This window comes from Lepus europaeus, chromosome 10, assembly GCF_033115175.1.
Source record: "Lepus europaeus isolate LE1 chromosome 10, mLepTim1.pri, whole genome shotgun sequence".
NCBI lineage: Eukaryota > Metazoa > Chordata > Mammalia > Lagomorpha > Leporidae > Lepus > Lepus europaeus.
In genome coordinates this window covers 124,775,981-124,843,749 of record NC_084836.1, presented here as the reverse complement: position 1 = coordinate 124,843,749, position 67,769 = coordinate 124,775,981, and the positions used below count along the sequence as shown (strand labels likewise).

Below are 67,769 nucleotides of genomic sequence, written 5' to 3'. Positions count from 1 at the left end.
GGACTGACCATGAACAAGACCACCCGGGGACCCGGTCAGCCCGTGCTGGTGGAGGGCTCCTCCACAACTGGACACGCCCCTGCACGCACGCCGGCCTCTCCTCCCGCAGGGTGGCCCGTGGCCAGGTGCCCTGGAGGGCGAGGGCTCTCTCCCTGGAGTGCCTCCTGCAGAGAGGGGCCTGGACAGGGGCAGCCCCAAACCCACGTGTGCTGAGGGACCATCCTGGACCCAGCTGGGGCCAGCGGGGCCGCAGGACCGCTGAGCCCGAACTGCCGGCCCCGGAGCAAACCGGCAGCTCCTGTGAGGCCGGCGCGCCCCGGCAGGCCCTGCAGCTTGCTGACAGGTGCCCGGGAGTCTCCGAGTCCCACAGACAGGCCAGCCATGTCTTGGTGACAGGCACACAGGTCCTGCAGCCCAGTGCCGCCGGCTCTGAGGACAGCCACTCACGCCGCCCCGTCCTCGCCAGCATTGCCGTTTGCTCTTCGGCGAGTGGGGCTGGCGGGATGCCGGGGCGTCTGGGGGACAAGCGGGGACAGGCTCACCTTCCGGGCAGCACCTCGCGTGCCTGACGCTGCCTCCATGCAGGGGCCGGGGAGGCCAGGCCAGGTGGGCCCTGCACTGCCCCAAGCCCTGCCCAGGCCTGGGCAGAGCAGGCAGGAGGCAGCAGGCTCCTCTCTGGCTGCCCAGCCCAGGGACGAGTCTGCTCACTCCGTCAGAGCTCCCGGGAAGCCCCCACAAGCCACACACAGGTGCTTCCCTGGGTGGTGGGGCGTGCACGTGGCTAATCCCACAGAAATGGACGCAGGGTTTAGAACCCTGTGGGTTTAGAACGCGACAGCTGAGACAGCTGGCGCCGAGTTGAAATGTTTCCACTGTGCGGCCAGCGCTGTGGTGCAGTGGGTGAGGCAGCCCTAAAGGTGCGGGTTCAAGTCCCAGCCATTCCACTTCTGATCCAGCTCCCTGCTAATGCTCCTGGGAAAACAGCAGAGGATGGCCAAGTGCTTGGGACTGAGCACAGGGGAGTGAGCACTCAGGGACTGAGCACTGGAGGACTCAGCACTGGCAGACTGAGCACTGGGGGACTGAGCACTGGGGACTGAACACCTGGGCAGTGAGCACTAGCCCTGCCACTCAGCCCCTACAGGGCTCAGGAAAAGGCGTCCCAGCCAAGCCCAGGGCCACCCCGGCCAGACCCGGTCCCCCAATGCCCACTCCCCAGGGAAGCCCCGGGCCCCAAGGTCCACTCCCCAGGGACACCCTGGCCAGACATGGTCCCCAGTGTCTACTCCCCAGGGACGCCCTGGCCAGACATGGTCCCCAGTGTCCACTCCCCAGGGACACCCTGGCCCCTAAGGTCCACTCCCCAGCCTCCAGAGCCAGGAGCTAAAGACACCGCCGCTCATGCAGATGACCCTGTCTGCTGTAGCAGTGGACGTGGGTGAAGGCAACAGGGGAAGAACCACGCCCACGCCCGCCAGGGCTGACAGCCGCGGTGACCCAGCACACCCCGTCCTGACCCAGCACACCCTGTCCTGACCCAGCACACCCCCGTCCTGACCCGGCACACCCCGTCCTGACCCAGCACACCCCGTCCTGACCCAGCACACCCCGTCCTGACCCGGCACACCCCATCCTGACCCGGCACACCCCTGCTGTGACCCGGCACACCCCGTCCTGACCCGGCACACCCCGTCCTGACCCGGCACACCCCTGCCGTGACCCGGCACACCCCTGCTGTGACCCGGCACACCCCGTCCTGACCCGGCACACCCCCGCCGTGACCCGGCACACCCCGTCCTGACCCGGCACACCCCCGTCCTGACCCGGCACACCCCCGCCGTGACCCGGCACACCCCCGTCCTGACCCGGCACACCCCTGCCGTGACCCGGCACACCCCTGCTGTGACCCGGCACACCCCGTCCTGACCCGGCACACCCCGTCCTGACCCAGGACACCCCCGTCCTGACCCAGCACACCCCGTCCTGACCCGGCACACCCCCGTCCTGACCCGGCACACCCCTGCTGTGACCCGGCACACCCCTGCTGTGACCCGGCACACCCCGTCCTGACCCGGCACACCCCCGTCCTGACCCGGCACACCCCGTCCTGACCCAGCACACCCCTGCTGTGACCCGGCACACCCCGTCCTGACCCGGCACACCCCCGCCGTGACCCGGCACACCCCTGCCGTGACCTGGCACACCCCGTCCTGACCCGGCACACCCTTGGGCCAAGGACAAGAAAACACATGGCTACACCAACAGGGCTGGAGAGAAGTGACCAACCCAGCAGCGTCCTGACGATCTCTCAGCCTGGGAGAACACCAGTAACCCGCGGTGCTCCCAACAGCCAGACTCGGATCGTTCCGGTGTAAGTAGGCCACAAGGCCGGGCGCACCCAGCACCACGGCTCCACGCGCTCACAGGGCCAGTCCCGGCCGTTAAGACGAGACCGGGTAAAAGGCGAGCTTTCTGGACGGAAAAAGGGAACCTTGCAGATGACCCAACGGTAGAAAACAGCAAACCTTGCTGAGCTTCTGGAACCAGCAAGTGACCATGGCAAGGCCGCGACATACAGCTGAGCGGCTGGTGCTGGGCGTGGCGGGCACAGCCACCACCTGCAACCCCGGCATCCCACCTGGGTGCAGGTTCGAGTCCTGGCTGCCCCGCCTCCAATGCAGCTCTCTGCTGATGGCCTGGGAAAGCAGCAGAGGATGGCCCAAGTCCTTGGGCCCCTGTGCCCATGTGGGAGACCCCAAGGAGGCTCCTGGCTCCCGGCTTCAGCTTGGCCCAGCCCTGGCCGTTGCAGCCATTTGGGGAGTGAACCAGCAGATGGAAGACCTCTTTCTCTCTGTCTCTCCCTCTCTCAAAGTCGTTCAAGTAAATAAAATTAATCTGTAAACAACCAACTGGAAGCTGGCTCCCGATCTGCCTGCTGGGCAGGCCCTGTGTCGGGGAGCAAGCCCGCAGCAGAGACCGCCCGCCTGTTCAGTCCCTGCTGCTCCTGCTGAACTCTGGCTCTGCTCCGGCCACCCCAGGCTGGGGCTGCCCGATGGACGCGGGTGCAAGGACTCCAGCCTCTGGAGGTGGACACAGATGCTGCCCTCAGGCCTGGCGAGCTGCAGAGTGAGCGCGAATGGCAGGTGAAGCCACAGTGGTGACAGGCAGGTGGGGGAGGGGCATGTGGGGCAGGGGGACCCCCTGGGGTCCCAGAACCCAGCACGAGTGAGGCTGGGGCCCGTCCAGGCAGGGCCAGTGTTGTCCATGAACACCTCTCAGGTCAGGACCCGGGGACAACAGCTCGGGAGGCCGGGGGCAGCACAGTCCTCAGAGCACCGGGACCCCACGCAGTGTCACAGTGTCGCGGCGGAGCCAGGCTGTGCCCCGGCACAGCGGCCCCCGGATCAGCAGGATGACAAAGCCCCCGTGCTCAGGAAGCACCCTGGGAGGCGCAGGCCCCAGCTCACTGCGTTCACTCACGGCGAGGCCACCTCTGACCAGCGCTGGGGTTTTCACTTTGTCCCTGCGAGATGACCCCAGCTGACGGTTTCAGGGCGAACGTCAGGAGGGGTGACCACAGGGACACCCTCTGTGCAACAGAGGTCAGGGGCGGAATCCTGACGTCATCCCCAAGGCTGGGACTGGTTCCCAGGTCCTGAGTACATGGCTGGGGATGCCAGGGGCCTGTGCCCAGACGGACAGGGACAATGCAGGTCCCGGGCCCGAGGGCAGGCTGGCCCCACCTTTTATTCCACTTCTACTCCAGTCAACCCCAGGGCAGGGCCTGGCATGGATCCTTGGTCTTGGGGAACCCGGAGCAGAGGCCGGGGCTGTGAGATGGAGCCCCTGAGAGCCCCCACCTCTGCCACATCCTTCCGGGGTGGGCACGCCCGAGCCTGGGCCACGCCCGAGCCCAGAGCGGGCGCTGACTCCTGTTGTGACGAGGCTGCTCGGCCCTCCCAGCACCCCACAGACCCAGGCTCAGGGCAGGCATGGACCTGAGCACCAGCCCCCACCGCACCCTCCTGCTGGGGCTGCCCCTCCACTGGCCGCCCCCCGCCCCGCCCACCCCATGTTGTCCCCATGTCCATCTGCACTCGACTTTGGGCTTGTCACACTGCTGGACGGGCCCCGGCGCGAGCCGGCTGGCACACGTTCATAGCCAGGGGAAGGGCATTTTTGACAGGGGCTCCTGACCAGGTGTGGACAGGTGGGACAGGGAGGGGGCAGGCACTGCGGTGTAGCGGGTAAAGCCGCCGCCTACAGTGCCAGCATCCCACATGGGCGCCGGTTCAAGTCCCGGCTGCTCCACTTCCGATCCAGCTCTCAGCTGTGGCCTGGGAAAGCAGTGGAGGATGGCCCGGGCTCTGGACCCCTGCACCTGGAAGAAGCTCCTGGCTCCAGGTCGGCTCAGCTCCAGCCATTGCAGCATCTGGGGAGTCAGCCAGTGGAGGGATGCTCTCTCCCTCTCTCTCCTCTCTGTAACTCTGCCTTTCAAATAAAAAAATAGAATCAGAGGCAGCTGTGGGGAGGGAGCGGTGACGACTGCCGCAAGCCGCCCTCCCAGTCCCTCCCCCGCCCTCTCTGCCACGCCAGGGGCCATGGGGGCCCAGGGGGGCTCAGTCTGCCGATGGGACAGAGAAGGAGGCGAGGACAGAGGGAAGCAGCCAGTGTCCCTGCTCCACGGTCACCAAGGGGACATTAGGTGTGGAGAGGGATCTGCAGCCACCCAGAGCCCTGCCCGCCCCCACCACTGCGAGGTCTCGGGCCCACCCCGCCCCTCCCCCACTCTCTTCTCTCAAGGATGCCTGCTCAGTGGGGTGCCAGGCAGCCCCCAGGGCCTGGCTTGGGAACAGCATCTCTGCTGGTGTAATGATTTCCGGGGAGACCGTCCTGGCGGGGTGGCCCCCGGCGGGTGACTGGCAAGTGTCAGGGGGCAGCCGTGCAGAGGGAGCTGGACGGGGAAGGAGGCCACACGGCCCTGCGCCTTGGGAAAACCAACTGGTGACACCTTCAGCTGCCCAGCCCGAGCCCCGCGCAGCCCGTGCTCCTCACGGCCCTGGGCCCCCCCCCCCCCCCGCCGGCCCTCCCCAGCAGGCGGCACGGCCCCGCCCTGGCGGCCCCCGCGGCAGCCTCCTGCGTGGCTGGCGGCGGATCCGACACACGCGCCGGTGTTTTTAGTACGGGCGACGGCTCCTTTTCAAACAGGCTGTCAGAGAAACATCCCAGGAAGCCGGTGTCAGCGCGGCCCCGGCCCTGCAGTTACCGCCTCCAGTGCCGCAGTCTGGCGCCACCGCTCCCAGCGCCGCCCCTCCAGCCTGGGGTCCCCGTCCTGACCCCAGGTCCCCGCTCCCGCGTCGGAGCAGCTGCCCAGTGCAAGGTCACAGGGCTGCCCTCCCAGCCTGGCCCGGGCTCCCAGGCGGTCCCACCCGCCCCTCCTGCTCACGGCCCTGAGCGGTGGCTCGGGTCCCCTGAGCGGCCCGCCTCGGCAAGGGGCAGCGTCTGAGACCCCCACCCTTGTGCCAGGCCCGTGGGGGCGGCCCCTGCCTTCCCCGCTCCCACAAACACAGCCGTGCCATGTGCTCACGGCGCTGCCAGGCCCCTTCCCGGGCTCTCGGTCCGTCCCTCCCTCCTTGCCTCGCTCTGTGCCAACCTGCTTTCCCCAGGAGACCCCCAGGGAGTGAAGCCAGTTTTAAGGAAACCCCCATATTTCTGGAGCTCCCCACTGGAGGGAGAGCCACAGGGGCCTCGCTCTGGAGCTCCCTGTACCAAGGGCAGTGGACAAGGGGCGCTTCTGGCTGCTGTGTCTGAGAGGGGCCCCTGGGCTCGGGCTCCTGCCTTCCCTGTGGCCGAGTCTGGGGGTCCTGGGGCAGGTGGCGGAGGCCCCGGCAGTCATGGCCAGGTGGGATGGCTTCTCCCTCCGCCCCAGGCAATAAATACGTCCCTGCTGGCCACTTAGTACTGTGCACATCCTGTCGGGCGCCCGGCCAGAGCAGATTCACAGACGTCCTGGACCTGGCTGGGGGCCAGTGCTCCCGGATAACCTGACCCAGACAGGCTGGGCTCCCCCCAGGACCCCCGCCCGACCCACTGGGTCCCACACAGGAACCGCTCTGAGTTCCAGGGACACAAAACGCTGTAGAATATGCTTAACCTTTAAATACGTCCAGGGAGAGTTACTGAAATTTACAATCCATTCACCTTTAGCAGACCTCGGGCTAAAAATGCTAAGTCCAAACACAGGCAGGTTTCCATAAGCTTGGGCGAGACTGACACAGCCGCCAGCGGTCCTGGATAAGCCACTCCTTTGTTTTGTATTCTTTGCAACATTGTTTCAATAATTCCTGGGAGACAGCGGCTTTCATCTTAAGCCGCCTTGGATATTTTGAAAGCCGACCGTGTCTAACATCCACAATGGCTTTCACGGGTGCTGCTCCAGCTCTCCTGGCACAAACAGCCGCGGAAGTGCGCGTGGGGCACCAGGCGCACACACATCCGAGCCCGGGGAGGACCAAGGCGGGGCTCCTGGGGGGGCTCTGGCCTCATCCCTGCCTGGGGCCAGCTCCAACCTGGAGACGGCAGGAGCAGGGACCTGGGCAGGGCCTGGTGCTGAGCCCAGCAGGGATGAGGTCTGCACAGTGGCGGGGGGTGGGGTGGGGGTGGGGGTGGGCTTCCTCAGGAGCTGTCCAGGGTTCTCCTGGGTTGGCCAAGCTGTCAGTCCAGACCCAGATGGTGTAAAGGGCTTAGGGGAAGGCACCTGCGCTGGACCGAGTCAGGAGTGACTCACATCTGGGCGGCGTCATGGTGCGTGGGTGAAGCCGCTGCTCAGGCCTGGGTTTGAGCCCCGGCTCCGGTTCCCCTCGAGCCTCCTGCTCACGTACACCCTGGGAGGCGGCCGTGGTGGCTCAAGTACTTGGGCCCTTGCCACTCATGTGGGAGCCTTGGACAGAGTCCCCAGCTCCTGGCTTCTGCCTGGCCCGGCGCCGGCTGTTGCAGGCACCTGAGCCAGCGGAAGGGAGACCCCCGTCTCTGTCTCCGGCTTTCAGATAAAGATGCAGAAATGAAACTCAAACAGACGCACGTGCTGTGGCGCAGCGGGCAAAGCCGCCGCCTGCAGTGCTGGCGTCCCACATGGACATTGGTTTGAGTCCACTTCCAGTCCAGCTCTCTGCTATGGCCTGGGAAGGTAGAAGAAGATGGCCCACGTCCTTGGGCCCTTGAACCTGCGTGGGAGACCTGGAGGAGGCTCCTGGCTCCTGGCTTTGGATCAGAACAGCTCCGACCATTGCAGCCATTTGGGGAGTGAACCAGCAGAAGGAAGACCTCCCTCTCTCTGCCTCTGCCTCTCTGTAACTCTTTCGAATAAATCTTAAAAAAAAAAAAAAGACACACCCACCAGGTGCCCCCTAAGGCAGAGACCAGGGCCATGTCCTGCTCTGCCGCAGGGCCCTCGAGACCCCCAGCTAAGCCTGAAGCCAGACCCCGGGCCTGCCGAGTGAGGCAGCAGCAGACGCCAGCCTTCGTCCTCCGAGGAAGACAGTGGGACCCGGCTTCTCGGGTGCCGCTCACAATGTGCAGTGAAATGGGGAATGGGACAGGAGGTGAGCCTGCGGGGAGTGGCACGCGTCGGGCAGTGGGGCTCCGATCCCGTGGGCACGCACACCATGGACACAGGGACGCCCGTCTACAAAGGGAACTGTGGACGTGAGACAGGGACTAAGACCCCCGAGACCGTGACTCAGGGACCTCAGAGGGAAAGACGGTCCTCGCTCCTGTCCTGGGGCCACAGAGACCCCGCACCTGTCCTGGGGTCACACAGAGACCCCGCACCTGTCCTGGGGTCACACAGAGACTCCGCACCTGCCCTGGGGCCACAGAGACCCCCGCATCTGTCCTGGGGTCACACAGAGACCCCACACCTGTCCTGGGGTCACACAGAGACTCCCGCACCTGTCTTGGGGCCACAGAGACCCCCACATCTGTCCTGGGGTCACACAGAGACCCCCACACCTGTCCTGGGGTCATAGAGACCTCCGCACCTGTCCTGGGGTCACACAGAGGCCCCCGCACCTGTCCTGGGGTCACAGAGACCCCCACATCTGTCCTGGGGTCACACAGAGACCCCCACACCTGTCCTGGGGCCACAGAGACCCCCACATCTGTCCTGGGGTCACACAGAGACCCCTGCACCTGTCCTGGGGCCACAGAGGCCTCTGCACCTGTCCTGGGGCCACAGAGGCCTCTGCACCTGTCCTGGGGTCACACAGAGGCCCCCGCACCTGCCCTGGGGCCACAGAGACCCCCGCATCTGTCCTGGGGTCACACAGAGACCCCACACCTGTCCTGGGGTTACACAGAGACCCCTACACCTGTCCTGGGGTCACACAGAGACTCCCGCACCTGTCCTGTGGCCACAGAGACCCCCACATCTGTCCTGGGGTCACACAGAGACCCCCACACCTGTCCTGGGGTCATAGAGACCTCCGCACCTGTCCTGGGGTCACGCAGAGACCCCCGCACCTATCCTGGGGCCACACAGAGATCCCTGGACCTGTCCTGTGGCCACAGAGACCCCCACATCTGTCCTGGGGTCACACAGAGACCCCACACCTGTCCTGGGGTTACACAGAGACCCCTGCACCTGTCCTGGGGTCACAGAGACCCCCACACCTGTCCTGGGGCCACAGAGACCCCACACCTGTCCTGGGGTTACACAGAGACCCCCGCACCTGTCCTGGGGTCACAGAGACCCCTGCACCTGTCCTGGGGTCACTGGATCTCACACGGGGACCTTCAGGACCACAGTACGGGGTCTGCAGCCTGAGCGATGATGGAGACCACTGCCAAGAGCCAAGAGTGGCCCTCAGCAGCGTGGGCCCGTGGTCTGTGGACAGGACAGGCTGGGACAGAGGGAGGGCAGAGGGGCCACCAGAGGCGTCATTTCATAGTTAAAACTTTAAAATGTTATTCTCATTTATTTGAAAGGGGATGAGCAGAGAGACACACACACAGAGATACAGAGAGTGAGCCCATCTACTGGTTCACCCAGGAGCTCCATCCGGGTCACCACTGGGGAGGCAGGGACTCAGGTACCTGCACCATCACTGCCGCCTGCAGGTGTGCATTAGCGGAAGCTGGGGCCAAGGAGGGCCAGGGAGGGTCAGGAAGGGTCAGTGAGGGCCAGAGAGGGACAGGGAGGGTCAGTGAGGGTCAGTGAGGACCAGGGAGGTTCAGGGAAGTTCAGGGAGGAACAGGGAGGGTCAGTGAGGGCCAGGGAGGGTCAGGGAGGATCAGAGAGGGTCAGGGAGGGTCAGGGAGGGCCAGGAAGGGCCAGGGAGGGTCAGGGAGGGCCAGGGAGGGTCAGTGAGGGCCAGGAAGGGTCAGGGAGGGTCAGGGAGGGCCAGGGAAGGTCAGGAAGGGTCAGGGAGGGTCAGAGAGGGCCAGGAAGGGTCAGGGAGGGCCAGGGAGGGCCAGGGAGGGTCAGGGAGGGCTAGGGAGGGCCAGGGAGGGTCAGTGAGGGCCAGGGAGGGCCAGGGAGGGTCAGGGAGGAACAGGGAGGGTCAGAGGCGGTCAGTGAGGTAAACCTGGGCACCACAGCTGTGGGGGACCGTGGGGGGCCCAGACAGTGCGGTAACGGCCACGCCCAACACCCAGCCCAGAAGGGATGTTAACACTCCTGGAGGAAGAAGTAACTGCTGGGACGAGAGGACACACGCCGAGTCCACCTAGTGGACACACACCAAGTCCACCCCAAGTGGCCACACACATGGAGTCCACCCTAGTGGACACACACCAAGTCCACCCCAAGTGGCCACACACATGGAGTCCACCCTAGTGGACACACATGAGTCCACCTCTAGTGGGCACACATGGAGTCCACCCCTAGTGGCCACACACGCCGAGTCCACCCCTAGTGGACACACACGCCGAGTCCACCCCTAGTGGGCACACATGGAGTCCACCCTAGTGGACACGCCGAGTCCACCCCTAGTGGGCACACACGCTGAGTCCACCCCTAGTGGGCACACATGGAGTCCACCCCTAGTGGCCACACACGCCGAGTCCACCCCTGGTCTTAGTGTGTGCTGCGGCTCCCCTACAACCACGATCCAGGCATTTTTGTCACCCGGCTGTCACCAGGGCCCCTCGGCGGCCAGCCCCGCAGCCATCCACGTCCCGTCTCTGGCTCCACCTTTTCCAGAGCGTCCCGTGACTGGAGCCGGCAGCGTCCAAGGCCTCCTTCCCTCAGCGTGGAGTGGGCCCCTGGACCCCGCACGTTCACGACCCCGGGTTAGAAGCTCCGATTCCAGGTCGGGGGAGGATGGGGGAGTGAGGGTGGGGGCAGGGTCACCCCCTGGACCCGGAGCTCCTGCCCGTGGAGACCAGAGGCTCTCGGGACGGGGAGGGGCGGTGGGAGCTTGATGCCGCCAGCCACACCCCCAGGACCGGCTCCGCTGGGGCTGCTGCGTGTGTGGACAGCGGGACGCACCCTCTCATGCGGTCTCCACAGCCTCTGCCTCCGCTGCCCGCCCGGCTGTCCGGCGAGGGCCCAGGGGCCGGCCATGCCGGTCTCTGCTCTCCTGCCCGTCGGGAGGCTGGCTGAGGTGTGGCGCCAGGCTCCAAGCTCCAACATCAGCAGGGGCTCCTGGTTGCGCCCCAAGCCCAGGAGGCCACACCTCGGGGAGGGCGCCTGCCCGGGGAGCGCAGTGGCTGTACTCCCACTGCCACGGTGTGGCCTCGAGACTTCCTTGGCCGCTCCAGACAATCCACGCTCAGGACGCCACAGCCTGCGGCCAGCACAGCCCTGACGCCTGCCCGTCTGCAGCGTGGGCACAGGCGGCCGGCCTGCCCCTCTGCTCCGTGCCCCGTGTCCGGGCAGGGATACTGCCCCGTCTGTCGCACACCCCCCCCGGCTGTGTCCACCTCGCCCCAGCAGGCTGAGTCCACTCTTCCGCGTGGGGACGAGGGCCCACCCCTGCCGGAAGCCAGGCGGGGTCCCCTCCCTCCTTCACACCGCCCATGTTTAACCGCCGTCCACAGTCTGAACGCCAGATCCCACAGCCGAATCTCATGCTTCGACACAGAGCTTGATAAAAGCCTTAATTATGAAGTGCGAACATCCCCCCCCCCCCCGAGCCGTCCCTGCTGACTCTCACGACCACTGACCCTCGGCCAACCCTGGGTCACCTGACCACAGACACCACCGCGTGCGCCCCGGGGAGACCCGAACCCCGGGGAGACCCCACCCACAGCAGCGGGCAGAGGCCGAGAGCAAGCCCACAGCTAACCAACCCCCCGGCCGGCGCGCTCTCCTGTGGACTCGGCACTTTTTCCCTGTTTCTTGGTACAAGGAGGGGTGGGAGCCAGGGGTCCCCCTCCTCCTGCTCCCTGGAAATGGGGAGTCTCTAGGGCGCTCCTCACCGCCTGGATTTGCTGCTGCACCCTCACAGGGAGTCCCTGCTCCTGTCTCGGTGGGCAGTGAGTGGGCGCCGCACCCTCATGGGGATCCCTGCCCCTGTGTCTGGGTGGTGAGTGGGCGCCGCACCCTCATGGGGACCCCCTGCCCCTGTGTCTGGGTGATGAGTGGGGGCTGCACCCTCATGGGGATCCCTGCCCCTGTGTCTGGGTGGTGAGTGGGCGCCGCACCCTCACGGGGACCCCTGCCCCTGTGTCTGGGTGATGAGTGGGGGCCGCACCCTCACGGGGACCCCTGCCCCTGTGTCTGGGTGATGAGTGGGGGCCGCACCCTCACGGGGACCCCTGCCCCTGTGTCTGGGTGATGAGTGGGGGCCGCACCCTCACGGGGACCCCTGCCCCTCTGTCTGGGTGATGAGTGGGGGCCACACCCTCACGGGGACCCCCTGCCCCTGTGTCTGGGTGGTGAGTGGGGGCTGCACCCTCATGGGGACCCCTGCCCCTGTGTCTGGGTGATGAGTGGGGGCCGCACCCTCACGGGGACCCCTGCCCCAATGTCTGGGTGGTGAGTGGGGGCTATACCCTCATGGGGACCCCCTGCCCCTGTGTCTGGGTAATGAGTGGGGGCTGCACCCTCACGGGGACCCCTGCCCCAATGTCTGGGTGGTGAGTGGGCGCCGCACCCTCATGGGGACCCCCTGCCCCTGTGTCTGGGTGATGAGTGGGGGCTGCACCCTCACGGGGACCCCTGCCCCTGTGTCTGGGTGGTGAGTGGGGGCTGCACCCTCACGGGGACCCCCTGCCCCTGTGTCTGGGTGGTGAGTGGGCGCCGCACCCTCATGGGGACCCCCTGCCCCTGTGTCTGGGTGATGAGTGGGGGCTACACCCTCATGGGGACCCCCTGCCCCTCTGTCTGGGTGATGAGTGGGGGCTATACCCTCATAGCGACCCCTGCCCCTGTGTCTGAGTGGTGAGTGGGGGCCGCACCCTCATGGGGACCCCCTGCCCCTCTGTCTGGTGGTAAGTGGGCGCCGCACCCTCACGGGGACCCCTGCCCCTGTGTCTGGGTGGTGAGTGGGGGCCTCACCCTCATGGGGACCCCCTGTCCCTCTGTCTGGGTGGTAAGTGGGCGCCACATCCTCATAGGGACCCCTGCCCCAGTGTCTGGGTGGCTGTGAGTGGGTGGTGGTGGTGAGTGGGGGGTGGTGAGTGGGGGCTGCACGCAGGGCCCCGTCAGGTCCCAGCTCCATTCCTTAGCTCTGAGGCTGCCCTGGGGCTGTGAGGGGGCGGCAGCGGGAACCGCGCCCCCACCAGCCTCAGCGCTGCACGGGGTGTGCCCTGGGCTCCCCTGCGAGCAGGCGCGGGGCAGGGGTGGGGTGGGTTTCTGCACGGAGCCCCCACCTCGCTTGGCCGTTGTTTTCTAGAAAGCACCGTCTGCACGGAGACCCGCCCCTGCTCTCCCACGGCGCCTGCTTCCCACAGAGGAAGGCGTGCGACAGCCCTCACCCTCGCCCACCGCACTCAGCCCTGGCGAGGACCCCGCTGGGCAGGGCACCACTGGGGGGGGAGCGGTCCGTCCCGCCCCCAGGGAGATGCTGGGCCCTCCAGCTGCTTGCCGGCTCCACCTGCACGGATCGGATCGGATCGGGGCTCACCCTGCCTGCAGCGAGGGTCCACACCCAGCAGGGGCGCCTCTCGGAACAAAAGGGAGAGGCACAGAGCCCGGCCCTGGAACAGCAAAGACCGCTGGCGGCCGGTGGCAGACTCGAGGTGGGGGGAAGGGGGACACCTAGCCCAGCGCCCCTGCTCTCCGGGAACCTCCCCGTGTGGTGGGCGCCAAGGAGTCCCTCCTCGCCCTGCAAACAGGCTCGGCTGAAAACGCCGGCCACCGGCTCGAGCATCAGGGGAGCAGAGGGTTTAGGGTGCGAATGGCCCCGCCGGCCTCGGGGCAGTGAGCTGGAAGCCCCAGGCTGCCTGGGGGGCTGACAACGGCACCCAGGGCAGGGGTACGGGTAGTGGGTTGTCGAGGTCCAGCTGTGGCCCTGGGGCACAGACCTCGGCGTGCTTGAGGGAAAGGGTGAGGCGTGGACAGAAGACCCCCGTCACTCACGTGTACACGTGGGCACATGCGTGGACAGTCCTCCAGGCGTCCGAGCCTGGCTCCTGCTCAGGCACTCAGTGACCAGGTAAACGGGGCTCATACAGGGACAGCGAGCGTCCAGGGGCTGGGCTGGCGCCTGGGCGGCACCCGCCGAGCCCTGGAGGGCAGAGCTGGTGGCTGCCGGTGACAGGAGGTGGAGAAGCACACGGGCCTCAGCTGGACGTGAGCCAGACACTCCCCCCCCGGGCCTCTGCCACGGCGGGCCCTGGTCTTGTCGTCTTACCTGCCACCTGCTGCATGCCTCCAGGCCACTGACCACCCGGGCCCTGAGCCACACAGCGCCTGGGGCACCTGCGCTCTGCAGGGGCTCATGCAGGCAGCGCCCCCTGTGGGCCGGTCGGAGGAGAGATGGGACATCCCACCGGGAAGCCATGGGCACCCCGCGTGTCCGCCGCCGCCCAGTCCCTGGTGGCACTGGGGCCAGAGCTGGGCCTCTGAGAGGCTGTGCTCTGCACTGCCCAGCCCCACACGGGGCCACACACCGAGGCTGCCACGCTGTACTGAGGCCAGTGAGCCCCCTCCTCCAGGCTGCAGGACCCCACACACCCCCACACACATCCAGGTACCTCAGCATCGTCCCAGCGGGGACATCACCACGGCCGTCGGCAGTGACGGCAGCACCAGCAGGTGCTTCTGTGTGTCAGGCACCTGCAGACACGTCCCACGAGTTCTCGTGAACACTGTCTCCTGGGGTCAACGCTGCAATTATCCCATTTTACAGACAGGAAAACTGAGGCTGGAGTAAGCCCCAACCCAAGAAGGTGTCAGGTTCAGCTCTGACTCTGAAGTCTGGGCTGGGGCAGGGCAGCCGGGGGACACGGAGGAAGCCGGTCTGGGGGATGTTGCTGCTGAGGAGGGGGCTGCAGAGCCCCCGCCAGGGCACAAGGCCTTTGGGAAGCTGCTGGAAGAGAGCTGCTGGCATTATATGACCCCAGGGACTGCTTCAGGGCCACCAGAGGCCCCCCCATGAGCCCCAGGGAGGACACTGGCCAAGCTCCAGCCACCCTCAGTAGAGCTGATGGGGTGGGGATGGGGAGCGGGCGCTGAGGCCCGGCTGCTCCGCGGGGCGAGGTGGGGAGAGGGCTCGGGCTGCTCCCCAGGCGGCCCGTCCTCGCCAGCCCCCAGGGAGTGGACTTCCGCAGCCCCCTCACGGCTGGAAGACCCCTGGGGGCAGCGTCCAGGCTTCCCCCCAGAGAGACCCCAGCCTGGAGCCCCCGCAAGGCTGCTCACCTGGATGACGACCTTGACGGTGGCGGTGTCCACGATGGGGGTGCACACCAGGCTGCCGGGGTGCTGGCGGTCAGCACCCCGGCGCTGCTGGCCCATGGTGAACAGCATGGGCACGGCCAGCAGCGCCGAGGCCAGCCAGATGGCGCTGATGAACTTCTTGGTGCGGCTGCGGGACATGAGCGTCTTGGCCTTGAAGGGGTGGCACATGGCCAGGTAGCGCTCGACGCTGAGGCTGGCCACGTTGAGGGCCGTGGCGTAGGTGCAGGCATCGCGCAGGAAGTAGTAGCCGCGGCAGCCGGCGTCGCCGAAGGCCCAGGGGTGGTGCACCCAGATGAAGTTGTACAGCTCCACGGGCATGGCCAGCAGCAGGATGAGCAGGTCGGACAGCGCCAGGCTGCCCAGGTGGTAGTGCACGGTGCTCTGCAGGCTCTGCAGCGGCTTCCGGCGCGCCAGCGTGAACGCCGTCACGGCGTTGCCCACCGTGCCCACCGCGAACAGCGCCAGGTACACGACCGTCACCAGCACCTTGGAGTAGACGTCGGTGTTCACGTCCAGCGGGCTGCCCGGCGCCGCGAGCGCGAGCTCCGACGCGTTGGCCGAGCGGTTGCCCGAGGCCGGGGCCAGGAGCGCGGCGTCCGGCCCCAGCTGCGGACGCGGGAAGAGGTCGGCGCCCGCGGCGCTCGGCGCGGAGCCGTTGAGGCGCATGGTGCGCGCCGGGTCCGCGGCTCTGTCCCGCGCCCCTGGGCTGGAAGTCCAGGCGGGGAGGGAGGAGAAGGAGCCCTGGCGGGGGGCGCGGGAGGCCGGCTAGCGGGGCGCCGTCTGGCCAAGAAGCGCCGCCCCGGGGGGACTCGGCTCACGCCCACCCGGGCTCCGGGCTGCGCCCCCGGCTCCAGACCCCACGATTCTCCACGCTCCCTCTGGGCTCTGCGCCGGTCCCGGGCTCGGGCTTCGCGGACAAGCAGGTGGCTCCGAGCAGAGCGCACGCACGGCCGCCCGGCGCGCTCGCCGCTCCCGCTCCCGCTCCCGCTCTCCTCCCTCGCGCCCCGCCGCGCCCGCGCCCTGTCGGCTCTGCGCGCTTCCACTGAGCCGGCGCCGCGCGGCCGCGCCTAGCAGCGTGGGCGGGGGCGAGAGGCGGCCCCAGCCGCGGTGCCCGCCCCGCCCCAGCGCAGGCTGGTGGTCGCCGCCTCCCCAGCCCGCCCCCCGCCGCGCACTCTCAGAGGCCCGCAGGGCCCGCGTGAGAGACCCCGGGAGCCCGGGTCAGGCGTGGGGGCTGCAGCTGGGCTTTGGGGCGCTGGGTCTGCCCAGCGCCCTCCCCCAAGGTGCGCCTCCCCTTCCCGGGTCTCTCCAACTTCTAGCACCCGGCAAGGGAGCTGTGCCCTCCTGCCTCCGGCGAGGGCGGAGGAAGGAGACGGCTTCCCGCTGGGCACGCAGCTGGCGGGCCGCCCCTCTCCTGGTGCCCACGGTGGAGGGGGGCAGAAGCTGAGCGCCCAGGGGGCTCCAGTGCCACTGACCCGGGGTGGGGTGGGGGAGGGGAAGCAGGAGCAAGCAGGCGTGGGGCTGGGGCACCCTCAGGGCCGGGTCCCGCGGGGTTGGCAGGGGCAGGCCTGACTTGGAGGTGGTGCTGGCTCTGCAGGGCTCTGCCGCGGCCCTCGGGCTCCGTGTCCTGCCAGCCGCTGGCCCGAGGGGGCCGGGTGTGCACCTGCTCGCCGGCTGTGAGCTGCGCAGGGGCACCCCTGTCTCAGCCGCCCTCCCACAGTGGACCCTGGGAGACGCCCGCTGGAGGGGTGAGGGGTGAGTGCCCAGGGGTCACCTCCTGCAGGGGAGCAGGGCAGGGGCTGCCAGCCATTTTGTTGTCTTCCGCCTGCCTTGGGCTTGCCTGTCACCTGGCCCCCAGCGGCCTCATCAGGGAGCCTTAGCACACAGCAATGAGTGCTTGAAAACGTAGCCTTCAGAGGAAGCACGAATGGCCCTTTTGCTGGACGCCGGCGGCAGACAAGAGGCTGGCAGAGGCCGTTTGCATCCTGGCCCTGCGGCCTGGGCCTTGGGGGAGTGAGCTTCTCTGTGCCCTGGCGTCAGCTGTGGGGTGGGAGAAGCTGAGAGGGGTGCTCCCTGGGCAGGGCTGCTCCCCGGGGGCCTCGGGGAGTGGATGGCACTGACAGGGCCGGGCTCAGCCTTGGGAGGGAGGGTGCGCCTCGAGTCCCACAAAGCTGCCCCCAGGGCCCCGCCAGGGTACCCTGGATTTGCTGTCCGGGAGACACAGGAAGTGAGCAGGCCTGGCACTGGGCCCCGAGTGTCCTTGACCCGGGACGTGGTGGTGCTGAACGGAGCCCACTCCCACTGCTCACTGCCCTCATGGCTCCCGTGGCCACCTGGGCCCTGACCGTGGGCCGGGCCGTCTGGGCACCTGTGTCCAGAGCCCAAGAGGAGGGCAGGGAGAGGCCCCGGCTCGCGGCTGTCTCCACGGCCGCCCTGGCACACCACCGTCTCCACGGCTGCCCCGGCACGCTGTTTGGTTTGCACACCCTGACCTTTCGGCTAAGCTGGGCTTCTGGAAGATTTCTCTGAGCCGGCCTCAGAGCCTAAGAACATGAAAGGCAACTTAGCACAAATATTGTGACAAGGCATTTGCTTAAACCCACCTAGGAAGGCCTTGCTCTGTGCAGGGTGGGTGGAGGGTCCCTGTGCGGGCTCCCCCAGAGCCCATGGCTCGGCTGCTCTGTGCCAGGGAGCCGGAGCCTTCCGCTGTGTGGCTGCCGCGGCAGCAGAGGCCCTGAAAGACGAAGTTGGCAGGGAGCGTGCAGAACGGCTCCGTGGGCCCCACAGCAGCCCGGACACACCGGTGGCCAGGCCGCATCCGGCCCTGCGCCCTGACGCCTGGCCCAGCCCTGGGGGCAGCGGGCTCTGGGGAGTGGGCATCGCGCCACGAGCTGCTCCAGGCCTGGCAGCGAGCCCTGGGGACTGACACCCGCCTGCCGGGGGGGGAGACGGCCGTGTCCGTGTGCGTCTGCTGGCTGGGGCCCTCTGTTTCTGGGGCCTGGCAGGGTGTGGGCTGAGGGCAGCCAGCCTGCGGGGGGGTGGCTCCCCTCTCGGCCATGTGCTCTTACCCCGAGAGCAGGTATCTGTCCAGAGCCGAAATCGCATCGGAAGACCCACCAAGAAGGGTTCCTGAGTGGACACCCCCTGTTTGCTGCGGCCTGGGACACAGGCGGCACCTGGTGGGTTGGGGCCGGCACGTGGACAAGACGACAGGGCCCCGGCTGGGGGGGGCCCAGCAGGAACCTGCGTCCTGTGTCCGCTGAGCCCAGGGCTTCCCGGGGAGGAGTGCGGAGAGCTGCTCACTGGCATTCTTCCAAAGACCTGAGAGCGAGAGCGAGAGCGAGAGAGAGAGAGAGAGAGAGCGAGAGAGAGAGCGAGAGCGAGAGAGAGCGAGAGAGAGAGCAAGAGCGAGAGCGAGAGCGAGAGAGAGCGAGAGAGAGCGAGAGCGAGAGCGAGAGAGCGAGCGAGAGAGAGAGAGCGAGAGAGAGAGAGAGAGCGCTTCCATCCGCGGGTCCGCTCCCCAGGTGGCTGCAGCCAGGAGCCTGGGACTCCATCCGGGTCTCCCACCTGGGGCCGAAGCACCCGGCCCTCACTGCTGCCCCGCCCGGGCTGTCCGCCGGGAGCGGGAGCGGGGGAGCCAGGACACAGACCGGCAGTGCTGCTTCCGAGGTGTGAACACTTAAGCAAGCTGGGAACAAGGCCACTTCAGCGCCCGGTGGCGGCGCTGCCTGCCCGCGCTCACTGCGCTCGTGATTGGCAGGCGCTGGCTCGCTGTGAGGCTGCAGGTGGGTGAGGGGCGACGCTGGGCTGTGTGACACACACCGCGTGCGCAGCTTAGCTGCGTGGAATGGCGCCCGTTCCGGGACGTATGGCGCTCAGAGGGGATTGTTAAAAATAGAACTCCACATGCGCACGTGCGGGCGGAGCCGCCTGCCAGCCCGGACACCTGGCGTCGCCGGGGCCGTTGGTGGAGCCCTGGGCGGCGTTCCAGACCTGTCAGGCCTCAGCATCCGCGTGCAGGCCCCTCCTTGGCCCTCGGCCAGCTCCCGAGACGTGAGCTGCGTCCACCCGGAAGTCTGGGAAGAGGCTGAGGCCGTGGCTTCCACCGGGGCACACCGTGGCGGGGCTTGCAGAGGGGTGGCTTCGAGCCCTGGCTCCTCCGTGCCCCGACTCTGGGCTCCGGGAAGGCAGAGCGAGCGGCCGGGCCTCGATCCTCGGCTGTGAGAGCCAGAGCACACGGCTCGTGCCAGGTCCCCGGGCGTGAGTGACCACAGATGTATCCACGCCTCGCCGAGGTCAGTGCCTCCGGCTGGGCGGCCAGGGGATGGCACAGAGCAGGGGGTGTGCACTCCGCCTGTGTGCGGCGTGGGCTCCTGGGACGTCGCTGTGACCTTGTACGCTCGGCTGAGGCTGGAGAATGAGCGGCCCCCAGCGTCTGTGGGGTCCGGCCGATGCTCAGACACCCGGAGGTCCTTTGCCGGCCTGGCGAGGTGGGACCATCGTGGGTGGCAGGTGGAAGGCACAGGTTTTGAAACTGGAAAGTCCAGAGACCTGGGAACTGGGGGTCTCTCGGTTCTAAGCGCCCCAGGGTGGCGGCTCGCTGGGGGCGTGTGCTTGGCTCCTTACACACCCGAATCCGCCCAGAGATTCCGGGGTTTGCTCTCCCGACTCCCCTCACCCTCACCAAGTCTCCCCTAAGACGTTCTCGTCTCTCCTTCCAAAGCCCCAATGGGGCCACAGTGCCCAGAACCCGGACTGTTCAGACCGCACCTCGCCTCCAGGCTGCCTCTGCCCGTGGTCTGAGTCACACAGGCCTGGGCTTGACCACCGAACGGTCTCTGGCATCTGTCCTGCCCCCCTGCCCGAGGGCACACGCCCTGAGCTGAGACCCCTGGTCCGCCCGTCCGCGCCCGTGCTGTCTCCTGCCCAGCCTCGTGCCCCCCTGGTGTTGGTGCCCCCCAAGTCCTGTGCACGGCCGTCTGCTGGTCACACACTGTGTGTGTGTGTGTGCAAGCCCTCCCACACTCGCCGGGCTCCCAGGAGGGGTGGGGTCCTCCCAAGCCCATGGGCCCTGCTGGGACCTCGTGGGCTGAGGGGAGGGAGGAGCGACCTTGTGGCCCCGCCCACTGCTGCAGCTTTTTGCTGACTCAGGCCCCCTGCAGGAGCCCCCGGCCCACTCAGCTGGGTTTTCCCGAGTGGCTGGGTCTGCTCCACCTGGCCAGAGAGGGGCTCGGATCTGGGGTCCTGCCCAGCGGCTTCCATTCTTGGCTTTGCCGCCCGCAAAGTGCGTGGCCTTTGGTGAGCCCAAGCTGGCGGCCAGGGCCGTACAACCAGGTGGGATGTCCCCTTCCTGCTCCTCAGACCCGGGTCCTGGAGTGACCCTCGCCTACCCAGCAGGGCACCCTGCCCAGCCCTGCCTGGCTCTGCCCGATGCTGCCTGACCCAGCCTGACCCTGCCTGGCCCTGCCCGATGCTGCCTGACCCAGCCTGACCCAGCCTGACCCTGCCTGGCTCTACCTGACACCGCTGACCCTGCCCAGCCCTGCCCAGCCCCGCCCAACCCTGCCCAACCTTGCCCAGCCATGCCCAGCCCTGCCTGACCCTGCCCAGCCCTGCCTGACCCAGCCCGGCCTGGTCCTGCCTGACCCTGCCTGACACTGCCCGACTCTGCCAGACCCTGCCCGGCCCTGCCTGATCTGCCCGGCCCTGCCCAGCCCTGCCTGACCCTGCCCAGCCCTGCCTGACCCAGCCTGGCCTGGTCCCGCCTGACCCTGGAGGCTCAGCCACGAGGCTTCAGGGCCCAGCCCCGTGTCGGGGCCTCATAGGCAAAGGTGGCCGGGCTGGGCGTGGGCAGAGCTGCTGCTCTGGACTCGCTGATGGGGTCAGTGGCGGGGTCTCTGAGGAGCAGGCCGTGGTCAGCTTCTCAGGCCGATCTGTGTGGGTGAGGACAGAGCTGCTTCCGGGGGACGGGGTCAGCCCGGGACAGGACAGAGGCAGCTGAGGCCCAGGTGGCTGCAGCTGTTGGACACCTGGGGGGGGGTGCGGCTTGGCGGGAAGCTGGCTGGAGGCCTCAGGTCCCTCTCCAGGGCGGGGCCGTGGCCGCCTGGCCGGGCCTCCTCGGTCTCCCACTGCCCGGCCACCGCCCCTCCTCCAGCATTGCCGGTGCAGCCTGAGCCAGGTGACAGGTGGGGCCTGGGCCTTCCGGGCACTCAGGAGGGAGCATTAGGTGGGCAGGAGCCAGGGGAGAGGGGCGTGCAGGAGGGGACGGACAGGGAAGACCTGAGGGGTTTGTGTCCACAGGGGAGAGGGTGCAGCCGGAGGAGGGACAGAGCTGGGCGACGGTCGAGGCCAGGGCAAGGGCAGGGGGCGGGCAGAGGGGCTCAGCTCTGGGGACCCACGCAGGTGTGAGGCCAGGCATAGCTAGGGTCCCGGGAAAACAGCAAGAAGGAAAATTCTGAAAAAACTAAAATGCTTTTCCTTCTTAAAAACGCCTGCTTAGAAAGCAGCTAGGTCAGCGGCGCCCTCGCTGGGGCTTGAAGTAAAGACCAGCCCAGCCCAGCGCAGCGCAGCGCAGCAAGAGGCCGTGGTCGCTGGTCTGGGCAAGTACAAGGCGCTCACCACTCGGGGAGCCCCCACCGCAGTCCCCAGGACGGCTCGGGCTCCCTCCCTCTCTAAGGTAGTGATACATTTTAAAAAGAGCTATTTGTTTATTTATTTAAAAGGTAAAGTTACAGAGAGAGATCTTCCATCCGCCTCTTCACTCCCCTACGTGGCTGTGATGGCCCCGGGCTGGGCCAGGCTGAAGCCAGGCGCTTCCTCCAGGTCTCCCACGTGGGTGCAGGGGCCCAAGCACTTGAGCCTTCCTCGCTGGCTTTCCCAGGCGCATCAGCAGGGAGCTGGATCGGAAGTGGAGCAGCCGGGACTCTGGGATGCTGGCATCGCAGGCAGCCGCTGAACCTGCTGAGCCACAGGGCTATAAATTTACAGTGCACATTAAACTTGGGGTGTGGGCTGGCACCGTGGCTTAACAGGCTAATCCTCTGCCTTGCGGCGCCGGCACACCGGGTTCTAGTCCCGGTTGGGGCGCAGGATTCTATCCCGGTTGCCCCTCTTCCAGTCCAGCTCTCTGCTATGGCCCGGGAAGGCAGTGGAGGATGGCCCAAGTGCTTGGGCCCTGCACCCGCATGGGAGACCAGGAGAAGCACCTGGCTCCTGGCTTCGGATTAGCGTGGTGTGCCGGCCGCAGCGGCCATTGGAGGGTGAACCAACGGCAAAAAGGAAGACCTTTCTCTCTGTCTCTCTCTCTCTCACTATCCACTCTGCCTGTCAAAGAAAAAAAAAAAACTCGGAGTGCTGGGCTGTCTCGGAGGCCTCACAGAGTGGCCCTGGGGGAAGCTCTGAGCCGAGTCGGCCTTAGCATTTGCTCTGCTTGGGAGGCTCCCTTGCTGGCTGTAATAAAACCTCTGTTCCCTGCACCTGCGGGCTCTGGGCACCCTTCAGCCATTGCCTGGGCGGGAAGAACCCGACCACCTGGGGAGAGGGACGGGGTGGGGGGGCAGCTGTCAGGGCGGCCACCTCCGTCCTCCCTTGGCCCCGTGCACAGTCCCAGGTTTGGTGGGCGGGGCCACCTGGGGAATGACACTCCTTGCTGCGAGGCCCCTCCCCCGCCCATGCAGGAAAGAGGGTCCCTCACTCTGGGTCCCCAGGGAAAAGGCTTTCTCTCCTTGGGATTTGCTCCCGGAAAAGACAGCACACACAGCACACGTAGCCCAGGGGGACAAACCGTTCCGTCTGTGCAGTTTGAGAAAAACAAGAGGCCGTGTTCTGCCTGCTCGCGCCCCGGGAGCCGGGAGCTTGTGCCTTAGTAAAGGCAGCAATTTGTGGACGTGTCTGTGGACACAGGCGGCTTGGAGCCCGGGGCGCGCATCCGGCCGCTGTCACTTCCCGTGAGATGGACGGCCCGCGGCTCTCGGGGCCTCGGAGACGCACACCCGCTGCGGGCTGGCAACGTCCCAGACGCTGGCCACCTCGCCGGGGGACAGCGCCTGTGGGCAGGGGAACAGGGGCTGTGGGGGCTCCCCAGCCTTCCCGCCCCCACCCCATCTGCAGTGGGGCCGCTCCAGCCTGTCCGCCTCCCCCTGGACACCCCCGGGTCCAGCCCTGTCAGTGCAGCTGGGCTCAGAGGCCAAGGCTGGGGCACCTAAAGCGCCAGTTGCTGGCAGGCGCTGGGCCCGGGCGGCCGCCCCCAGGCCCCGTGCAGGCCACCCCCAAGCCCCGAGCAGGCCGCCCCCAGGCCCCGTGCAGGCCGAGAATGCCCGGGTGGCCGCCCCCAGGCCCCGTGCAGGCCGAGGACGCCCTGGCGGCTCCTGACTGGGTCCATGTTTCTGTTCCCTGCCGCACTCGCGCCCTGGGCTGGAGGTGCCAGGCAGGGCCCCACAGGCCACGACGCTGGTCTCGTCCTCTTGGATCCGGCTGTTCCGGCCAGGGCCAGCCCAGGTCCTCCGTGGTGCTGATGGCCGGCCAGGCATTAGTCCTCTGCCCCCTGCCAACTGGCCCTGCCCGAGGTCCCGAGCACCGTGGGTGGCCCCTGCCCGCCCAGCAGCCCCAGGCCCTCGGACAGCAAGGCGGACAGGGCCTCCTCGCCACGGCCCCCACACATGGTCCAGAGGCCCAGGCCACCCTTCTGCTCGGGACTCGGGAAGTGTCACTGTGCCCTCAGCAGCCGCGTCCGGGGGGGACAAGCAGGGTACGGGCGGGGGCACAGCAGACTGGGAGTGAGACACCCCCACCCCCGGCCTCCAGGGTTTTCCCCAGCAGCCTGCGGACGGCCCTGATTCCCCAGACAGCCCAGCCTGGGGCCCTGGGCTTGCTGGGGTCTGTCCCAGAGGCCCAGCTGACACCACGTGGCCAGGGCTCCCGCCACAGGGGCTGCGGTCAGCATAGACCCCGGGTGGCTCAGGGTCAACACAGGGGCTCATGTCAGCAGGACACGCGAGGGCCTGGCCACCTGGACGCCCTCCTGGGGGGCTGTGGTAGGGGACAAGATGGATGCATGGCTCTGGGGGAGGGTGGGTGCCGCGTGGCACAGTTCGACCAAGCTCAGAGGACTCAGCTGTGTCTCCTGGGCCGTCCTTGCCCTCGGCTGCTGTCACTGTGCACAGTGGACGTCCAGTGTGGGCGGCCCTCAGCCCCAGGCTCCACCCACCCCACTCCAGCCTCCACCAGTGGCGCTGCCCCACACGTGGTCCCCTTGTGTTTCTTTCACTCCCCTTTGCAGGCTGACCCCTCCCCAGGCCTCTACCCAGGGTCCCACCACCCGGGTCCCACGTGGGCACCTGGCATCAGTCCCCTCCATGGCCTGGGCAGCGCCGTGGGGCGGAGCCAGGGCCGGCCCAGGGTAGAAGGTGGTGATGAGCTGTCCCTGGCCCAGCTGCTGCCCTGGGCGCACCCGTCTCCCTGCTGCCCTGGGCGCACCTGTCTCCCTGCTGCCCTGGGCGCACCTGTCTCCCTCCCGGCTGTGGGAAATGGAGGTGAATGATGGCCGCAGCCCCGGGCCCTTCTCTCGGTGCTTTGTGATAATCTGCCTTGGAGTGCCGGCGGGCAGGGAGGGGCGCTGGGCGGAGGCTGGGGCCAGAAACCGCCCCCCACCCCCGCCGCAGGCCGTCAGCCCCCCCCCCCCCCCCCCCCCCGCTCCAGGACAGAAGCTCAGTGGCCAGTGGGGCTTGGGAGGGGATCCAGCGCTGTGCTGAGCGCGGCACTTGTCCCTCGGTCTCTTGTCCCACGCTCAGTGGCTGGGGGGGCAGAGAGGGCTCCTCTGAAGCCGAGCCCTCCTAGGGGGCTGCTGGGACGCCCTGCCCAGTTCCCCAGGGGCAGCTCAGGCAGCCCCACCACCCTGCAGGGCTCCCTCCCCGGCTGCTGGGACTTTCTGGGTCCCACCCTGGGAGAGGCCCTGCAGGTGCGCTGGGAGGAGGCGGGGCCTGCAGAAGCCCTGCCTCACTTCCTGCTTGGTTGTCACACAGCCTGGGTTTTGGAGCGAGCACCTGCCACCTTCCCTGGGTGCGGAACCTGGGGCCTGGGCCCGCCTGCTTCCTGTCTCGCTCTTCCCGCCCCGGGAGCCGGGAGCCGGGAGCCGGGAGGAGCTGGGCGGCTCCCCGTCCGCGAGCGGAGATCGGCGTCCATCACGGCCTCGGAGAAATCCAATTAGGGGAGAACGATTTGTGAGGCACAGGCTGTTTCTCAGAGAACAAAACAAGGAACCGAGCCAGCAGGGGCCCGGCCCCGCCCACAGGGTGGGGGCAGGGCGGCGGCCCCTCCACCGCACCCCCCCCCATGGGCCCAGGCGCGCGGGGCCGGGGAGGGGCAGAGCCCCACGGGGCTGTGGCAGGAGTGGAGGCCCCGCTGCGGAGCCTCCTCATCAGGCACCTCCACGTGCCGTGGCTGTGAGCTGCTTGCCTTAGTCACGTGGACTCGGACCTGTGGGGCGTGGGCCTCCCGCCGGCCTGGGGGGGGCAAGTGTGCAGGTGCCCGAGACCCTCCCTGGAGACGCCCAAACCCCAGAAACGCTGGCCCGGGGCAGAGACTCTGGGCTGACCTGACGCTCTGGGGAGAGGTGGGGTGGCCCGGTGGGTGCTGGCGGACGCTGGCTGAGGATGGTGTTGGGCTTTGCACACTGCCTTACGATAACCCAACCACCCCGAGAGACCGGGACGGTGAGAGCAGCCCCCGTTAGAGGGTGGGAAACTGAGGCACGAAAGGTTGGACCCCCAGGACCCCCAGGTCTGCTGTCTGGGACCCCTCCCCCGGACGAGCAGCTCCGGTGCTGGCCCCCGTTGGCACGCCGCTCCAGCAGCTGCCGTACTGGACGTGGAATCAGTGGTCAGGCTGTGAATTAAACACACACGATGTGGTGACCGTGGAGCCGGCGGTCGCCAATCAGCTGTCACTTGATACTTCTAACACGCTGCTGGCTGAAACAGAACCCAGGGCAGATTCTCACGCCCGGCACCGCCCCCCACAGCCCACCCTGTGTGCCCCCAGCAGAGGACGCTGCTGGGACCCCGGCCTCGACTCAGACCAGGATGGGCTGCCGCCAGGTCCTGGATGACCAGCTGGCTGCCACCGAGCCCCTGGGCGGCCAGGTTCCGTCCTCAGAGCCCTGGACAGACAGCGGAACTGGAGCCCTGAGCTGTCGCGGTTTGGAGGACACGGTGCGGGGAGGTGTGGACGGAGAGCTCCCCAGGGCGGGGTGGCCTCTGCCGTCAGTGCTGTCCTGGGGCTTGGCCCTGCCGGCCCTACACCTCTGCACCCCCCCACCCAGCTCCTGCCTGCTGTCTTCCTGCCCACGGTTCAGCTCAGCCCGTGGCCTGCCCTCCCCAGTACCTGCTGGGGGCCCCCACCCCAGTGCAGCAGGGGCAGGGTCCTCCCGGTGCTCTGGCCAGGAGTCAGCCCAGCAAAGCCCCTGTGGGGTCAGTGGGTCTGCGAGGTCCACGCCTCAGGTGGACTTGCCCGCCCCCTGGTGGCCGCAGAGGGAACCTCGTCCCTGGGCTGGGTGTCTGGCAGAGGCTGTCCAGGCCTCGCCCGCAGTGGCCCCATCTCCATCCTGTCCATGCGATCTTCGCCCCTCCGAGAAGCAGGGAGACACGCTGGGCGCACACGCTGGCGTCGTGTGCATCTGTGTCCTGTGGAGTCTCTTTCTGTGTGTGTTTCCTTAGGCTCCTACAGACCAGTGTCCAGGCGGCTGGGTATGGGGGCAGAAGTCTGGCGTTGGTCACCAGCTTCCAGGAGGACCCTGGCCCTGGACGGCTGAGTCCCAAGGCCGGCTCTCCCCGAGAGGGTCTCTGGCGTCGCCGTGTCGGGTGCTCCCATGGCTAGGCATTTTTTTTTAAAGACTTATTTTATTTATTTGAAAGAATTACAGAGAGAGGTAGATACACACACACACACACACCCCTGCTGGTTCACTCCCCAAATGGCTGCAATGGCTGGAGCTGTCAATCCGAAGCCAGGAGCCAGGAGCTTCCTCTGGGTCTTCCCCCATGGGTGCAGGGGCCCAAGGGCTTGGGCCATCTTCTACTGCTTTCCCAGGCCACAGCAGAGAGCTGGATAGGAAGTGGAGCAGCCGGGACTAGAACCGGTGCCCGTTTCGGATGCCAGCACTGCAGGTGGAGGCTTTACCCGCCGCGCCACAGCGCCGGCCCCCCGGCGTTCTTTATGAGCTCCAATCCCCCACTGGAGCCATCTGGTGGTGGCTGGGCTGTGTGGAGGCTGAGCCATTGCCAGGCACAGCCAAGCTAAGCAGGACCTGCCCTGTCCACCTCGCCCCTCCCCTGCTCCTCTTGGACCTCAGGGGGGTTCACACAGCCCCCACCCCCAGATACAGCAACTCCCCCCCTCCCCAGCTACAGCAACTCCCCCCCTCCCCAGCTAGAAGCCAGGAGCCAGGAGCTTCTGCTAGGTCTCCGACGTGGGCAGCAGTGGCACAAGCACTTGGGCCATCCTCCACTGCTTTCCCAGGCCACAGCAGGGAGCTGGATCGGAAGTGGAGCAGCCCAGTCTCGAACTGGCGCCCATGTGGGACGCTGGCACTGCAGGCCGGGGCTTTAACCTGCTAACATGTGTGGCTGTACCAGCTGCCGTCTCCCGTGCCCACGGCTGTGTCCAGCCACATCGTCCCATACCGCAGCCTGCAGAGATGGAGCCCAGGTTGCCCGTGGGCTGCGACAGGCAAAGGGGAGGGGGTGGCCCTGGAGGACCCTGGACCACACCAGTGGCTGCTGCCTGTGGGGCACATGTGAGGAACCGCACCCAGGATGGGGAAGCCAGCAACTCTGCAGGTCTACAGCAATAACCACGCGGTCCAGGCCGTAAGCTTTAAATACAAAATTCTATTTACAATCAGGTACACAGGGCCTCGCCGGCCACATGGCCCACGACCACTGCTCGCGTGCCCTTACATGGCCGGCATGACAGGTCCTGGGAGCACGCCTCCGGCACGACACGGCCCCTCCGGAGCGGCCAGCCCTGAGGGCGGGGGGTGACCGCAGGCGCCAGCGGGCCGAGCGTCCTGCTGTCCCGGGGGGCCTTGGGCTCCTTCAGCACTGGCCGAGCCGGGCACGTGCCCAGGCCTCCCCTCACTGTGTCTCCGTCGCAACTGTGGGCCCCAGAATCCAACGTGGGGCCTCCCGTGGGGCCTCGGTGCTGTGGCCGGCGTCCGGAAGCTCCTGGGGCACCGTGGAGGTGGGGGCGGGCTCGGCGGGGCTGTCGGAGGCCGAGGACTGGCTGGGCAGAGAGGCCTCTGGGCCATCCGGAGACCCTGGGGGGGGCTTGTACAGGTAGCAAGCACTGGCGAAGAAGATGAAGCCCAGCACCTGCGGAGGGAGGGGGAGCGCTGGGAGGGGAGCCTGGCCCACCCTCCCCCAGGCCTGTACACCTTTCCCAGGGGGCCAGTTCCCACAGGGGCACAGGTGCTGCTCCCGGCGGAAGAGCCCCAGCCCTCGCCCCACCCCCCGATGTGGCCAGGTCTCTGTGGATGCAGTTGGGCCCCCTGGACTCGGGGGGGGGGCCCTTAGGTGCTGGGCATCTTTCCAGGGTGGGGGCCTGGACAAGAGGCATGGGGCAGGCGGGGCGTGGCAGAGGTGTCCTGGGCCCACCGCTGCCCAGAGCCAGACCTGGCCCTGGAAGGCGCGGAGCCCACGGCACCTGGAGAGGGCGCAGACCCCGGAGTCGGCCTCTGCTGCGTGGGAGGCAGAGAAATGCGACACGGAGCGGCCGCCCCGGCGTCTCGGCCAGCAGCCTGGGCTGCAGCCATAGCAGGCCTCGCGGACACCACCAGGCCGGCCACGGTGTGCAGGGAGTGAGGACACCGCGCGCACGTCTGTGGCTATGCTGGCCCGGGCAGAACCCAGCGTGCTTCCTGGAGCGTCTCCCTGGGCCCCAGGGTGGGCGTGGGGGAGGGGCTGGCCCCGCTCAGCTGCGTGGGGACCCAGGGAGCAGCAAAGGCCTGCGGGCTATCTGGAGGGACGCTGCCGGCTCCTGCTGGCACCCGGCCTGTGTCCCTGCAGCCAAGTCGCCCCTGGGACAGCCACACCCCATCTGAGTGCCGGCGGTGGCCCATATGGGAGACCCGGTGGAGCCCCAGGCTCCTGGCTTTAGACTGGCCCAGCCCTGGCTGTTGCGGCCATCTGGGGAGGGACCCAGTGGGCATTCGGAGATTGGACCGGCAGATGGGGCACAGGACAATCAGCACCTGCAGGGCTTTGGGACCAGCCCCACGCGGGCGCGGGCTCCCCAGCAAGGACACGGATGTGGGGGCAGAATCCGGTCTGGGCTCTGCGTGGCTATTTTTATGCTAATCCCAGGAGAGGCTCTGGGTGACCTCTGGCTCGAAGCTCCTCCTGGCCCCTGCAGGCTGACACCCCCCAACCCCGAGCCGGCCTGGAATCCCGGAACCCTGGGACTTCATTGTATGCTGAAGGTTTTGTGCTCTCTCCTCTATGGGACGAGAAAGCCAAAGAAGACATGGGGCCTCCGCCAGGGCAGCCCGGGCACCGGTTACCACCGGAGGTCCCTGGCGGCTGGAGGGCAGGGGCTCGGGCTGGGAAACCCCAGGGGCTTCGGGGTGCACGGCTGACAGAGGATGCTGCCCGCGGACCGCAGCCCCGGAAGCAAAAGGAAGGGGCTGTTTTCTCTCCAAGCTGTGCACAGCAGCCCCAGGAGCAGGAGCTGCGTGGGCCTGGCCAGGGCCCCCCGCCGTCTGCCTGGGCCCCCCGCCGTCTGCCTGGGCCCCCCGCCGTCTGCCTGGGCCCCCCGCCCCTCCCCCCAGAGACCGGCTTCGAGAAGTGGCAGGTGGGAGCTGCCCCAGGGACGCCGCCGCAGGCCAGGCCCACCTTGTACGTGAGCCCCACGCCGAGCATGGAGCGGCTCATGGCCGCGTTCTGGTACACAAAGCAGGAGCCCTGCTGGCCACACTGGTCCTGCCAGAGCAGGCACGCCTTGTCCATCACCCAGCCGAACGCGATGGGCCCTGGGATGCCCCCTGTGGAGAGAGGGGTGTGCTCAGTGCCCACTGCTGTGGGGCCAGGGACCCGGCGCCCCAACGTCCCTTTCTCTGGGGTCTCGGCCCTGGGCGGGGGCAGGGGACTCTGGCACAAAGCTTCTGGGCAAGTGAATGGCAATGGCGCCCTCTAGTGGACAGTGAGGGGGTGATGGGTGGGATGCGGGCTGCGGACCCCGGCGCAGGGCACAGTACCTAGTGTTCTCACGAGGATCCACTGGATTCCAAGCGCAAAGGATCTCTGCTGCTCATGGACACACCTGCACCGGGAAACAGCGTCAGCCCCCACGAGGCGCGGCCGCATCACCGTGCCCCCTGGTGGCGGCTCGGGGCCAGAGGTCAGCGGTCACGAGCCCGGCCGGGCTTACCGTAGCGTGGCGGTCAGCGCGGGGATGCTGCCGAGGAAGGTGAAGACAATGACAAGGAACACGAACACCAGCAGCAGGGGCTTGGCCCGGCATGGCACAGCGCACTTCCCCGCGGTCGCGTGGCCCAGGCCCGAGGACAGGTTCTGGGCGACACAAATACAGCCTCGGTGCACCTGAGGGCCCAACCACAGCGCCGGTTACAGGCAGAAGGGGCGGGCCCCCCGGGGGCAGCGGGCAGGGCCATGCTCACCTGCTGGCCGTCAGGGCCTGGCTCGGCGGCCGCGGGGCAGCCCGCGTGGCAGGGGGAGTAGTAGGTGAGGCCGTCAGAGCCGCACACGGGGCTGTAGTGCTGGGGCCCGCAGCCGCAGGAGGCATTGCAGGCCGCGGCGGGCGTCGGGCGGCTTCCGGGCAGCGGGCTGGGGGGAGGCGGCAGGGGTCAGGGGTCAGGAATGGAGACCGGAGCCTGGCGGGCAGGGAGCCGGCCCCGGCCCGGACCCCACCCGCCCGACGTGCAGTGCACACAGGCGCCTCACCTGCCGTCGTAGGCGGCCGTCAGCCCGGCCACGGGCGCGTGGGGGCAGTGCGTGAGGAAGACCAGGGTGGCCAGCAGGCTGGTGAGGGTGCAGAGCAGGCAGAGCCTGACCATGCCCGAGCCCCGTAGCTTGAACCTGTTCACGAAGAAGCCGCCCAGGAACGTGCCGCCGCCGCCCGCCGGCACCACCAGGAACCCTGCGGGGAGGCGGGAAACTGAGGAGAGGCCTGCGGGGGCGGGGGAGGGGGCCGGGCACCCAGGGTCCGGCCTCCAGGGCAGCTTCGTGCCCCCGCCCACCAAGGCCTAGCGTGGGGGGGGGTCGTCCACAGAAGCCTGTGCCACGTGGAGTCGGCAGCAGGGATGGGACCCCACGCTAACAGGTGCGCAGGGTGGGGCACCGGGGAAGGAGGGCCCCCAAGGGGGGGTCCCACAGGTCCTGGGACTGAGACCTGCCCTACAGGGCAAGAGTGGGGTGGGGTCTGCCAGCGAGAGGGGCTGAGGAAGGGGGGCCCTGGGACGGCGGGGGAAGGCCAAGAGGGGTGTCTGGGGTGACACGGCTCCACGCGCTCCTGGGCCAACCTTGCCCACCTGGCACCTCCCACCAAGCGAGTGATTGGCACACAGCAGGTGCCCCTGGACGCTGGTGGAGCGAGGGGGTCTGAGAGGGGCCCCCAACCTCCCACCTGGGGGACCACTGGCCTTCCCCGGCACTGCCCACGCCGCCGCCGCCTCTCGGCCCGGCAGGCCCTCCCTGCCGGCCCGGCCCACGCCTGCCCCCGCCCCGCGCCCCATCTCGGTTCCCACGGCCCCTGGCACCGCAGAGAACGCACGACTCCGCTTCCTCACCGAACAAGGTGGCGGCCTCCGAGGCACTCAGGCTGAACTGGGACTCGAAGAACTTGGGCCCGAACGTGGACATGCCGGTGATGAGCGTGGCCTCCGTGGCCCCCGCCAGGCACAGCAGGACGAACGTGGGGTTCCTCAGGAGCAGCCAGATGGAACTGGACAGCGGGGGGGCCGCAGAGACGGAGGGTCAGCGCGGGCCGGGTCGCGAGGAAGCCGCAGCTCCTGAGGCCCAGCGGGGAGGGGCGTGGGACGGGGCAGCGAGGGGCGCCCTGCAGGCTCCAGAGAAAACAGAAGGGGTGCAAGGGGCGGCTCTGGCGGCGAGGGAACCGAGGGCCGCGGAGGGGCAGACCCCGGTGACCGAGACGGGCGGCCGGGAGAGAGCTGCCTGGGGAAGGGGTGGTCGCCACGTCCAGGGGACTGGGCCACAGCTTGGCTCGAGGGCCCTCCCGGGAGCCCCCAGGTGGGCGAGGCTGGCTCCCTCCTCCTCGTGGTTTGCACGTGGCTACCGGAGGGCTGCAGGGCCCCCTAGTCAGCCTGCTGATTCCCCCGCAAGTCTGGCCTGGGACCCTCTGAGCGCCGGGGAACCTGTGCACCAATGGCCCTGGGGGAGGACAACCTCAGGCCCCCCCCACCCCGGGGTGGCCCTGACCAGACTCCCTGGGGTTCGGCACAGAGACCGGAGCCTGACAGAACCCAGCTCCACATCGGTGCCCACGTGAGCTGAGGACCGGGGGGGAGGGTCGCTGTCACTGCTCGCACGTCAGAGACCACGCTATGGCCGAAACGTGGAGGCCACAGAACCAGCAGTGGCCACAGAACCACAGCAGCCAGCGAAGGGAAACCCCCAGGCTGGGCTGCCCCCTGCTCCCCTCCCCACTGGAGACCACGGATCCTGCAGGGGCCGCACCCCTCCCTGCCGCCTGTCGCCCGGCAGGCACCCCCCCACCCAGGGAGGGAACCCTTTAAGTCCACCCCGTCCCCGGCGGGAGAGCCACGCTCCCGCCCCTGCCAGCTCTACAGATGGCTGTGACAACTCCCGGCGCTTGTCACTCAAATGCTCCTCACGCAGAGGACCTGGGCCAACAGCCCCCGTTCTGACGGGCGAGTGTGTGTGGTGCGGCCGTCTGGGGGCCAGCAGTGGCCGGAGGGGCGGCTGCTTAGAGAAGGAGCCGCTCTGGCTTCGTGGACACCTGAGGGGTCCCGGCTGAGCCCCGCCTTTGTCCCTCGGGCCAACCGCTGACCGCCGCAGCATGGCCAAGGACAGGGCGCTGGCGCCTCCCGGCACGTCCTGGGGTGTGGGGCCCGGTGCTGGGTGGGGGGGCTTGGCCAGGCTCCAGCGAGGGTGTGGTGGCCTCCGTGGGATGCAGGCTCCGTCAGCCCCAGCCGGGGCTCAGGGTGGGCACCGTGCCAGGACTCGCTTACCCTCATCAACTAGGTCAGGGAACTCAGCCGGGGCAGGGGCTCCTTGCTGCCTGATGGACAGTGACAGCCCTGGGGTCCCGGCCCCCCGGGCGGGGCTCCCACCGTGCACACCTCGCCCTGAGCCCAGTGGCCTCACTCAGCCCTGAGCAGCTCTGCGTGTGAGCCCCCCAGCCCCGGGCCGCAGGGGTCAGGGGCCACACCCCCTCCGCAGTGGGCGGGGCCGACATGGGCCTTCGCCCCCCTCCCTGGCCAGGACGTCCTGCTGGGTGCCCTGGGGGTGAGGAGGGGGCCGGGTTCCAGGAGCCCGCAGGCCCACGTGGCCCCTGTGAGGCCCAGGGGCTCAGGACTTCCGGCCCCTGCTCTGAGTGAAGCCTGGCAGTGCCGTGGGCTTGGGAAAGCCGGGCCAGATGGGCGGTGGGGGAGGCGGGGCATGGAGGCGGCAGCACTTGGGGCTCCCGGGCGGAGGCCCAGGCCACGCTCAGCGGGACGGCAGCAGGCTGCTCGAGGGGGCTCCCGGGAAGGGTGTCAGGGTCCCTGAGACCCTGCTGGGGACCCCTCAGCACCCAGGCCCGCAGGAAACCTCGGGCCGGCAGGTGCCAGGACAGCCGGGGCCCTGCACAGCGACTGCTGTCCCTGCCCGGCCCCTGGATGGCCCTGGATGGCCCCTGCCCGGTTCCTGCCTGACCCCTGCCTGGCCCCTGGATGGTCCTGGATGGCCCCTGCCCGGTTCCTGCCTGGCCCCTGCCCAGCCCCTGGATGGTCCTGGATGGCCCCTGCCCGGTCCTTGGATGGCCCTGGATGGCCCCTGCCCGGTTCCTGCCTGACCCCTGCCTGGCCCCTGGATGGTCCTGGATGGCCCCTGCCCGGTTCCTGCCTGGCCCCTGCCCAGCCCCTGGATGGCCCTGGATGGCCCCTGCCCGGTCCTTGGATGGCCCTGGATGGCCCCTGCCCGGTTCCTGCCTGACCCCTGCCTGGCCCCTGGATGGTCCTGGATGGCCCCTGCCCGGTTCCTGCCTGGCCCCTGCCCAGCCCCTGGATGGTCCTGGATGGCCCCTGCCCGGTCCTTGGATGGCCCTGGATGGCCCCTGCCCGGTTCCTGCCTGACCCCTGCCTGGCCCCTGGATGGTCCTGGATGGCCCCTGCCCGGTTCCTGCCTGACCCCTGCCTGGCCCCTGGATGGTCCTGGATGGCCCCTGCCCGGTTCCTGCCTGACCCCTGCCTGGCCCCTCCTGGCCCCTGGTTTGTCCCTGGGCACTGGGCAGCTTGGCCCGAGCCCCTTGGGGCTGCTACGCCGAGGTTCCTGGGTTCGTGGCGGGGCACACTGACTCCATCTGGGGCCCTCAGCGGGTCTTGGGCACATGCGCAGGTGACCCCGCCCGGCCTCCCTGGGCCCCCAGGTCCTTACAGGGGCAGGTCCCTGACGGTCTTCCCGAAGTCGGGGCTGCTGGTGGCCTTGCGGCTGCCGTCTCCCAGCCGGTGCGTTTCTGCTGCCCGCATTACCACGTAGCGCTGGGAGCCTAAGAGACGAGGAGTCAGTGCAGCCACGGTTCTGGGGGCCTGGCCCCGCCACCCTCTACCTGCCACGCTGCACCTGCCACCTGTCACCCTCCACCCTGCACCCGCCGCCCTGCACCCGCCGCCCTCCAGCGTCTGGGAACAAAGGGCAGTGACAGAAGCCTGGGGGGAGCAGCAGGAGGGGGATGGGGGGGCAGCTGGGAGAAGCCTGCTGTTGGCCCGGGGTGAAGGACAGCGCCCACAGCTGGCCAGGCCTGCCCGCCCCAGCCCGACAGCAAAGCAAAGAGCAGATTCTGCCCCGTGGGTGGAAGTGATGGGAGAACAGGGGACCGCGGCTGTGGCTCCCTCGCTCTGAGGGGTGGGGGTGAGGGAGTGGGGGTCCTGTCTGCTTAGGCTGGGGGCGGGGTCTGTCTGCTCAGGCTGGGGGCAGGGTCTGTCTGCTCAGGCTGGGGGCGGGGTTTGTCTGCTCAGGCTGGGGGGGGGGGCGGGGTCCTGTCTGCTCAGGCTGGGGCGGGGTCTGTCTGCTCAGGCTGGGGGGGCGGGGTCTGTCCGCTCAGGCTGGGGGTGGGGTCTGTCCGCTCAGGCTGGGGCGGGGTCTGTCTGCTCAGGCTGGGGGCGGGGTCCTGTCTGCTCAGGCTGGGGGCGGGGTCTGTCTGCTCAGGCTGGGGCGGGGTCTGTCTGCTCAGGCTGGGGTCAGGGTCTGTCTGCTCAGGCTGGGGGCGGGGTGCTGTCTGCTCAGGCTGGGGGAGGGGTCTGTCTGCTCAGGCTGGGGGCGGGGTCTGTCTGCTCAGGCTGGGGTGGGGTCTGTCTGCTCAGGGTGGGGGGGTGGGGTCTGCCTGCTCAGGCTGGGGCGGGGTCTGTCTGCTCAGGCTGGGGGGGCGGGGTCTGTCTGCTCAGGCTGGGGGGGCGGGGTCTGTCTGCTCAGGCGGGGGCGGGGTGCTGTCTGCTCAGGCTGGGGGCGGGGTCTGTCTGCTCAGGCTGGGGCGGGGTCTGTCTGCTCAGGCTGGGGGGGGGCGGGGTCCTGTCTGCTCAGGCTGGGGGCGGGGTCTGTCTGCTCAGGCTGGGGGCGGGGTCTGTCTGCTCAGGCTGGGGCAGGGTCTGTCTGCTCAGGCTGGGGGGGCGGGGTCTGTCTGCTCAGGCGGGGGCGGGGTCTGTCTGCTCAGGCTGGGGGCGGGGTCTGTCTGCTCAGGCTGGGGCCGGGGTCTGTCTGCTCAGGCTGGGGGGGCGGGGTCTGTCTGCTCAGGCGGGGGCGGGGTCTGTCTGCTCAGGCGGGGGCGGGGTCTGTCTGCTTAGGCTGGGGTGGGGTCTGTCTGCTCAGGCGGGGGCGGGGTCTGTCTGCTCAGTGGGGGGCGGGGTGCTGTCTGGGGCCCACCTGGCAGCTGCCTGGGGTAGGCGAGGATGGGGATGGCGATGAGGACAGCCGCCGCTCCGGAGCCCAGGAAGCCGATCCACCAGGCGCCGACCCAGTGGGGGCTGGCGGTGCTCAGCTCCGTCCTGCAGGGGCAGTGCACTGGGTCAGTGGCCAGCCCACCCCTGCCCTCCACAGTACACGTGCTGGGCAGCTGACTCTTCCTCCAAGCAGCCCTCCAGGCTCCCTCTGCACACAGGCCCCAGCCCCCAGCCCTTCTGGCCCTCGGGCGAGACCTCAGCGGGCTCTGGCTGTGCGGTGTTGTGGGGCGAGGAGCCTTCCAGCAGCAGGGCAGGGGTGGCAGAGGGCGCCCCCTGGCCTCCTGAATCTTGGGGGCAGCGGCTCAGCTGGAGCAGCCAGGAGCCCCCCACGCCACACGTCAGCTTCAAGGTCAGCGAGCTGGAGAGGAAGATGGCAGCCACTCCCCACACCCCCCTCCCCGCACCCCCCTCCCCGCACCCCCCTCCCCACACCCTCCCCTCCCCGCTCCCCCCTCCCCGCACTCTGCGCCTCCCAGACCCATTCTAGGGGAGCGGAGGGGTGGGGCCAGCAGGAGGCAGGGAGCCTGGGCCAGAGCCCCCAGGGTTTCTCCTTCCCCCTCTCTCCTCTCCTCCCCCACCCCCTCCGGCTCTCTCCCTCTCCTGCTACAATTCCTACAAACCGTCACACAAACGGAAATGCAGGCGACAAAGCAGTCGGAGCTGCAGCCGGAGCAGCCACCTGGCTCTCCTGAGGGCACCAGAGCTGGGCTTTGAGCCCGGGGCCTGGGCCAGCGTGCACCTGCCCTGCAGCCCGCTCAGCAGGGCCAAGAGCCCCCACGTCCGGGGCCACCTCTGACTGGACCCTGCCCGCCCGGAGCCACCTCTCAGGGACACGGGGGCCCTCCCGAGGGGCACTCACCGCTGGCCCACGTCCGTGTAGATGGTCAGCAGTGCTCCGCCCATCAGGTAGCCGGCGGCAGGACCAAGGATGGCCGCGGTGTAGAAGATGGCTGGGAGGCAAATGGGGGCATTAGGGACCGTGCAGCCCCCGGAGCCCCCCCACAGCCCCTCCCCGCCCTGTCCCGGGGGCCCTGTGAGGCAGTTGGTCTTGGAACCTGGGCTCAGGAAGTTCCCCCAAAGCCAAGGTGTCCCCGGGCCCTCCCTCGGGAAACCCCGCAGAGACCCCGCTGAGCTGAGCGGTCCCCGAGGAGCTGGGCCTGCAGGGGAAGGCCCGGGCCGGGCTTGAGCCACAGCCCTGAGGAGTCCGAAGACGTGAGTGACGGCCGGGGCCAATGCCATCTGTGCTGGGTGACCCAGGAAGCCAGCGTCAGCCCCACAAGAGTCCAGCTAGGCCACGGAAGTGTGGCCAGGTACTCCCGTGCCCGTCCTGAAGTTTCTAAATGGCCGTACAGAGGCCGCCTGGAGAGCGGGCAGCGGGCAGTGGGAAGTGGCTGCAGGGCCGCCCACACACCCAGGGCTGGAGCTGGGTGGCCGGCTCGGTGGTCTTGCACCTGCTGACTCCAGCCTCAGGGGACTCTGCCTGGCCCTTCCGTGTGTTCCCCGCCCCACGTGGCCAGGACGGTCCCCTGTCACTTATCCACACAGACCCTGACCTCCCAGGGGCACTGGGGCTGCGCAGCTGGCTGACCTGGCACACCCCCGCATCTGGACCCTGAATGTGGGCGTTGTGCTGTGGTTCCAGGCACAGTGGCTGGGGGGCCCTTGGCGGGGGTCCTCACCAAACAGGCCGCGTCACCTTCTGCCCTGGTGCTCAGCTGGACCCACTGCTCGCCTGTGGGCCCACGTGAACGAGGGGTGCGTGCAAAGTGGGGCCGGGGTGAGCAGGCCTCACGCCGCTCAGGCCGCCGTCCTGGCTCGGCCAGCGCCAGCCCCGCCGCTCACAGCCCTCCCCCGGCCCCTCGGCGCCGCGCTCACCGATGTAGATGGGCGAGTGGCTGGACTTGACGTTCTCGTCCAGGTAGGTGACGCCCAGCGTGTAGAGGGGCGTGGCCCCCATGCCGTGCAGGAACTGGCCCAGCATGAAGACCAGACGGTAGCTGGACAGGCCCGAGGTGCGGTCGGCGCAGGCCGCGCTGCGGTTGGAGGGGCAGGCACCGGCTCCCTCAGCGACCCGCGCCTCGTAGCGGCCAGCGGTGAAGTGGGGCAGCGCGAACACCAGCGAGCCGGCGCCCATGAGCAGCACGCCCCAGCCCAGCCAGCGCGGCTTGTGCCCCTGGCCCCCGAAGTAGCTGACGAAGGTGAGGCAGAGGCAGGAGGCGATGTCGTAGGAGCTGGCGATGAGGCCGCTCTGGTAGCTGTGCAGGTCGAAGCGGCGCTCCACGGAGGTGATGACGGTGTTGATGAAGCCGTTGACGGTCATGCCCTGCAGGAAGGAGGCCGCACACAGGAACAGCAGGAAGCCCTGGGGCGTGTTGAGCACCTGCAGGCACCCGGGCGTGAAGGCCCACCACCCGCAGGCCGTGGCCCGTGGCCCCGCCGACACGTACCGCACCTCGCGGGCCGCCTGGCCGCCGGGCTTCTGGGCCGGCAGCTGGCACAGCGGCTGGCTGCTGCACGCCAGGGGGCTCTGGGCCGCCGGGCAGGGCACCCCGCTGGGCGGCAGGGGGTCAAGCCCGCTTTCCTGGTCCAGGGCTGTGGAGGGGCTGAGGAGGAGGAGCTGAGACCGGGGGTCGAAGGGCGTGTCCCCCACGGAGTGCTGGGGCATCGCTGGGACGCGGTGGCGTGGCGGCGACCGAGCCCGGGGGGTTCGCTTCTCTCTGTGAGAAGAATTTCTGGTTAGCAAACGTGGGTCTGTCTGCCTGCACCCATCACGGGGTCCTCCTTCCCACACCCACCCTCGGAACCTCAGCCCCGGCCACGTGGCCTGGCCTGGGGGGGGGGGTCGCCCAGCACTTGGCCAGAACCCGGGGTGGCTGGGGCTGGAGGAGCAGAGCCCCCAGGCGGAGGTCACAGACAGGGCCCGGGGCTCGGCAGAGTCAGCCCGGGTGTGCCCTGGGGCCTGGGACCCCGGCCTGGGAGCTGCACTTCCGCTTTCTGCCACCTGGCGGCCACGTGTCTCATGCTTCCTTGCACCCCTGCGCTGGGGGCAGGAAAGAGATGGGTGCTGGTGCAGTCTGGAGGGTGCCGGGAGTGAGCGAGGCAGGCGCGAGCTGCCCGGAGCCCCGGCACCTGACCCTGGGGGACAAACGGCAAAGGGGTGGCCGGCGGGTGGGGGTCCCTGCTCCCCCTTGGCTGCAGAGTTCTCAAAACGTGCTCAGGGCCGGGGGCCTCTGTCTGACCGCTCTTGCCCCCAGCTGCCCAGCGGCCCCGGCCCCCAGCGGCAGACTCCGCCCCCAGACAAGGCCTTTCTCCTGCCTCGGCCCCAGGATGCGCACCCAGCCCGGGAGGTCAGGCAGCCACAGGAGCCCCGGGACTCAGGAGGAGGCAGGCCTGGCAAGCTGTGTTTGAGCAGACACACGCCGCCGGCTTCCCCACGTGGCAGGTGAGGACGGGGCGGGGCCCGGGGGCGGGGCCTCTGCAGGCAACCGGACTTCAGCCAGCTGTGGTTTGCTTTGTTTTGAAACCCAGGGGACACCTGTAGCCCAGGGCCCCAGCGGGACAGCCCTCCTCGTCCCCAGCAGCCCACCCAGGGCCACCCTCTCACCCAGCTCACGGCTGGGGCTGCGCCCCTTCAGCCGCATCCCCCATACTGCACCTGCTGGGGACCTCAGCCACAGCTCCCCCGCCCCTGGGGCTCAGTGCGGCCCCGCCCAGGCCTCCCTCTGCGGCCCCGGACAGCACCACGCTCTCCAGGCTCACAAGGACACAGGGAGTCGGGTGAAAGCAGGCCAGAGGCATGACCTTCTCAGTCCACCACACACATGCACATTCAGACACAGGCACAGGGACACATACATGTGTCATGTGAACACACGTGAATGCCAGGCACTTGTCCTGGGTTGGGGCGGGACCTAAGGGCTGCGTGCAGGGGGCAGCGTGGACCAGCCTTGCTGCAGGGAAAGTGAGAGGTCCTCAGAGCCACCTGGGGGTGTCCTACGTGAGTGACCTGCAAAACCGAGGTCTATGCGGCCGTCACCCTCGTGCACCTGCTGCACCCCGGGGGGCCCGGCCTCCAGGGGCCACACAGGCAGCAGGGAGGGTCAGAGCCACACAGGGCGCAGGGGAGGCCGGGTGCTCGACACTGGCCACCAGCAGTGGCCTCGTCTGAGAAGAGGCCCGCAGGGCAGAGCCGTCCACAGCTCCGGCTGAACTCGAAGCTCTGACAAATACAAACGCCTCCCCTGAGAGCAGCCCTCGCCTCCTGTGTCTGCACTGCGTGGTTAGGATCCTGCTACACGCCGGCCGGCGAACTGGTGTCCCTGCCCACCACAGGCCGGCCGGGGCCGCTGGGGGCGACTGCCTGCCTTCCCCCAGTGTGCGATCTGCCCCCTCAGGCGATGCAGCCCGGGACTGCCCTAGCACTGGGCTGCCCCACCGGGCTGGGAGGCCCTTCTCCAGGGCTCTGGGCCCCACCAGCAGCGACTCGGGGTGGGGGGCAGGCCACAGTGGTGCCACCTGGCATTGTCCCGCCTCAGCTGAGCCAGCAGGTGTGATGCCGGGCACTCAGGGCCAGGAGGAAGGTCCCAGGTTCCTGCACCTGCCACAGGATGTTCCTGAGTCTTAGGGCTGTGGCTCCAGCGCCAAGGTCTGGCCAGAGTGCCTTTGCGTGGTGGGGACAGCACCGTTCCAGGAAGTGGCAGCCAGTGTCCATGTCCATCTTGGCCTGGACATAAGGGGGTCTGGGCTGAGCACACGGCACAGCGAGACGTGGGGGGTGGGCACTGTAGCCACGGCAGCCACACCAGGAGGCCTCGGCAGGCACAGCCAGCCCCTCTGTCTCGGTCCCAGGGAACTGGGCTGCTTTCTGGGACCTGCCTGCCTCTGAGACAGCCGCGGTCCACGGCTGGGCCTGAAGGGCACCTCGTGCCTGCCCTTGTGGCTGTGGGCCAGGCCGTGACCGCTGACCCGCATCGGGGCCCCCCTCTGCCTTCCCTTCCTGGTCTCAGCCCCTCGGAGAGCACAGGATGCTGCAGCTGGCCTCGGGAACTCTCTGGAACCTTGTGTGTGTGCACGTGTATGTGTACACACGTGTGCGTGTGTACACACGTGGGTGCCCGTGGCTTCTCTCCATTTGGAACTGGATTTGACAAAGTGCCCGGCGGTGCCCTGGTAACCCGCGGCAGCAGCGACTGACAGAGCCTCACCCCGGTTCCCTGCTCTCAGCAGCCCCGGCAGAGGGGCCATGTGACACTGGGCACGTCCCCATGTCCCCAAGATGGCACGGGGGGCACCAGGCAGCCCGAGTCCAGGTCACGTCCCAAGGACACATGGGCACGTCCCCATGTCCCCAAGATGGCAGAGGGGGGCACCAGGCAGCCCGAGTCCAGGTCACGTCCCAATGAGACTGGGCACGTCCCCATGTCCCCAAGATGGCAGAGGGGGGCACCAGGCAGCCCGAGTCCAGGTCACGTCCCAATGACACTGGGCACATCCCCATGTCCCCAAGATGGCACGGGGGGTACCAGGCAGCCCAAGTCCAGGTCACGTCCTAATGACACTGGGCACGTCCCCATGTCCCCAAGATGGCAGAGGGGGGCACCAGGCAGCCCGAGTCCAGGTCACATCCCAAGGACACATGGGCACGTCCCCATGTCCCCAAGATGGCACGGGGGGCACCAGGCAGCCCGAGCCCAGGTCACGTCCCAAGGACCTGCCTCTTCCTGAGCCGTCCCTCAGAGGGGCTCCCCTGGGCCACGCTGGCCGCGTGCAGGGGCGGTCGATGGGCTGCTGGGCAGCGCCCACAGAGCGGCGCAGAAGCAGGTGAGCTGAGCCTGGTGCTGCTGGTGTGGACCTGAGCCATGGGCGGGGCCTGGTGACTGCAGCCACAGGGCTGGGTGGGGACAGGGCGGCCGTGGGCAGAGGAGGCCACACCCTGGCTGGCTCCAGGACTGCCCCAGCTCCCAGCAGCACCCCAGCCTCAGGCCCCGGGTACCCCACCCGAACCACCCTCTCCACGGAACTCCAGGAGCGTCCCCGCCTGCAGACTCTGATGCCGTAGGTGATGGGCCGGGATCTCCTTCCACACCAGCACCAGCGCCCACGGTGTGAGGCCTCTGCGGGCGCCAGGGTTCAGGGACCGCCCCAGGAAACCGTCCCCGCCCCGGAGGAGCCCGCCGCTGTCACGTACGACCCCCTGCAGGACGCCCGTGGCCGGGAATCAGAGACACGGAGACACAGCCATCCCGGTCTCCAGGGCCCCAGGAGCCTGGCTTCGGGGGAGAAGCCTCGGAGAGCTGCCCACGGCTCTGTCCCTGAGCCTGGTGCGGGCAGGCAGACAGGACGTTGAGTAGATCTGTGCGCTGGACGGCCACGCCTTCACCACGCCCCTGTGTGCTCGCATGCCCCCACCTGACCACACTTGTGTGCCCACCTGCCAATCAGGCTACGTGACCACGCCTCTTCGGAAGTGGATACGAGGCCTGAAACACGGTGGGCCCGCCCTTTTACCCCTTTTTTTCACTATGATGGACGCTTGCTGCCCTTGCTGCCCTGCGCCTTTGGGGCGTGGCCTCCAGGGTGTGGCCTCCGGGGCGTGGCCTCCGGGCCGCCTGCGCTCTCTGCCTGCCGCACGTGGCTTTGGCCTACTCTGCTCTGTGCGGATCCAGACTTCCTCACTCTCCTATGCAATATGAATAAAAAGCTTAAACCTTTCCATGTCGCCTGGTCTATTGAGCCAGTCCTCAGAATTCTCTGGATTCACGCAGGAACCCACACGCTTATTAATATGGAAATAGTAACAGGCAGACCGGCATCAAGCCCACGCCCATGCACCCAGAAGCCTGAAGCTGAGCCCACTGCCGGAGGCAGGTCCATCCCCGGCCCGGCCCCCCAAGCCTGCCAGGCTCACCTCTGGGCTCCCGCCCGGCCCTGCAGCTCAGCGGGGGCAGAGGCTGGCCTGGGGGCTCGGCCGACGTCCTCCGCCCAGGAGAGCGCAGACGCCATTCCCCGCGTGAGCAAGGAGAGCCGAGCAGCCCAGCACGGGGCCGCTGGGGGGGCTTAATCCCCGCTGGCTCCGCCCACACCTGGGGGGGCAGGAATGGGGCCAGGAGCTGCCTCCAGGCCGGGGCCAGGGACCTGCCAGCGGATTAGGCCAAGGCGATTAGCGGGGAGGAGGATGCCTGGCTTCAGCGGGGAGAGCTTGTGTGAGCACACGGTCGCGAGTGCTTCTGTCCCCATCTGAGACCACGGGTGACACCTGGAGTGGCCCCCACCACCCCAGGGGCCTGGGCAGCGGCCCCCGAAGCCCTCGCCCTCCAGGCACTTGGCTCCTGCAGGGCTGCGCCTCGGCTCAGGGCACAGAGCGAGCGGGGAAGGCCAGGAGCTGGGCAGCGTTGGCGGCTCTGGCCAAGCACCCGTCCTCAGGGAGGCTCGGAGCTGGCCGGGGTGGGCAGTGCCGTTTTCACACTGGGGGCTCCCAGGCTGGACATGTGAACCCACGTGAACTCAGCGGTAGGGCAGAGCACACATTTCACTTCTCCCCTGTCTCTGGGCTCCTGCCATTTCCTGGCTCCGCGGGGCCACCAGCCGAGGCCAATCCCACCTGCCCGAGCTCCAGCCACGGCCTGAGCTCCCCGGGGCCCGCTCCCTTAGCTGAAAAGCCGCCCCTCCTACCTCCAGCTCAGCCCCGTGACCACGGGACCCTTCTGCCGCCTGCTAGACTCACCAGGAGTCTCCTCTCCGACAGGGCCGGGCAGATAGCTTTTTTAAAAAAAAATTTTTTTTAATTTTTTTTTTTGACAGGCAGAGTTAATGAGAGAGAGAGAGAGACAGAGAGAAAGGTCTTCCTTCCATTGGTTCACCCCCCCAAATGGCCGCTATGGCCGGTGCACTGCGCCGATCCGAAGCCAGGAGCCAGGTGCTTCCTCCCGGTCTCCCATGCAGGTGCAGGGCCCAAGGACCTGGGCCATCCTCCACTGCCTTCCTGGGCCATAGCAGAGCTGGACTGGAAGAGGAGCAACCGGGACGGAATCCGGCGCCCTGACCGGGACTAGAACCTGGTGTGCTGGCGCTGCAGGCGGAGGATTAGCCTAGTGAGCCGAGGCGCTGGCCAGCTTTTACCTCTTTAAGATGAGGCCCAAGGGCACTCATACAGCAGCCGCGAGGCGGGGGGATGGCTGGGAGTGGCAGCGCCACAGCGTGCCAGGTGAAGCCTGATTTGCATCCCTGGTGACCAGGCGCAGGTGAGGGAGCCAGAGCCAGCCACTTTGCATGGAGGCCAGCACAGAAGGGCTGTGTGAGCGCCGGGAGCCCAGGGCACCAGGGCTGGCACCAGAAAGACCCGTCTCCCAGGGGTTCCCTGCTGCCCCCTCTTGGGTGTCCCACCCAGGTCCACCCCAGGGCATCGGGAGAGTGAGCAGAGGGGGCGTGTGCAAGCTTCCGACCCGCAGTGCCCCGCCCATGAAGCTGGAACCCCACTGTGCCCTAGGAGGACGGACTCCAGAAGCGGAGAGGATGGGGGGGGGGGGGCGGCACTAGGGCTGCTACAGGAAAGGCGGGGCCCCAGCTCGGGAGGGCAGTGGGCCGAGGGCCAAGCAGGGGCCAGCAGCGGAGGAGGAGCCCCCGGACCAGAAGGCCCAGTGCCGGTCCCGGCCACTGCCTCTGCAGGGACCGCGGAGGACACACCTGGGTCCCGCTGCTGGCAGCAAGGTGCTCCAGGCCACACAGATCCATGGCACACGTGCCACCAGGGCCTCCTCCCGCCTCAAGGGGGCCATCCTGAGCACCTGTCCAGTCACCTGCAGAGGCCAAGAACGGGGGTCCACCCCCGCTGTGACCGCGCACACCCAGCAAGACCACACCAGCCCAACAAGCAGCAGGGAGCCCCAGGACAGGCGTGGTGGCCAGGCTGAGGGACCGTGCATCCGTGTGGTGGCCAGGCTCAGGGACCGCACATCCGTGGGAACGGGCAGGTTACCTGGCTCGGGAGGGAAGCAGGAGTGTCCCAGGTGTGGCTGCTCCAGCTGCTGGGTGCCCCGCCCCTGCACCCTGCTGTCTGCCGGCTGAGCGTGGGACCCTGGGCTCCTCCTGCACCCTCTGTGATGGGCCCACAGGGGAGCGGTCAGGGCCTGGCCTGCTCCGGTTCGAGTCCACCCAATTTGCACGGCCCCTGTTACTGACCCGGGGGCACTGCTGCTCTCGGAGCCTCGCAGCCCAGGCTCTGACTTCCTGCTGGGCTGCGACAGCGTGTGCTGGCTGATGTCACAGACCTGGAACCCGAGCTGCGGCCGCGGGGGCCCCCTCACTGCTCAGTCCCTGGGGGCTCAGCTGTTTAGTGAGGCTGGAACAGCCCCCCGTTCCCCAGGCCACTGGGTCCCCGGGTGAGCAGCCACCTCACCACCAGGTAGGGAGGGACCTGGTTGGGACTTGCCCAGTGCCAGCTTTGTGGGTCACGCCCAGAGAGCCCCACAGCCACCTAGGAGGGAACAGCTCGAGGAAGAATTTTCCTGGCAGCAACTGCTGGCCTGGCCCCGCAGGAGAGCAGGACCGGTGCCCGGGCAGGGCCAGCAGGGCCAGTTGGCTCCCGATTGGCACCAGGGTCCTACCCTGAGGCCATCGCCCCGCCTCCTCCCGGCAGCACAGGGGAAATGCTCCCTGCTGGAGGACCTCTCTGTGTGCGCTGTTGTCCCCTTACCTGGACCCCTCCCATGCGACCCCTTAGAACAGAGCCCACCTGGGGTCAGACAAGCCCAGATTCCAACCTCCCACCTCTCACTGGCCAATCCTTAACCTGCCTGCTCCTTAATCTACGGGTCTGTAAGATGCCTTGAGGCCGAGGTGAGCGCCCCAGCTGTCGCGTCACCACAACCAGCCCTATAGAGGTAGCCACTCACCCCAGGCACCCTCTTCCCTGAGGTGCACCTGGCCCAGCCCGCGGGGAACCCCCAGAGCCCTGCCCGGTCGGACAGAGGTGACCAAGTCCAAAGCTCAGCCCAGGGAAGCGAACCAAGAGCCGGCCCCGCCGTGTGGAAAAGTACTGCGGCCCCAACGCATCCAGGAACAGGGCCCGGGCGGGCAGAGTCCCAGGACAGCCCCAGCGAGGCCCGCACACTGCGCCAGGGCCACCCCGGCCGCGGGGCGGGGAACTTGGGCTCTCCTCTGGCAATGCCCGTGTAGGTTTCTCCCGCGTCCGCCTTGGGGCTCCCTGTGCGGAGTCAGCCGGGCCCAGCCGACGCGGTCGCGACCAGCACCCTCGTGGTCGGGGTGCCCCTCGCCCCTCCCGGGCTCCCGCCACGCCCCCGGCCGCGGTTCTGAGCCGCGCACCCGGGAGAGGGTCGCGGCCAGCGTCCTTGTGGCAAGGAACGGCCCGGCGAGCCCGCCCTCGGCTCCCCAAGGTGTCTGGAGCTCTACAGGCGCGCACACAGCCCGCCCTGCCGCGGGAAACTTGGACGCACCACGCTCCCCGGGCCCCGCCCCACAGCCGCATCCGCCGCAGGTGCGAGACCCGCCGCGCCCCTGCAGCGCCGGCAGCTCCAGCGCGCTCCGGGCCAGCAGCCGCTCGCTACATCTCCTTCCCTCCGCCCTCCTTCTTGCGCCCCGGCTCTTCCAGCCTGGCGCGGTGGCATCGAGGGGCCGAGCAATCCGCCCCCCTTACTTCGGGGGCGCCGCTGGCCCGCGGAGGGGCTCGGGGCGCACGGCCGGTGCCCGGGCCTCCCGCCGCGCAGACGGCCCCCACCGCGCCTGTCCTGGCGCCACCTCGCTCCCGCTGGCTCAGCTCCGCGTCCACTGGCACCTGCCGGCTCCTGACGTCAGCAGGCGGGCGCTCGGCGCACCTGGGCCGCGCCCCGCTCCCCTGCCCCTCGGCGCCCCGCGCCCCGCGCGCTCACCGTTCCCAGGCACCGTCCCCAAGCGCCGTCCGCGCGCTCCACTCCACGCTCTGAGCGCCGCGCGCTGCCCACCCGCGCTTCATTCATCGCTGCAGAGAGGCGGGCGGGGCTCGGCGGCCGCCCAGGGCCCTGGCCTCACCTCCTGTGGCCAATGGCGGCGCGGTCCGGGCAGAGCCCGCCCCGGTGACGGCTGAGCGCGCGCGCGCGGGGGCGGGGCGGGGCGGGGCGGGCGCGGCCGAGGGCACCCGCGGGAGGCGCGAAGGCGCGGGGCGGCGGCGCGACCGCATCTCCGGAGCCGGCGGGGCCCGCGCTCTCCGCCGCTGGTTCCCTGCCCAGGCCCGGGGCGCCGCGTCGGCTGCTGCCGTGAGGTCGGTGAGGTCGTCGCCCCGAGCAGGGGGCGAGGAGTCGCGGGCGGGTGGGGCGGTCCCGCCGGGTGCCCTCCGGGAAGGCCTGCGCCGGGTCCGGGAAGCCGGGAGTGGCCGCCGGGATGGCTCCCAGGTCCAGCCCAGGGTCGGGTCAGGGACGAGCCCGGGGCTCGCGGGGAGGCTGCGTCCTTGGCTGGGGCGGCCGGGGCCCAGCTGTGGCTTTTTTTTTTTTTTTTTTTTGCCGTAGAACGCCTTGTGCCGCGGAGGTCCCGGGCGCGCGGCCCCCGACACGTTCCCTGCTCGGTCCCTCCGAGCCTCAGCCTTCTCACCCTAAAATGGGGGTGCCGGGAGCCTCCGCAGAGGGCTGTGGACCCGCTCCGGGGAGCGCAGGTGTTGGGGCCGAGTGGTAGCGGCTTTTCCCTTTCGTGGCGGTGACTACGTTTAAGGGAAGTTCACCCTAGTCAGGCGTGGGTGTGTGATCTCCCGCCAGGGCGGCGGGGCGCAGGCGGGGGCCTGGCCTCTTCCTGGGGGGGAGGGGCGCGCGGGGAAGAGGAGGGCGTCCTTCCTCCCCGCAGGGGGCGGGCTGAGGGGGCTCGCGTCGCCTGAGTGACAGCCGAGCAGCAGCATCCTCGGGGCTCCCCTTCGGCGGTGGCTGGCGTTATGAAGTGCACAGCTGTGTCCACTGCAGGAGGGCAGCCCCGCGAACCTTCATGCTTCCCGGGGACCCCCACCCGCAGGCGCCCTGGAGGTCTCAGCGGAGGACCCCGGTGCAACCCTGCAGAACTCAGGCCTCGGGGGACCCCGGGCGCCGCTGTGAGTCCTGAGACCCCGGCCCAGGCCGCACCCTGTGTACAGCTTGCATGCGGCTTCGGGGGACCAAGGATCTGGGGTGAGGTAGGGGCCCGCTCCAGGACGGGACCGGCTGGCGCCCCCGGCTTGCTGCGCGGGGCCCGGGAGGGCGGGGGCGGGGCGCAGCGAAGCCTGATTCTGCGCCCTGGAACATTCTGGTAATTAAAATAAAATGAAAGGAAGAAGCCAGGCCAGGTTCCCCTTCGGTCCTGCGGGTGCCGGGCCGCGCGCTGCCCCCACTCCCCACCCCGGGCGCGGAAGGGAAATTCCCGCGCTCTGACGTCATCTAGAGGTCGGACTCGGGGAAGCTGCGCGGCCACACCCCTGCCTGCCGGCTACCAGCTTCCCTGCCCTGCCGCTGGCCCTGCCGCTGCGCACTGCGCGCGGTTTGTCCCCAGAGCGGAGAAGGAGCAGGGGACGGAGGCTCTGCAGGAAGTGGCCCGGCCCTGGGCACCGCTTCTGGGGATCTAGGCGAGGGTGAAGCGGCACCACGGCTGGCCTCAGCCGGGCCCCGGGAGCTGCCGGTCTGTTCCTGTGCCATCCTGTTGCAGCCTCTGTCGGCGCATTTGCCTGGTATTAACGGAAGCACTGGACACTGCTCTGTGCCTGCTCCTCCAGCGTTGACAATGGTCATTTCCACCTAACCGACCCCGAGCCTTGGAAATGATGCAAAAGTTAGGGCGGGCAGTGTGGTCCAGTGAGCTAACTTGCCACTTAAGGCTCCTGCGTCCCATATCCGAGTGGCTGCTCCACCTCCCATCCTGCTCCCAGCCAACGCCCGGGCAGGCAGCAAATGATGACCCAAGTGCTTGGGCCCCGCCACCCACGTGGGAGACAAGGACGGAGTTCCAGGCTCCTGGCTGTGGCCTGGCTGGGAATGAAGCAGCTAACAGAACTGCTCGCGCTCGCTCTCTCTGCCTTTCAAGTAAATGAAAATAAAAAAATTTAGAGAAAACAAGTTAGGAGCCAATTCGCAGGCAGTGGAGAATTTTTAACAATCTTCTTAAAGCTATGATTCCACCATTTTGCATCAGAGAAAGGATTCTGCTGAGGAGGGAGGGGGGTCTCGGTCACGGAGCGTGGGTGGGGGGCTTCGCTCTGTCCAGTGCCATGTTCGGGTGAGGAATCACGGCCAGGGTCAGCCCCGATGTGCAAAGACAGCAGGCGGTCGGAGTGATCTTAGGGGAAACACCCAGCCCACGGTCCTCCAAGCTTGTGCGGGGCGGACCTCATGGGCGTGGATCGTCAGGCGGGGAGGCTGTGGGCGGTGGGAGCCCCTGGGAGCCATGGCCGCCTTGAGCCTCAGTTGCCTGCTGGGTGCCCAGCGAGTCCCCACGTGAGTGGTCACCTCGTGAGGACTGAGGCTTGGCCACCCTGGGCCCGTTCTGCAGGAATGCTCACCGATGGGCCCTGGTGACGGCTCTGGGCAGCAGGCGTCCCCGTGTCCTCACTGTGTCTTGGGGCCACGGCACCTAGGGCATTGTCTCAGCTCAGCCTTGTCTTCCAGAGAATTGCCTCCCGACGGCAGGGGACGTGGCTGTCAGCTGATCTCAGCGTCCACAGTCAACGGCAGAATGTGCTGAGCCCCCTGGCCGTGTGCTGAGCCCCCTGGCCGCGTGCAGAGCCCCTGGCCGCGTGCAGAGCCCTCTGGCCATGTGCAGAGGCCCTGGCCGTGTGCCAAGCCCCCTGGCCATGTTCAGAGGCCCCTGGCCGTGTGCAGAGCCCCCTGGCTGTGTCCTCAGGCCAACACAGTCGAGCTGCTGGAGAACAGCGTGGGGAATCCAGGTGACAGAACCCTGCCGGCCCCGGCCTGCTCTCTGGGAAGTACCTGCTGCCCGCAGGTCCGGCGACCTTCAGTGTCGGGAGCAGTGCCGTTTGCTGGGGGTTGGCACGCTGCCGCGAGTGTGCAGGCGTGAACGGCCGTCTCACCCCAGGTTGTACAAGGCCTCCCGAGACCCCTGCGCCCGAGGCCTCCGCAAGCGCCAGCAGGCGAGCTGGGCGCCTCCCCCTGGGGGACTGGAGCTTCCATTGTCGCCGCCCCGTGGCTTCTTGAGGGCCTGATGTTCTGTTTAACCCCAGGCGGGCGGACGTCCTCAGGGGATTTACTGAACCTCTGGGCTTCTTGAGCCCTGGGGGTGGTTCCATCTGCAGGCAGGAGTGGCTCTGGCTCTGCCAGGCCCTAGGGTGTCCGGCCTGTGGCCAGCATGGGCCCTCTGGCTGCTGCCGCCTGCCCAGCCCCTCCCCGCCGCCCTCCTCTAGCTGGGGCCCGGGCCAGGCCCCGCGCTGTGGCGCCATGGCTGCCTCACTCCCCCAGATCCTCCCAGATGGTCCCGGGTGCACCAGCAGAGCTGAGCAGCTGAGGCCACTTCCGCCTGAGCACTCCCAGGTCTGGGCCCCCACCTGCCTTTATCCTTGGCGACCCACCCTCACCCCCATCTCACCCCGGGCACTCCCCGCTGCCCCGCCCAGCCGCCCCGTCTGTCCGCTGTCTGCCCCTGTGCGTACTGCTTCAGCGGCCTGGGCTGTGTTCTCCCTTGGCGTCCGTGGCTCTGTGTCCTGGCCAGGTGTCTCCCAGGTCCCACCCTCAGAGACCCGCAGCAGACTGCCAGCTCGCGCCCCAGGACCACCCCAGACCACGTCACCGTCAACAGGGCATCCTCCTCGGACTGGCCCCGGCTCCCTCCCGGGAGTCCCTGCCTCGCTCAGGGCCCCGAGTTCCAACAGACTCTTGCCGGGGGCTCCGGAGACTGCTGCGAACCACCCGGAGCCGCGCACTTCCCCAAGGCTCGCGGCCCCCACGCCGGTGCCCACCACGGTCCTGACGGTCTGCTGGCCTCTGGCCACACTCGCCCAGGCCTAGTGTGCACACAGCAGCCAAGCCTGCCGGTGGCTGCCCGAGTGTCCCCGGGCAAGGACCGCACCTCAGGCCCGTGGACAAGGCCGTGCCTCACCCTGGCCTTCCCACGCCTGCCACGAGGCGGCCTCCGCCCACCCTCCCTCCCTCGAGGCTGTCCCGCCCCACCCAGCCCAGGCCCCGACACGGGCCCAGGGCCGCCCTCGAGTGTTTGTGTAGGATATCAGCCCCCGGCGGCTCCTGGCCGTGCCCGGCTGACGCAGACTGGAACACCTTCGGCACCTAATAAATAATGAGCCACCCACCAGACGGCAGACCGGGCCTGCGCTTCTGCCCGCGCCCTCAGTCCACGCACCACGTGGTGCCCACGCCCGGGCTCCTCCCTGGGACGCCCCGCGCCCCCTCAGGCTGTGCCCCACCTAAGGGTCTCCGGCGGGACTGGGCCAGGCCGGCCGCCGCCCCCCCGCCCCAGCGTCTCCCTCGGCGCTGGCTGGCTGGGGCTGCCTGGCTCCGCTTTGTCTTCCTCTGCCTCCTGCCGCCCCAGGAACTGCACGTATGGCAAAAGCGACGCTGTAACTGCCCCGGAGACAAACCTGGAGGGATGGAGTCCGCTCAGGGCCGCGTGAGCAACGCCACGGCCACTTCCCGTTCCCTGCCTTTTCTCCGGGCGGGTCTGGGCCCGTGACGTCCGTTCTCACGCTGGCGGCCACGGCCACGGCCACGGTGCTGTGGGGCCGCGTGGCCGGCTCCCTTGTTCCATGGATTTGCCCTTTAGTGGCTCGGGGACGTTCTCCGAAGCAGCGGCAAAGCTGTAGCAGCAGGGAGTGGGCGAGGGACCTGGCACAGCCTCCGGGAGCCATCGGCATCGCCGCTGAAAGGTGAAAACACGCGGGGTGCCCGGCCCCGTGGGCTCAGACAGCGGGCGTGGGAGGCAGGGCGGGCAGGGCGAGGCGTTCAGGAGGGGCGGCGTCCTCCTGCGGACGTACAGGGAGCCTGGGCTGGGCGGGTCGCGGGGGTCTGCACACGGACGGGGGTGTGGATGGGGTGGAGCCAGGGGCAAGGCCACGCCTGGGAGGAGCCTGTGTGGTTGGTGACAGCACCCGACAAGGAGGGGCATGGGTGAGGGGCTCAGGGGAGCAGGTGGCGGAGCAGCCCCTCCCCTCTGCTGCGACTCTCCAGGGGCTTTAGGAGGTGGGGGAGAGAAGGGGGGCATATTCTCCAGGAGCTCCAGGGAGATGGGGTGGCCCCTTCCTGTACCGGGCTTCACCGCTCCAGCCATGTCCCCCCTGGGCCGGCACCCGTGCGCCAGGCCAGGGCACTTGGCTGCCGGTGGTCCCTTGGGCTGGAAGCCTCCCTGCTGGCCTCGTGGGACCCCCGGCCTGCAAGCTCCCAAGGTGCTTGGTCTGTTTGCCCCCGCACCTGCTGCGCATCCCGTGCATGGCAGTGTCTGGGCCGCAAAGCCTCAGCCAGGCGTCACATGCCAGGGCCCCGTCCATCCGTCCATCGTCCATCTGTCCATCCGCCGTCTCTCCAGGTCCAACACAGGAAGACCTCGGCCTTCCCCCACCCCCTCCCCTGCCCTCGGGGTTGTGGGGCAGGGGAGGGGGGCTTCTTTGGATTGAATTAGTGATACAATTTAACAAGTGGGTGTTGAGACCTCCCTGGTGAGCCCACCTCCTGCCTCCCGCCTCCCGGGCTGCATTTGAGTGACAGCACGGAACACCCATGGTGAGCCGGCATCGAGGCCGGGTGCACGTGGCTGTTGACAGTGCCTCCGACCCAGAACTCTCTGGGGTCTGGGCCGCCGCCTCGCCCGCTCCGGCCAGCACCTGCCGCCCTCCCAGCCCCTGCTCTGCTCCAATGAGCCCCTCCCCGTCCCTGGCTTCCTCCCTCGGGGCGCGCCCACGGGCGTCACAGGGACTTACCGCAGTCCCCGCACCCTGTCTGCCGGGGAGGGGATGCCGGCGGTGGCACTTCTATTTTTAACTTCTCGAGGAACCTCCACGCCGTTTTCCATAATGGCTGTGCCGATTTGCATCCGGGCCGGCTTCTTGCAGCCTTGCCAGCGCCTGTCTCTGCTATCCCCCCCCCCCCCCCCCCCCCGTGCCAGCGCCGGCACCTGCGGTTTGGATTTGCATCTCCCTGCTGCTGAGCGGGGCTTGGTGTTTCCCGTGAACTCTGTTGCTCACTGGTTTTCTTTTGGGAAATGCTTGTTGAGGTCCTTTGCCATTTCTTTGTAAAGACTTATTTATTTATTTGAAAGGCAGAGTTAGAGAGAGAGAAGAGAGGTCTTCCATCTGTTGGTTCACTCCCTTGGTAGCTGTAACGCAGGGGCTGGGCCAGGCTGAAGCCAGGAGCCAGGAGCTTCTTCCAGGTCTCCCACGCGGGTGCAGGGCCTACGCACTTGGGCCACTGATGCTCTGCTGCTTTCCCAGGCCATTAGCAGGGAGCTGGATCGGAAGTGGAACAGCCGGGGCTTGAACCAGTGCCCACGTGGGATGCTGGTTTCGCTCTGGGAAGGAGTGCGTGGACTCTCCATCTGGTTCCTGGCTCCTGGCATGGGGGGAGGCTGTGCTGAGATGTTTGTGCCCCACACTCGACACAGGTGCCCACGGAGGCACGGACGGGTAGACAGAACGCCGTCACTTGGACTTGCAAAGGGTGAAGATGCCGGCACCTCCTTCGTGGTGAACTGGCCGGCATTCCGCCGAGGAGTGAGCCCTTCCCACAGCCCCAGTGTGAGCTCCTTGGGGCAGTGGTGACCACAGGGACAGAGGGCAGAGCAGTGGCTGTCAGGGCCTGGGCGGGGCCCGGGGATTGGGGTTCAGTGGGGACAGAGTTTGGGCTCTGCAGAGGCAGAGTTCTGGAGGCGGATGGTGGTGACGGCTGGGAATGTCCCGGACCCCCGTGGGCTGCGAGCTCAGAGTCGTGGCCACGGAGGCCTGTGTGGGACCGTGTGTTTCTGTACACGCAGAACCAACAGCACACGGGACGCAGAGGGCGCCCCCCCGGGGGAGTCTGGCGGCTGCTCCGGAGCTGAGCACACGGCTCTGCAGGAACGGTGGGCAGGAGCCCGGGCACAGGCGTGGGCAGTGTCCCGGTGGGGGCAGTGTGGGACGGCCGGGAGCGGGAACGCCCACGCCGCCGAGCAAGGACCCCGCCACAGCAGGAGGCCGAGTGGCCGGGCCTGGAGCAGGGAGTGGCCCACACATTCCGGAAAGGGCCGTGGAGGCCGGGCCAGCTGACCGTGGGGTAGGAGGGGCAGGAGGGTGGCGGCCGCACGACTCCCCGTCACGCTGTCAGAGTGAGCTGGCTTGCTCCTGAAACCGCGTGGGCGTTGTCACTTGAGCTGCGCCTCGTTCCTGGAACGCCCTGCAGTGCGGTGGGCACTGTGTGGTGCTCGGCCCCAGCAACTCAGGCTCCCGCTGGCCCTGGGCCGGGTGCCCCCTGTGGGGCCTTGGGCAGGTTTCTCGGCTTCTCTGAGCCCCAGGGTCTTCAGCTTCCATGGGACGAGAGCGAGGACGCTGACCTAGGGCTGCTGGGCGCTGCTGGGCCAATGGGCCTGGGGACCCCGCGGTCACCCCCCTCTTCCACAACAGCACCGCAGCCCCAGCGGTGGTGGGCTGGGCCCTGGGCTCCGCGAGCTTCTCCAGAACTCGGAAAATGGAGCAGCGGAAAAAGAAACACACAGACAAGCAAGCCGGCCCCAGCAGTGGTGTGAGGTGGCAACTGTAACAGAGGGCAGGCGGTGGGGGCCCCCACCTCTCCTGGGTGGAGCCGTTGAGGCAGAGGGAGAGGCGGAGGGAGCCCAGGACAAGGGCAGCTGGCATTGGGAGCAGCAGGTGCATGGCCCTGGGGAGAGGCAGAGGTGGCCGGTGTGGCCAGGATGGAGCAGGAAGGGCCAGGGGAGGCCTGGGGTGAGCTCCAGGCCTCTGGGGGCTCCTCTGCGCCCCGCCGGAGTTTGAATGGCACCTGCGCCTGCACCCTGGCCTTGCTGGGGCCCCAGCACCCAGCAGGCTGCTGGGAGGGGTTCCACATGGCAGGTTTCACGCTTGGCTGAGGAAGGTGGGGGCTGCTGTGGGCCTGGCTAGCCCAGCACCTCGTGGTGGGTGACTCACAGCCGGTTTGTCCATACAGGAAATGGAAAAATCCCCAGAGTGCTCATGAGTACTTTCCTCGTAGCCCTTAACACTTGGGTCCCAAACGGCCTGCAGCGCGTCAGTCAGCCTCTGTCTCGGCTCGCTCCTGGGGACACCACAGCAGTGTCCCTGCCGGCCACCTGGGGCGGAGCTGGGAGCAGTAAAGTCTTTACATGGAGTCGAGACCCTCGTTTGCTTTGTAGGCAAACTGACGGCTGCTGTGGTGATGGTGGTGGTGATGGTGGTGGTGGTGGTGGTGGTGAGGGTGATGGTGGTGATGGTAATGGTGGTGAGGGTGATGGTGGTGGTGATGGTGATGGTGGTGATGGTAATGGTGGTGATGAGGATGGCGATGGTGATGGTGGTGATTTCGGGGTATGAGGGCGGCCATGGCACGCCTCGTGGGGAGGTAGCTGGACCGGCCCTGGGGAGGGTGGTGCGGCCATAGCCCGGCGGCGGTGCCGCACTTGCATCGCGCTGTTCCTGGTGCTGCCTTTCGCCTTCGACACCCTCATGGGCCTGCGCACGCTCAAGGCTCCAGACGGAGCCCCCGTTTTGGGCCCAGGCCTGGAACTGGCGCCCTTTGAGCGGTGGCCGGAGGGGGCCCCAGTGCCCACCGCCCGGGCCCCTGCCGCACCGCCACCTCCACCTCCACCCTGCACTGTGGAGCCAGGCCCCACCCCCCAGGCTGTGGAGTGCCATCGTCCCGGCTGCCTGCAGGTGCTGTGGGAGGTGGCCACCGGGCGGGGCCGGCGGAGAGGACCCCCAAGGAGTCCACTCTCGACCGGAGCTCAGTCTGGGCGCGCGGCCCCTCGGCAGCGTGTGACCCAGGCGTAAGTGTTTCTGGGGGCCCCAAGGCTGCTCAGAGGCACTGCACCTGGGCCATCACGGAGCCCGCAGCGTTGGCAGACAGCGCCCCGGTGCCCGGAGGCCCCTCGCGAGTCCAGCAGCAGCCTCTCCTCCAGCGGGCCCCAGGGGGAGGACGGTGAGGAGGCGGACGCCATCTGCGCAGCGCTGGACAAGAGGGTGGATGGGCCGGCGCCGTGGCTCAACAGGCTAATCCTCCGCCTTGCGGCGCCGGCACACCGGGTTCTAGTCCCGGTCGGGGCACCGATCCTGTCCCGGTTGCCCGTCTTCCAGGCCAGCTCTCTGCTGTGGCCAGGGAGTGCAGTGGAGGATGGCCCAAGTGTTTGGGCTCTGCACCCCATGGGAGACCAGGAGAAGCACCTGGCTCCTGCCATCGGATCAGCGCGGTGCGCCGGCCGCAGCGCGCTACCGCGGCGGCCATTGGAGGGTGAACCATCGGCAAAGGAAGACCTTTCTCTCTGTGTCTCTCTCTCTCTCACTGTCCACTCTGCCTGTCAAAAATAAAAAAAAAAAAAAAAGAGGGTGGATGAGAGGAAGTTAGATGGGCGGAGTCCGAGTAGTTTACGTGGAAACTTGATTGGGCACAGCCAGTGCCCGATCACACACAGTGCGTGAACCTTTGAAACGACTTGTTGGGTTCTCTTCCTCTCCCGTGTAGCTGATGCTTTAAAAGAGGCTCACTGCGCAACAATAATTCAGTTGCTGTTTGACTCGGCTCCTCGCTGCCTCTGTCTCCGGATCGGGGGCTGGGGAACGGGCGAGCAGCGCACTTACCCTTCCTCGGGCCCAGTCCACCCTCACCCGGGTGAACTAAGACCCTGCAGATGATGGTGGTGGTGGTGGTGAAGATGGTGATGGTGATGATGATGATAGTGGTGGTGACCAGGGTGATGGTGATGGTGATGGTGATGGTGATGGTGGTGATGATAGCTATCACCATGACGATTATCTGTGGAGTCTTCCTCGTGCTGGCCCGCACACGCTCACTAGCTCCCTTCCCTGGAGCCACTTTCTGGGCCCGGTGAGGATCCTGCCTGGCGGCTTCTGCTCGGCCTGCGGCTGCGGGGGCCACATGACCCTGGTCCGGGCCGCGTTAGCTTTTGCAAGAACGGATGAAACTGAAACCTTTACTTGGAAATCTTTACTTGGCAGCCTTTACTGTGAGATCTTTACTTCTGTGGATAAAGTGAACTGGAAGCGAATCTGACCGGAGAACGGGAGAGGAGGAGGAGGCTGGGCAGCCTCCGTGCTCCTAGAGCCTTGCTTACCACATTCGTGCTCCTGAAATAAAAGATGTTTTTGGAAAAAAAAAAGAGAGAGAGAGAATGGATGAAAACACGGGGGATTCCGCTGGGCCTGGCAGCTCCGCCAGTTCCTCCAGCTGGGAGCGGGAGCGGGGAGGAGTCCAGGCAACACGAGGACAGAGAGCTCGAGAAGCCTCGCCTCGAAGGAGGCAAGAGAGCAAAGGTGGGGGCCCCACATGGGTGGTTCCGGAAGCAGCCCCCCACTCCAGGCTGCCTGCCCGCCCCTCACTCAGAGAACTTAGCCAGGGCCTGGTGGATGGAGGGCAGGCCGGGGTCGTCCCTGGGAGGCGGGGCCGTGGGGCTGGGGCGGCCCTGGTCCTCCCTGGGAGGCGGGGCCGTGGGGCTGGGGCGGCCCGGGTCGTCCCTGGGAGGCGGGGCCGTGGGGCTGGGGCGGCCCTGGTCGTCCCTGGGAGGCGGGGCCGTGGGGCTGGGGCGGCCGGGGTCCTCCCTGGGAGGCGGGGCCGTGGGGCTGGGGCGGCCCTGGGAGGCGGGGCCGTGGGGCTGGGGCGGCCGGGGTCTTCCCTGGGAGGCGGGGCCGTGGGGCTGGGGCGGCCCGGGTCGTCCCTGGGAGGCGGGGCCGTGGGGCTGGGGCGGCCCTGGGAGGCGGGGCCGTGGGGCTGGGGCGGCCGGGGTCCTCCCTGGGAGGCGGGGCCGTGGGGCTGGGGCGGCCCGGGTCGTCCCTGGGAGGCGGGGCTGTGGGGCTGGGGCGGCCCGGGTCGTCCCTGGGAGGCGGGGCCGTGGGGCTGGGGCGGCCGGGGTCCTCCCTGGGAGGCGGGGCCGTGGGGCTGGGGCGGCCCGGGTCGTCCCTGGGAGGCGGGGCCGTGGGGCTGGGGCGGCCGGGGTCCTCCCTGGGAGGCGGGGCCGTGGGGCTGGGGCGGCCCGGGTCGTCCCTGGGAGGCGGGGCCGTGGGGCTGGGGCGGCCGGGGTCCTCCCTGGGAGGCGGGGCCGTGGGGCTGGGGCGGCCCGGGTCCTCCCTGGGAGGCGGGCCGTGGGGCTGGGGCGGCCCGGGTCCTCCCTGGGAGGCGGGGCCGCAGCCGCTCCCGCGCAGACCCAGGGTCACTCCGGTTCCGCCATCTGCTCTCTCTGAAGCGACTGGCAGAGTGCGGTCAGCTTCCCGTCCTGCGGTGACAACGGAGAACTTCCCTCCGAAATTCCCCGGCACACACCCGCCCCGAGCCCCGGGGGAGGGGCTGGCAGGGGCCTCGGCGGCCTGCGTGCGGCTCAGGGCGGTCCCCACCGCGTCCCCGGGGCCTGGCTTCTCCTGGGGTTCAGGCCAGGGAAGCTGCGGCCACGCCCACCTGCACAGCCGCTGCGGCCCTGGGAGCCCAGGCGGCCTCGTGCCGGCCCTGCAGTGTCTCCTGGGCGGCATGGCCGTCCCTTCCTCTGGGCCCCACAGCCTGCGTCCCCGCCTGGGAGCCTCTTCTGGAAGGTTCTGTGCCTCATCTGCACTGCTCCTGTGTGGCCGAAAGGTGGCGGGCACGGACCCCAGCACACACACCCCCGACCCCCCCCCCCCCCGTGTCCCTGCCGGCCCCGGAGCTGTCTTCTGCCCACCCTCCCACTCCCGCTCACGCCCACGCCCACGCCCACGCCCACGATGACCTCTGTGGGCAGAAGTGTGTGTTTCTGGCTGAGCTGCCAGGCCTGGATGTCCTTCCTGCCCGAGAGGAAAGTTTCAACTCGGAAAATTACAGCCAGGAAGCCCGGGAGAAGCTTCCGGGTCGCTCTCAGCCCGCAAGGAGAAGCCCTGGGCCGTGAGTCTCCTCCGACCACCGCGGAGCCTGTCCTCCCGCGTGTGCCACGGCCGTGTGCGCACGAGCCACACGGACCCTTCCAGAAAGCCCAGCCCCAGCTCCTCGGCAAAGCACCTGCCAGCCAGTCCATACCGGTTACATCACTGCGCAGGTCACTACCGGTTAAAACACCACTGGCACCACCTGGGCCAGGCTGGCAGGGGCAGGTGCAGAACTCGCTAAGCTGCCAATCGGCCCAGTGCCGTGACCTCGCAGCTCTGAATCTGTCCCGCCACGGCCTGGCCACGGCGTCTCACTGAGTCCCACCCCCCAGACACACACATGCACACACACACGCACACACACATACACACGCACGGCATCTGTCCCCGGACCGCCCACCCCACTCAGCCTGGCTGCCCTCACCCCTGAGGTCTCTGCCGAGGCCGACCTGGCCCAGGATGCACCGTGAGCTGGTCTGGTGTCCACCGCGGCCCACACGGGCAAGGACTCATCCTCTCAGACAGCGACCGGGGGCACAGCACAGCGGGGGAGGAGGGTGCGGGCACCGGCGCCTCCGAGGACACACAGGGACCCCACAGGCCTCAGCTTCATCCCCCAGGGGCGGGAATGGGAGCTGGGGACCCTGGCCACCACGGCCTGGGCCAGCATCGCCCCCTCCCGGTGGGGGTGATCGCTGGAGGCGCGGCCGTCGCTGGATTTCTGGGCATTGTGGATTCACTGCTCTGCTGTGTCCGGCCCCTGACTCCTTACTGGTGCTGCCATGGCAATGCCATGCATCAGCACGCGATGCCGGGTGCTCGGAAGTTCACCCTGGCCTTGACGGGTCTGGGGGCTTCCTCGAGAAGACAGCAGACATGGCCCAGGTGACCATGGAGCATATGAGCACCTGTGCAAAGGCCCTGTGGCCCAAAGGAGCCATGTGCACACACCTGGAGAAGCAAAGGCCCTGGGCAGGGCTGGGGCTCACAGGCCCCTCCAGGCCATTATTCTAGGGTGTGAGAGGCTGGGGGTCTGACCTGTGCCCTTCCCCCACTCCCCAGGTGTGGATGGGGGGGTGGGGCATCCAGGCAACAGGCAGGAGCTGAGCCTGGGGCGGTGACTTGGAGACTGGGTGTGGTCAGGCAGCCTCGGCTTGGTGGACTCCAACAGGGTGCTGGGGGAAGATTTGGGGTCCACTCTGGTTGGGGCAGCCTGGACTGGAGCAGGCAAGCAGGCCCCCCCGAGGGAGTCCTGGGGTCCTGCGGCTCCCTGGTCTGCAGGTGTGGAGTTCAGCGAGTGGCCGAGCCCAGCTGGTCCCTCGGTGCCTCTGACCCCAAGCCCTCCCTGGGCCTGCAGAGCGCTGATGGCACCAGCCGTGAGCCCAGGAGGCTGCCTGCAGCGGCTGTTTTACAACGGCGAAAACGCGCGGTGTGGATGGGCTACAGCCGTGGAAACAGCTGAGGAAGGGGCGTGAGCGGACCCCGTGTCAGTTACGTGTCGGGGAGGCAGCTGTGGTTCTACCGCATTGAGTTTACATAAAAGAGATCAAAACGATTCCACCTGCTGACTTTCCCTTTCCCAGAACACGCGTGATCGCCTCTGTGGCCCCAGGAGCGCGCGTGGTTGGCTGTGTGGCTCCCTTGCCTTGTATCAGAGGCACTCTGGAGCCGTGGGCTTTTTTTTTCCCCCAGGAAACTGGAGGTTTTAATGCATCCGTGACTGGAGGGGTGCGTGTTTGAGTGTGAGTGCACATGTATGTGCTTCTGTGGAGGGCTGAGAGTGCACATGTGTGTCTGGGCTGTGTGTGGGAGTGCGAGTGCACACGTGTCTGTGGAGGGGGAGGCCCCACACAGTGTGGCCACAGCTGTGAGCAGGACACTGGTCCCTGAGTGGGGACCCGGGGCGGTTCCCCAGGGACCCCTGGGGGGCTGCTCTCCTGCTGGTCTGGGAAGGTGGCCCCACCCTGGGCGCCTGGGCCACGTGGCCTGAGCCTACCGCCTGCAGAACCTTCCAGAAGGCCCGCTGCCGGGGCAGGAAAGGCAGTGTGAAGGGCAGGCAACCCCGCACCTCCACCTGGGGGCATTCGTGGGGGAGGGGGCCTGAGGTGGCCCCAGGAGCATGCGTGATTGGCTCCTGCTCCTGGCCTGGTCCCGCTGGAGGCAAAGGCCCCGCCACACTCAGGGTCCCCACCCCGGCTCAGGAAGAGGCAGGTGCACGTGGTCACAGGATCATGGGGTCACGGGACCCCGCCACACTCAGAGTCCCCGCTCGGCTCGGGAAGCAGCAGGTGCACGGGGTCACAGGGTCACGGGGCCTCTAGGTGACATCACGGGAATGCTGCAGGAGCTATTGCTTTCCCCGGGAAAGAACGGCCGGCCTGGGTGCAGGCAGCGCGGTCGTCCAGGGGCCAGGGGGAGCCCGGGGGCCCCTCAGGGGGAGGCCTCGGGGGCCCAGCGGAAGCCTCGCTTGGGGAAGCTGAGCCCGGCCCAGGCCGCAGTGGAAAAGTCCTACTCCGGCGACAAACCGTGGCTGCCACCCCTTCCTCTCGCCCCCAGCACCGCCGGGCCTTCCCCGCAGGGCTGAGTCATGTCCAAAGACGGGTGGAAAATTCCCACGCGGGGACACGCACGGCTCCGTCCTGGGAGCGTCGGGCCCCCGGGCCCCCCAGCCAATTCCACAGCTCCAGCACCCGGTGCCTTGGCGTCTCAGCGCACCCCCCGCCTCGGGCAGCGGCCAGCACAACCCCGCCCTGGGCAGTGGCCGGCACACCCCCACCCCGGGCAGCAGCCAGCACAACCCCGCCCTGGGCAGTGGCCAGCGCACCCCCCTGCCCCAGGCAGCGGCCAGCGCACCCCCACCCCGGGCAGTGGCCAGCACACCCCCACCCCGGGCAGTGGCCAGCACAACCCCGCCCTGGGCAGTGGCCAGCGCACCCCCACCCCAGGCAGTGGCCAGCACACACCCCCACCCCGGGCAGCGGCCAGTGCACCCCCCGCCCCAGGCAGCGGCCAGCGCACCCCCCCGCCCCAGGCAGCGGCCAGCGCACCCCCACCCCAGGCAGTGCCGGCACACCCCCACCCCGGGCAGTGGCCAGCACAACCCCGCCCTGGGCAGTGGCCAGCGCACCCCCCCCGCCCCAGGCAGCGGCCAGCGCACCCCCCGCCCCAGGCAGTGGCCGGCACACCCCCACCCCGGGCAGTGGCCAGCACAACCCCGCCCTGGGCAGTGGCCAGCGCACCCCCCCGCCCCGGGAAGCGGCCAGCACACCCCCACCCCGGGCAGCGGCCAGCGCACTCCCCCCAGGCAGCAGCCAGCACACCCCCACCCCGGGCAGCGGCCAGCGCACCCCCCCGCCCCAGGCAGTGGCCAGCACACCCCCCCGCCCCAGGCAGTGGCCAGCACACCCCCACCCCGGGCAGTGGCCAGCACACACCCCACCCCGGGCAGCGGCCAGCGCACCCCCACCCCGGGCAGCGGCCAGCGCACCCCCCCCAGGCAGTGGCCAGCACACCCCCACCCCAGGCAGTGGCCAGCGCACCCCCACCCCGGGCAGTGGCCAGCACACCCCCACCCCGGGCAGCGGCCAGCGCACCCCCCCCCAGGCAGTGGCCAGCGCACCCCCACCCCGGGAAGCGGCCAGGGCACCCGTGGGGACACTGGGGCTGCGTCTCAGCCCCGACCTGACCCCATCCCAGCTCGGCTTCCGGTGATGCTCAAGTACTTGGGTCCCTGCCACCCACGTGGGGCACCCAGCCTGGGCTCCTGGCCCCTGCTCCTGCTCTGGCCTGGCCCAGCCTTGCTGCTGTGGGCATCTGGGGAGTGAACCAGCAGATGGGGGATTTCTCTCTTGCCTTTCGTGTAGCACGACCGTGGCTCTGCAGCCGCACGCCTGCACGCGCTCTGTTCAGGGGTCAGCGCTCAGCCGCCGTCCTGGGTCCAACCCTGACCCCGACCTCACCCAGCACCTGTGCTCGCCGCGTGGTGCGTGGTGCCCCCTCCGGCCTGAGCTGGCCTGTGATGGCAGACAGAGAACTGAAGACACAGCCCTACCCAAGCCCCCACCAGACCCTGCCTGGCCCCAGCCCAGCCTCAGCTGTGCCTGCCCAAGCCCCAGGCCCTGCCCCAACCCCAGCCCAGCCCCCCGCCCTGCCCTAGCCCCCAGCCCTGGCCCAGCCCTGCCCTGAGCCCCCCCCCACCTGCCCCAGCCCAGCCCCAGCCCTGCCCCCCCCACCCCCGCCCTCAGCTTGGAGGTCAGACCTCACCCAGTCAGAGGTGATGAGTTGGTTTCCTTCTCTCATTCCGTGCAGAGAGCTTCCGGGAGACCACGTCCAGCTGCACGATTCCGTGGCAGGCGGCCTGTCCACGCTGTGTCGCCCGCAGCACGATCCAGGTCCCGACATCCCCAGCAGCCCAGGAGGAGCCCTGTGACCAAGAGCAGCCCTGCACCCTGCCTCGGCTTCCCACCGCGTCACTGACGCCACGCGTCACGGGCCCCTGGTGTCTGGCTGCCAGCACGGTGCACCACGCCCCACAGTCCACGCCGTGGCCCACACATGTCCTCCACACAGACCCTGGTGGGCTCTGGGGCAGGGCCTGGCCAGCCACCTCACTTCCCTGACCCTGCTGACCACAAAGCGGGAGACCCAGCCGGGGACAGCGACCTCTCGTGCTCCTGCCCCTTGGTTACCTGGGACCCTCAGCGTCCCCTCACCCTCTCCACAGCTCGCCCAGGTATCTCCCACCTACTGGTTCACTCCCCAAATGCCCGCAATAGCTGGGCCAGGCCGGCCTAGAGCCAGGAGCCAGGAACTCAGCAGGTCTCCCACGTGGGTGCAGGGACGCCGTCACCTGCTGCTGCTGCCCCCCAGGGTCTCAATTCTCAGTAACCACAGTCAGGAGCAAGCGCCAGGAATTGAACCCGCGCACCCTGACAGGGACGCCCGCCCTTAGCTACCCTCTCTTTTTAATTAATTAATTAATTAGTTTTTTTACAGGCAGCAGGCAGAGTGGACAGTGAGAGAGAGAGACAGAGAGAAAGGTCTTCCTTTGCCATTGGTTCACCCTCCAATGGCCACGGCGCACCGCGCTGTTCCGATAGCAGGAGCCAGGTGCTTCTCCTGGTCTCCCATGGGGTGCAGGGCCCAAGCACTTGGGCCATCCTCCACTGCACTCCTGGGCCACAGCAGAGAGCTGGCCTGGAAGAGGGGCAACCGGGACGGAATCCAGTGCCCCAACCAGGACTAGAACCCGGGGTGCCAGCGCCACAAGGTGGAGGATTAGCCTATTGAGCCACGGCACAGGCCAGCTACCCTCTCTTTAAAAGAACGCTCAGGGCCGGCGCCGTGGCTTAACAGGCTAATCCTCCGCCTTGCGGCGCCGGCACACCAGGTTCTAGTCCCGGTCGGGGCACCGATCCTGTCCCGGTTGCCCCTCTTCCAGGCCAGCTCTCTGCTGTGGCCCGGGAGTGCAGTGGAGGATGGCCCAAGTGCTTGGGCCCTGCACCCCATGGGAGGCCAGGAGAAGCACCTGGCTCCTGCTATCGGAACAGCGCGGTGCACCGTGGCCATTGGAGGGTGAACCAACGGCAAAAAGGAAGACCTTTCTCTCTGTCTCCCTCTACTGTCCACTCTGCCTGTCAAAAAAAATAAAAAATAAAAATAAATAAATAAATAAATAAAAGAACGCTCAGCTGGTCCCGGCGCCTGCCCGCTGACAGATCGCTCTGCCTTGTGGATTTCAGCACCGCAGAGAGGCTGTGATCCTGGGTCACCAGACCCTGCAGGCGCTCAGGTGAGCTCCAGCTTCCTGCTGCTGGGGCCAGGGCACGGCAGGTGGGCCAGGCCGGGCCTGCAGGTGGTTACCTCCGGGTAACTTCCCCTCGCCCCTCAGCAGCCCCCCAGCACAAAGGGCGCGCACGGCCCCCCCCAGCCCCGCCCAGCCTGTAGGACCCCTGGAGACCGCTCAGGCATTGTCCAGGCACCCTGCTTGTCCTGCTGCCCAGGAGAGGGCGGGGCCTCCACCTGCTCCCCATGGAAACCAACCAGCTCTGGCCTGGGGTCTGGCTGGACTCCGCCAGGGGACAGGCGGCCTCGCGGCCCCGGGAGGGCCCGTGGAGGCCGTGTTCCAGGGACGGCCAATGGGGAGGCCCGATGGAGTCCCTGGCTCCGGGCTTTGGCCTGGCCCAGCACGGGTTCTTGTGGGCATTTGGGGAGTGTACAGATGGACAATCTTCTGTCTTTCAAATTAAAAAAAAAAGGAAGAAAAGAAATTAATTTTTAAAAAAGAAGGAAAAGGAAATCTGCCACTGACTCCACGGAGCTCGGCCTCCAGCGAAGAGGCCATGGGGGGCTGGCGCACGCCCCTCCCAGAGGAGCCCCTGCATGGAGCCCGGGCCGGGGGCCGGGGGTGCACGTGGTATCCAGCATCCTGGAGCCCCTGCAGTGACGCGGGGGGCAGGGGGCCAAGGTCACGGAGACCACGGAGCACAGCACATGTGCCCTGGGGATCCCCGCGGGAGGCTGCTTCTGAGAGCTGCCGCGGCTGCCCGCTGGGCTTGCTCCCTGGGGGCCTGTCCTGGGTAGCCAAGGCGGAGGCCCCTGAAGGCAAAGCCGGCCCTCTCTGCCCCGGCCCTGCTTGCCCAGGTAGGAGGTGGGGCTGGGGTGGCCGGTGACGAAGCGATCCTCCTGGAAGCTGGGGTCCTGGGGGCATCATGTGCCCTGGGGACGCCACGCTGGCACTCGCTGTCAGACCCAGCAGCACAGCACTGAGGGGGACAGCCCTTCGGGCGTGTTCTGTGGCCAAGGACGCACCTCCAAGGGCAGCCTCCTGGGCCTTGGTGAGCCGTCCGGGGTCGCTGGCAGCCTCGGAACCTGCAGGCGTCACTTGTTCCTGGGGCTCTGAGGGCGGTGAAGACCCTGCCGGGCCAGCTCTGCCAGTCCTCAAGGGCGGGGCCTGATGGTGTCCACACCCCCACACCCAACTCACTGCCACGGAAACGGCCCCAGGGCCCAGCCCTTACCCGATGCCCAGTGGGTCCAGTCTCTCGAGCGGGTGCCTCGGTGTGGGGCCCCCCACCCCCGCCCCCGCCCCCGTCTCGGGCGCCGCAGACCCCAGCGCTTGCCCAGGCTCCTGCTCCGGGGTCCTTGGTTTCCCCACGTGAAGGTGGAGGTGGATTCTGCAGCTTCTGGCTCCAGGCGGCGCAGAGACCCCGAAGGCGAGGCCCCTGGGGGCTTGTTCTGCTTCCTGAGGCGCTGAGGCCCGCGAGCCCCCGAGTCCCTCCCTGCTGGCCTTCTGGGCCATGCCCGTGGGGTGTGCTCCGGGCCCGGTGCCTCCCTGGCAATGCCTCTCTGGACCAGGAGAGGGCGTCCGCGTCCCGCTGAGCCCAGAGCCTGCAGCCGCTGGAGGGAGGCGGGTGTGGGCCCTGAAGCCAGAGCCTGGGGTGACCTCACAGTGAGGAGCTGCCAGAGGGACCCTGGGGTGCGGGGAATGGACCCGTGTCTACCTGCAGGGGCCCAGGTGCACAGGGGCGGGTGGATTCACATGTGCCTGTGGTCCGCGGTGGCCAGCACAGCCTGGACCTCGTCCTTAGCTGGCGGTGGGGGTGGACGTACACTGCCCCCTGCCCTGGCCTCTGCCCCTTGGTCCATTTGCACCTGAACCCAGGGACCCAGAGCAGCAGAGCTGAGGCCCTTGGCGGTCGTGGTCTTGCTTCTGTCGAGAACTAGAGCTCGGGCTGCTCGGGGCGGACGGGGGCTCCTCCTGCAGCTGCGGGGGGCGACCTTAGTCCTCGGGGGTGAACCCAAGACTCCCAGATCCTGAGCGAAGGGGACCATGAGACGGGGGGCAGCGCAGCGGGGCAGGGGGACACGTGTTCTCGCTGAGATGCGTTTTCTTCCCGTCCTTTCTCAAAGCCGACACCCGTCTGTCATGCAGAGCCCGAGTGACAGTGCCTCTATTCCTGCCCCACAGGTGGGGGACACGTGGGGCGTCCCCGAGCCAACAAGGAGCCCATCTATCACCAAAGCTGCAGCCAGCACTTCCAGCCCCGCCCCCCCCCCCGACCCTGAGGGCAGGACAGGCAGGGAAGGGGCGGCCTGTGCCGGCACAGATAGGTCCAGTATGGGAAAGGACAGACCCCTCATTCCTGTTCCCCTCCCCTCCCCGCTCCTGTCCCCTTCCCCAGTAGGACCCTGGCCCGAGAGCAAGCAGTGCAGCATGGGAAACCCGTGGCTGCTGGCTCCCAGCATGCACAGGGACAGCAGCAACACACGTGGGTCCTGTGAGCTCACTGGCATCATGGACACAGCGTTACATAGACCACACACACGTGAACACTCGTGCAGGGTGAGCCGCCCCACCAACACGCGTGCCGCACACGCAGACAGCAGGTGTGCGTTGTGGGGGGGGCCAGCGTGTGCAGCGTTCACCACCCCACGCACACGGCTCGGAGGCAGACACACGCCCGGCGTGCCGGGCCCTCGGCCACACAGAGCCCCTCCCCCCTCCCTCCCTCTCCCTCTTCGAGGGCACCTGCTGCTCCCGGGGACGATTCTCCCTCCTGCTGACTCCCCCTGGTGCCCTGCTTCCCCTGCTGCCTGCCCTGGTTTCGGGGACCCCTGGCCACGCTGCCGTGACAGGACGGGAGCCCCAAGCTCTGTCTCCACCCAGGCCCCTCCTTCAGGAGCCGGCGCCTCTGTGCATCACGTTCCCTCCCGGCTGCACCTCGGGGCTCCAGGGCCCCAGGACT

At 68.3% G+C, this 67,769-nt stretch overlaps 2 protein-coding genes across 2 annotated transcripts in view; both read right to left on the bottom strand.

The window, feature by feature from the left end:
* The window catches only part of NTSR1 (neurotensin receptor 1), a 25,892-nt gene extending 10,381 nt beyond the window's left edge, over positions 1 to 15,511 (bottom strand). The window contains exon 1 of the mRNA XM_062202419.1: positions 14,807 to 15,511. Within this exon, the coding sequence (XP_062058403.1) occupies positions 14,807 to 15,511 (705 nt within the window). The remainder of the gene's footprint in view (positions 1 to 14,806) is intronic.
* Positions 15,512 to 27,664: 12,153 nt separating this feature from the next.
* Positions 27,665 to 47,008, bottom strand: SLCO4A1 (solute carrier organic anion transporter family member 4A1). Its single transcript, XM_062202417.1, has 12 exons — positions 46,910 to 47,008; positions 37,902 to 38,743; positions 36,886 to 36,976; positions 35,950 to 36,071; positions 34,468 to 34,579; positions 31,641 to 31,795; positions 30,796 to 30,991; positions 30,513 to 30,678; positions 30,263 to 30,435; positions 30,090 to 30,154; positions 29,728 to 29,876; positions 27,665 to 28,209 (listed from the first exon to the last, which is right to left on the bottom strand). Exons 1-12 carry the CDS (start codon positions 46,990 to 46,992, stop codon positions 27,973 to 27,975), a joined length of 2,391 nt encoding a protein of 796 aa, XP_062058401.1. The 5' UTR covers positions 46,993 to 47,008; the 3' UTR covers positions 27,665 to 27,972.
* Between the last annotated feature and the right edge of the window lie 20,761 nt (positions 47,009 to 67,769).

Coding starts and splice junctions, on each gene's coding strand:
- SLCO4A1 (XM_062202417.1), bottom strand. CDS start 46,992: ATGAAGCGCGGGTGGGCAGCGCGCGGCGCTCAGAGCGTGGAGTGGAGC. Junction 30,436..30,512: donor CAGGCCCTGACGGCCAGCAG/GTGAGCATGGCC, acceptor TTGGGCCCTCAG/GTGCACCGAGGCTGTATTTG. Junction 28,210..29,727: donor GCGTGGGGCTCACGTACAAG/GTGGGCCTGGCC, acceptor CTCCCTCCGCAG/GTGCTGGGCTTCATCTTCTT.